This window comes from Peromyscus maniculatus, chromosome 16 (genome assembly GCF_049852395.1).
Source record: "Peromyscus maniculatus bairdii isolate BWxNUB_F1_BW_parent chromosome 16, HU_Pman_BW_mat_3.1, whole genome shotgun sequence".
In the NCBI taxonomy this organism is placed as follows: Eukaryota; Metazoa; Chordata; class Mammalia; order Rodentia; family Cricetidae; genus Peromyscus; species Peromyscus maniculatus.
The window spans coordinates 43,168,768-43,240,856 of NC_134867.1; the positions used below are offsets into that span (position 1 = coordinate 43,168,768).

The 72,089-nt window shown below is 35.0% G+C and overlaps 1 long non-coding RNA gene across 2 annotated transcripts; it reads right to left on the reverse strand.

Annotated features, from left to right (window-relative positions):
- Positions 1–13,052: 13,052 nt before the first annotated feature.
- LOC121823209 (uncharacterized) lies at positions 13,053–52,800 on the reverse strand. 2 transcript variants are annotated; one of them, XR_013045079.1, is made up of 4 exons: positions 52,709–52,800; positions 52,565–52,639; positions 51,768–51,846; positions 13,053–13,651 (listed from the first exon to the last, which is right to left on the reverse strand). It is a non-coding gene; the product is annotated as an uncharacterized LOC121823209 (long non-coding RNA). The 2 variants fall into 2 exon arrangements; XR_013045078.1 differs by having other exon boundaries at positions 52,565–52,788.
- Between the last annotated feature and the right edge of the window lie 19,289 nt (positions 52,801–72,089).

Below are 72,089 nucleotides of genomic sequence, written 5' to 3' on the forward strand. Positions count from 1 at the left end.
GCTTTCGTATCCATTCTGTAAGTCTATGTCTTTTTATAGGTGAATTAAGTCCGTTGATATTAAGGGATATTAATGACCAGTGATTCTTCATCCTTGTTATTTTTGGTGGTAGTGTGTGTGTACTTCCCTTCTTTGGGGTTTACTGTTGTGGCTTTATCTATTGCCTGTGTTTTTGAGTGTGTATCTGACTTCCTTCGCTTGGAATTTTCCTTTTAGTGCTTTCTGTAGGGCTGGGTTTGTGGATAGGTATTGTTTAAATCTGGCTTTGTCTTCGAATGTCTTGTTCCTTCCATCTATGATGATTAAAATTTTTGCTGGGTATATTAGTCTGGGCTGACATCCATGGTCTCTTAGTGTCTGCATTACATCTGTCCAGGTCCTTCTGGCTTTCAAAGTCTCCATTGAGAAATCGGGTGTTATTCTGATGGGTTAACCTTTATAGGTCACTTGGCCTTTTTCCTTGGCTGTTCTTAATATTCTTTCTTTATTCTGTACATTTAGTTGTTTAATTATTATGTGTCGAGGGGATTTTTTGGGGGGTCTAGTCTGTTTGGTGTTCAATAGGCTTCTTGTATCTTCATAGGCATTTCCTTCTTTAAGTTGGGAAAGTTTTCTTCTATAATTTTGTTGAATATATTTTCTGTGCCTTTGAGTTGGTATTCTTCACCTTCTTCTATCCCTATAATTCGTAGGTTTGGTCTTTTCATGGTGTCCCAAATTTCTTGGACATTTTGGTTCATGACTTTGTTGGCTTTAGTGTTTCCTTCGACTGATGAAACTATTTCTTCTACTGTATCTTCAATGCCAGAAATCCTCTCTTCCATCTCTTGTATTCTGTTGGTTATACTTGCATCTGAAGTTCCCGATCTTTTACTCAGGTTTTCTATTTCCAGCATTCCCTCTGTTTGTGTCTTCTTTATTTTTTCAATTTCCCTTTTCAGTTCTTGGACTGTTTCCTTTGTTTGTTTCATTGCTTTTTCATGATTTTCTTTCAGTGCTTTATTGTTTTCTTCCAGGACTTTATTGTTTTCTTGGAGGGCTTTATTGTTTTCTTCTAATTTGTTTGCCCTTTCCTCTAGTTGTTTACAGCGTTCTTCCAATTTTCTTGTCTTTTCCTCTACACAAGCCTCTACCTTCTTCATGAAGTTATGCATAAGGCTACTTTCTTCTGCTTCTTCCAATTTTTGGTGTTCAGGTCTAGATGTTGGAGGCGGGCTAGGTTCTGGTGATGCTGTATTGCTCTTCATTTTGTTGTATGTACTTCTGCCTTGACGTCTGCCCATCTCCTTGTGGTTCCTTCTTGGTCTTATCAGTGTACTTGTTTCACAAAGAGCTGACAGATTCAGGAAGACTCTCTCTCTTGTCCAAAAGGGAGTTCTCTTGTCCAACTCTCTGGTCCAGAAGGGAAGTCGGGGGCAGGATGGGAGCTGGGGGCCGGTCTCTAAGTCTCAGGAAGTGGCTGGGGTCTCAGACAGATGGGTGTGGGGGCAGGGTGCGGAGATTGCAGGGGCTGCCGGGGGGCTTGGAAAAGGGGATCCCTCCCGGTGGGGCTAGAAGGGGAGCTGCCGGGTGGCCAGAACCTGGTGCCAAGTTGGGCAGGTCTTCCCGGAGTGGCTGGTGCCCAGGGATGGGGTCCGGGTTGGACCCGGATACTCACCTCTTATATCATGTTTTTATGTTCCATTCATTTTCACATTTGGAGTTCTCTTTACAGTCTGTTTTGGATAGTATTCTACTTATATAATATTTATTTGTGTGAATTAAAATTATTTGTTTTCATACATGCAAACAGAAATTTAGGTATGTATGGCTTATGGAATGTTAACATAAGATATTTAATTCTTCAAGTGTTTATCAGTAATTTATGGTGAAAATTTTGAAAATCCGAGCCTTCTGATATGTAGGTTCCCCATTTTTCTCTCTTGTTGTCCTACTGGTCAAAAGATTACCCCAACTTCTTGCTTTTATCTTCTGTGAGTATAAATTATGGGTTGCTTCTCACTTTCCCCTACATTTTGCTTAAGAGAAAAGATTCTGACTTTAATGACTATCATAATTAATTATCTTCTTCTATCCTGGTGGATTTAAAATTAGCTGGGAGACTAGAGAAACACCTTCTTGTTGTTGTTGTTGTTGTTGGTGGTGGTGGTGGTGTGTGTGTGTGTGTGTGTGTGTGTGTGTGTCCAGAAATTTCCAAAGAGGCTTAACCATGGAGAGAAGACCCATCCTGCATATAGAACATATTGCATTTATGATCCAGGGACAGAGGTGGAATCAGATGGTTGAAAAGGAGAAATTCAGCTGTAGGTCAACATTTCCCTTTATACAGCTTCTTGTCCACCACAGAAAGGCTCTTCCATATATGTTGCTGTGGTCTACAGATCTTGTTTGTATGCTAGCATGTTCCAGAGTCTGCAAGCATGTCTTGCCTGCTTTCTGTGGAGAGCTAGCTAATTTCTGGATAGTTAACATCTTTGCTAGAGATTTCTTGCACACTCTAGTCAAGTCCTGGGTCTTTCTCAAGTAGTAGTCTGCAGAAAGGAGCAAGTAGGTATTCAAGATCTTTTTGATTTGTTTGAAAATAACAAGTTAATCGATCTTTAGCTCATAACTGTTGAAATTTCATGAGGATTCTCTTTTTCCATTTTTTATGATCTTGAGAACTTTTTTCTGTCTTTAATAGTGAGACAATTTTTACATGATATTCATTTCTTAATCCCTCACTATTTACTATAGCTTAAATAAAATATCACACTATTTACATAAAATATATTACAAAACTATAAAATTCCATTTATATGACATTGGATACTATTTATTTTATAAGAGGATATTAAAACAAGAAAAAGTTCAAAGAAAACAGATAAAAATTACAGAAAAAAGAATTTTTCAAAAGATACACTCACCTTTGACAAAGAGAAAATTTAAGGTATAGGTTTTCTTACTTGTGTATGTATGCTTATATTTCACTATTAGTTACATCATATTCAAATTTCTATGCATACCATAGTGGTGTTTCTAAAATTAATATATGACTGTCATCTACTTGCTTCTGATCTTTGGTAGCTGCCTGTTGCCTTTTTTCTTTGGCCTTAGAGAATCCCCAGTGTTGACTCACTCTTCAATTTTAGCTATGTTGCTCTTACTGCATTTCACACTCTGCCCCCACTGACCACATTTCAGTTGCTCAGAGGCATTTTAATATTCCTTCACATGGACTTTGTTCTGGAATATTATTTTAAGATGTGTTACTTTTACTTATGTTGCATTTGTTTAACTCTGTGAAGCTGTGTTACTGTGCCTGTGTAAAACACTTGGTGATCTAATAAAGAACTGGCCAACAGCAAGGCAGGAGAAAGGATAGGTGGGGCTGGCAGGCAGAGAGAAGATATAGAAGGAGAAAATTGGGAAAAAGAGAGATGGAGAAAGAGCCAGAGAAGAGGAGGACATCAGGGGCCAGCCACCCAGCTATACAACCAGCAAGCCATGGAGTAAGAGTAAGACTTATGGAAGTAAGAGAACAGAAAAAGTCCAGAGGCAAAAGGTAGATGGGATAATTTAAGATAAGAAAAAGTGGCTAGAAACCAAGTCAAGCTAAGCTGGGCATTAATAATTAAGAATAAGCCTTTATGTGTAATTTATTTGGGAGCTGGGTGGAGGATCCCCCCAAAAAGAGTTAAAAAAAAAAAAAAAACAGAATGGCACCCAATGTGGGACCTTATTTCCATGTAGGGCTTGAGAAAACTGAAAGCTGATTTTTTTTTTAAAGAAGGGCGGGCGGGTGGAATAAGGCTCTTTTAAGAGTTTTGGCCAGACAGATTCTGCAGGCCACTGAGCCCTTGAACAGCCAGTACATTAAGTAGGAACCAAAAAAAAAAAAAATAATAAGTAAAAAAAAAAAAAAAACCTGCCACAGTGCAAGCATTGGCATTCTAAGGCTCTAGGAAGGTTGAATGCAGTTCCTGGTCAGACAAACCTCCAATTGACCTGAGTTTCATGCATGGCTTTCACGACCTGAATTTTTTTTACTATTGAGAACCAAAAAATAGCTGCTAGGATGCATGGGTTGTGAACTGGACTGCTAAATTGAATGAGTCTAGATATTTTAGAAATGCTTTAACTTTTCAAAAGTCAAAAAATATATTTGTCAAATGGAAATCAAAATTGCTTTGGAGTTTTGTTCCTGTAGGAGATGAGAGGCTGTGGATTCCTTCAAAGTTAATATGAATCAGGTTTGATCAGATGAGACCTCCAGAAACTTGACAGGTGATATCTATCAACAAAGGTTATTGCTGGTCTTCCCAGGACTTGATCATTATCTCAAAATTTCTCTCTGTAACCCTAAAGATATTTTGTCAACAGACAGTAGGAAGAAGTATGGAGAAAACTACACCCACACTCCCAAGAGTTGGAAGGTGTGGATGGTTTTTGGTTATTTGTGTGTTATGGATATTTATTAACATTTAGAGGAATATATGTTTCTACTCTTGTTTAAAGAATTTTTGTATATTGTTAACAATTTAAGGTTATTTTTGTTACAACATATTTTATATATGTTTCTATTCTTTTTTTTTAAGATATTGTACCTATGCAGGTTATTTTAAAATGTAAGGAAAATTGTAGTTTTTGAAAGCTATTATTATAAACTATATTGGATAATCAGGAAGATAGGTTAGTAGTTAGTCATTTATACCAATCAAATTTGTAGATATGTTAGGTATGCTTTCCAGATCATATAGAAAGATATTTTAGACAGGTAGATGGCCTTCAAAACTTTCAAAGACCTATAGAATATGGCATTTAAAATGTTTTCTTAACTTAAATTTTTTTATGACAATGAGACACATCTGTTCCTGGCAGCACCTATTTGCTTCAGAGAAAATGATGGGCATTGAAGAAACTCCTTATGGAGTTTGCTTTCACTGTGGCAAGATTAGACAGTGGACAAAGAAACTGTTCTTGTCATTGACTGCTGACAATGTGCTATGCAGACTGGACATGCAGGACACATTGGAAAGTGACTGTTGAACTTTGCCAAAACAAGGCAAGACAGTCTTTCAAATTTCCTGCTTCACTGAGAATTCTGCCAGATACTATGGGCCTGTAGACTGGCGATGGATGCCCTAATGTTGCAGAAGGAACTTGGGTGACTGTCCAGGCAGTCAAATGTCTCTGACATTGCTAGAGTTTTGGAAGTTGTTTGCAATGCACTTTTTGTCTACTCAAATAATATCATCCTTCTGGGGTCTTTGATGGAGTTTAAGACTATATAGTTGTAGTTTTCCTTAGTTATGATAGAGATTAAATTAGGTATAAAACTTTAGATTCATTAAGATTGGATTGATAACAGAATATTTTCTTTTAAGTTGCCAAACACAAATGAACTGGAATTCATTACACTGTCAATGTAATCCTTACTTGATAATTGTTCTTATTGTGTACATTCTTATTATATTAAAATTAAAAACTTTCTTTTTTTAGACAAAAAGGGGGGAAATGTTGTGGAGTATTATTTTAAGGTGTGTTACTTTTGTTTATGTTGCATTTATTTAACTCTGTGAAGCTGTGTTATTATGCCTGTGTAAAATACCTAATGAGTTGGTTGGTGGGCCCCCCAAAGTAGAATAAAAATCCCCCAACAACAGACTTTCATGCTTTATTTTTTTATGGTCCTCTACCACAGAATGCTCTTACCTTCTGCAGAATACTAAAAATCACTGTACCATAAGAGTTTCTGCATTTTCTGGCCATAATCTCTCAGTGCTGGAGTTACAGATGTACGTCACCACACTCCTGGATCCGAATTTCCCTATATCTATATAGCCCTCCTTAACCCCTAAGGAATGGATGGCATTCCACAAAAACCTACCTTACACCAATCACAGGACCTATTGATGCTGTTTCTTGCTTATTTTTCCATATTACTCTAAAGAACTATAAAGAATGAAAAATTGGGGATTGTGTTCATCTATTGTACTCTGAAAGACCTAAGAAAAAGTATGCTTTTCCTCCCAGCTAGATACAGATCCAGGAACTTACTAAGAATTTCTTGAATGTGAGTGGCTGAGTTGATGTTTTTACTATTTATTAGTGTAATTAATACCTTTTAAAAATTTATCTATTTAATATTTGTGAAATACTAGGCAATATCATTTGTTACTCTTTTTCTGGGATAAAGTCCTTATTCTAGAGGACATGGTTAGTTTCTCTTTGAAAAAAAAAACCCTCATTATTCTCTTACTCTATACTTGGTGAGTAATGTCAGTGGGCAGATGCTCATAAAAGAAAACTAGGATTTAAATAAAAGATGACATCAACATACTCAAGTCTCTTTTGAATGATCATTATAGCACACTGACTCATTTCTATCCAATTGTACCACAGAAATAATCATGAACAAGTTGGACTTTCAGCTTGAATACAGTTGAATAAAAGGACATTCTATTTCAAATGATTACTCACCATCTCACATTTGCTAGTGTATGTGGTACATGTGCTCACCTCACAACAACTTTAACAAATGGAGTGACTCTGTCCTCGTGTGTCCTTCAATCATAAAGACTTTGGTTGAAAATGAAGACTGGTATGTGGTTTCAGGGAGGCATAATCGACAATGGGGATTTTGTCACCGTAGATAGCATTTAATGATTATGATGTGATAACCACGTGACAACTAGTTCTTTCCAAGAAGTATTCATTGTCTGACTGACACTGGGGTAGGGTGGAGAGGATAAACCTAAAATAATACTGAAAATGAATTTCAAATAAAATATCAAGATATCAATAAATTCAATGTTCTATTTTTCCCAACTCAAAACAAAATTCTTAAAATGCTGTAGGTTAAATGACAAACTTAAAATGCTGTAGGTTAAATTGTTCTGGAAGGTGCGTGCTAAGTCTAGATCTATGTTGTATCTTTATCGAACAATTTAATAAAAAATGGAGAAAATTAGAATATTTATTAGTTAGATCATGACTCTAAATGTTGGAGTCTAAATCAATTACTGTTGATTTGTTTTATGGATTACAATGTTTAAATGTTATTTATACTTTTTTCTGTTTCTTCAGAAAATATAACAATGATATCTGCAAATATCAAGTTCTGATGGCTGGAACTTGCTTCACTATAATCATCCCTGGGGAAGTATCAATATGGGAAGTAAGTAGGGTTTGATCATTGTTAAAATATCTCCTGTCTACTGCATGGCGTTTTATTATACACTTTTTCAACTCTTGTGTGTGTGTGTGTGTGTGTGTGTGTGTGTGTGTGTGTGTGTGTTTTAATAGAATGGTGACAAATATTTAGAAAAATTCTGCCTGTATGTATTAAAAACCCCTCATGTCTTCTTACTTGTTCTTTTTTTTTTTTTTACAAGGAGAGTGAATATCCTGTCTCCGTATATAAAGCTTTACATTTGGAGGAGTGATAGATAGAATATTTCACTAATAATGTTTGTTAAACCCACATAGCAACACAGAGAATTAAATGGTGACAACATTTTGATTTTTTCCTTCCTTTTTGCAAATTGTAAAATCAAATTCAAATTCCATTTCTTAGAGATTTCTAATGAAATAGCAAATCTTTTCACATTCTTTCATTTGAGTATTTTATCATCATCTTTTCCATCCACCATTCCCTGCTCCTCCCAGATTGCACCCTCACTACCAACCCAACTTTATGTTCTTTAAAGGAGGCAACAACACCAAAAAAAAGCAACTAATTTCTGTTGGATGTGCTTGATATTTGTAGTGTCAATCCATGGTTTTCCATTTCCCTGAAGCCATCATTTACAAATACATATTGTTTGGTTATGAGTTGGATTTCAGGCTCACTTTCCATTCTCTCTGCTGGGTTATTGTCTGTCTCCAGGTTGTATGGTTCTTGTGCATGCTGCACAGTCTCTGTGATTTCATCTGTGCTTTAGTTCTGTGGGTCTGAAAAATTGTTTTCCTAAAATTGCTCACAAGTCTTGAGAGCATCTATCAGCTTGCCTTTTCCCCCTTTCATTTCAAATCATTTGATATTTTCCGTATCTGTTATTAATGTCTCGATTTTTCAGGAATCATAAATGGTTGATTTTGCCTATGGAATCCTCATTGACAACTTTCTGATATTGGGAAGTAACTCGTACCCAAGAAAATTTTAAAGCAAGATAAGTAAGAAAAGGAATTGGATGATTTTAAATCATAGGATATAATGATTTAAGGGGAAAGAAAGAAGTATTAATTCGGAGGAATTTGAGAGTAGTGAATGACTATAAGAACTGCAAAGAAGGGTTAGGCGTGTAGGTGCATGTCTTTAATCACAGTGCTCAGCAGTCAGAGGAAGAAGGATTTCTCAGAGTTTGAGCCCAGCCTGGTCTACAGATCAAGCTCCAGGACAGCCAGGGTTAAATAGACAGAATGGAACAAAACAAAACAAGACAAACAAACAAAAGTGACTGCAGGTTAATTTTAGGTGGTGGGAATATGGTAGCCAGGTAGGTTTAGGCACTGAGGCCAGGTATGGAATGAACCACTTCAGCCAACTTCAGTCTCCTAGCTTTTACCATTACCCAGTTTCAGTTTAGCTTCCAGCACAGACGTAGAATGGGAAACTCCTTTTCTCAGTTTATCAAAAGCATTACAGTACTTTATTTCCTCAGGAGGCAGCATGAAGGAATACATATTAAGGACGAATTTGCATGTGATTATGTCTGGCCATCTGGAATATTCCTACAGAGAATTTGGTAACGTTTTTCTTTTCCTTAAATCTTATCTCCTTTCTCATAAAAATTGTTGATATTCAAGCCTAAGAAAGGCAATATAAAGGAGGTTTGTTTTGTACCAACAGTTTTTACAGCCAAAGGCACTGGAAAAGCAAAATGTACCTCTTTTCAAGTAGTGATAATAATAAAAATGTTTAAACATTAAAAGGGAATAATCATCCTTTTGCCTTGGTAGGGAATGCATGTTCATACCATGTTTAAATAATAGATCTCAGTGGAAATTTTCAGATGGATGTTTGTGACATTAAAGATAAAATGAGCAAGATCCTAGGTCTGATATTCTTCATAGGAGGGAGTTATAGACCTCAAAGGAGAGCAATGGCAAGCGTTATAGTGGGCGGAAGATTTACAGAATATTGTCAATTGTGCCCTTCTCTTGAAAGACATTCTGGAAAGGCAAAAAAATTGCACGGCTATAAACAATCCTTTTACAAAAGGGACTAAGATATTGTACATGGAGGAGACATCAGGGATCCTGTATTTTTTGTTACCTAGAAAGTTAAAAATTAAAAAAAATAATGTTTAATGTATATAGCAAGATCCATTAATTATTTTGTAGAAACATGAAAATAGTTGGAGAAAATGTGGGTAAATGATTAAGTGTTCCGGATTTATTTTTAAATATTTGTTGTTATTTTATATTATATGCACATGTGTATGTGTGAGTTTGGATTTATGCACATGAGTGCAGGGCCCTCAAAGGGAAGAAGAGAGGATCAGATCCCATGGAGCTTAAGTTACTGGAACCTGAACCTGCATCTTCTGCAAGAGCAGTATGGGATCTCTTAATCAATGAACCACCTCAATAGCTCCAGTGTTCAGAATTTTGAAGATCATTTGGCTTCACTTTAAACCCGGATTCATATCTGCATGTATCTCTATGATTTGTCCATCTTATTGAAAATGGTTGTGAAAAGTGGAGATAAGACTGAGGTATAATAAAGCACGTGAATTTTTTAGCATTGGCTCCTACCTGACATCACATGTTCAATCAGTGTTATCTACTATCATTGCCTCACAGTTCTTCATGACACTGTTAGTAGCTGGTTTTAATATGATGATGAAATAACCACTTTTCTGATCATAATAGTTAAAAACCTAAAAAACCCCTTCATGCTACTCTCAGAATAGCTTTTGGATTTCAGTTGAGAACTTAGGAGTAGAGTGGAGGTGATTAACAGACTGCCCCCAGACAATAAGTGTAACTATCTTTTACTGTTCAACTTATACCTGTGCCACATGTGTTTCTTACAATCAAGCACTCAATGCCTACCCTCTGCAGGTCAGAGGAAAGGTGCATACGAATTCATACAATGTTTTGAGGGTTTATCATATTATTTTCTAATGCGGGAGTGAGTCTGGGTCAGGGTTCTCTAATTATTAATGACAGGCAAAGAGATATGTAGTCACAATTTCTGATCAGCTCTTCTCTTAAAATCACCCCAAGTCCTAGACTCTGTAGACATTTGGTTTGTGTATGGCTGTGGAAAGACGGGAGCAAATATCCATGACTTTTCTATGCTCTTACCAAATAGAATTGGACATTAGTACTTTTATGTTTCTCCCTACCTCCATCATTCCACAATTAGATCCCTTCCCAAGAGGATAAAACTGCTAGCAAACAGAGTGACCCCTTCCACACTAAGTAACTGGGTCACAGTGTTTAGAAGAGTCCCATGGAAGAGGTGAAGTATAAATTCAGCGCAGTCTAGATAAGTTATTCCATTGCTTCTACCTCTGTTAATTCAACATTTGTGCTAGTTGCAGAAAGTTGCAAGAAGCCTCATAGGTGCCATAAATCCCACACTGATTTCTCTCTATAGTGACCACAACAGGGATTATCAGGCAAAAACAAGCAAGCCATGTAAGATTCATAAATCAGAATGTTGCTCAAGAGACTCACAAGGAATTCACTGATGCTCTTCTGCATATGTAGTGTGTTTGATAATTTATTCAGGATGATTACAAGAAGTTGTCCAGGTCCTCTCAGGGTCCATATTTGCAAAGACCAATACTTTTCAAATAAAAGGGTTGAGTTAGGTCCATGAGATTTTGGCAAAACCCAGAGCTCCACATGCAGATATCATATCATGAGGGGCATTTCCCTCACTGAGAGTCAATGGACTTCCCTTTGTTGTGTATATGGTTCACTTAGGAGAAACACTGACAGAATTGAATTATGATAATGTGTAATTTAAAAGTTCTCCAGTTTCAGCTGATGAAAAGAAAACACTAGCTAAAGTTGGACTCAAAAGAAATGAAATGATAAAGAACTCCTGAAGCACAATTAGCACTAGCATACAAAAAGAATTATCTCACAGATACATAGTACATAGTATTTAGCTTTCAACATACAAATTCTATTGATTTTAACACCATTTTATGAATTTACTTTAACATTTTAATTTGACCTTTTAAGTCATTACTGATAATTACCATTTTTGAAATGAGTTAACTGCATTTAAGCATTCCAGAAATATAAAAATCTTTGATGATAAGACAAGGTAAATATGCTCATAAATATATGTAAGGAAAATATTGAATATAAGAGTCTCCATTCTAAACCTAAAGAGATTTGAATCTGAAGTCAAAGTCAACCTATAAAACTCCTAAGAGCATTAAAATCCATATATATTCTGTACCTTCAATGTTTTCTAATGAGGCATATGAAGAAGCACATTCTCTTTCTTTGGGGTAGAAGTCTTGATATACAGGAATATGTGAGGTACTGGCAATGATTCTTACGAGCACAAATTACAGAACGGCTTTATATCCAGAGGCGTGGAGGATAGTGCTTGATCTTGCATGACAATCCTATTAATGATGTATACAAATGTAATAATACAATTTTCCATTTTGTTCATGATATATCCTATCATATTGCAGTTTTCACTAATGCTTATGCCTTCAGCTAGAATTAAAAGAGGAGTTGTTAAAAACCTATAACAATCATTTTGTAATAGTCACATAGTTCCACTTAGTCTATTTAGATACTAACACTTTTGCCTTAACCATAGAGAGGAAGAAATGACAAAAAACAAACAAACAAACAAAAAACCCTGATGTAACATTTTCAGGCAAAATATGCATAACTCATCCATCTGAACATTCAAGTGAGAAGTGCAATGTCAGAATAGAAAGCCAAAAGAAAGGTTTGTACTCACACTCACAGGCTGAGTGTACCAATGGGACTAACATATTTTATGATTGTTATGCCATAAATGTTTATAATGAGAAATGGAATGTTTACAATTTCTTTCATGTTTCAACCATATTCTGAGCCCATTCTTATTGAGGCCTGGCCCTACCTTCCTTTATTATCATGCAATGTTCCTTTGGTTGTTAGATTTAATTCCATATTGACCTTTGCCTAGTAGCGCTGTACATATGATATTGACTTTTTTGCCCTTTCAGTATCATCCCTAAGACCATCATCTTCTGACATCCACAGCTAAGCACTGGGCTGAGCTCTGGGAATGCAGTTAAAGAGAGGGAGGACAGATTGTGTGAGGATGCGGGGGATCAGGATCATGATGGAGAAACCCACTGAGATAGCTGAGCCAAGCTCATGGGAACTCATGAACACTAGACCAACAGCTATGGAGCCTTCATGGGACTGACCTAGGCCCTCTGCATGTTGATGACAGCTGTGTAGCTTGGTCTGTTTGTGAGGCCCCTAGGAGTGGGAACCAATCTGTTCCTGGTTCATGAGCTGGCTTTTTGGAACCTCCTCCCTATGGTGGGATGCCTTGCTCAGCCTTGATTCAGCAGAGAGGAGCTTGGTCCTTCTTCAACTTCATATGCCATGCTTTATTGACTCCCATGGGAGGCCTTACCCTTTCTCAAGAGTAGATGGGGAAGTGGGTATAAAGGAGGTTGGGGGAGGGAATGGGAGGAGAGAAGGGAGGGGAAACTGGTTGATTTGTAAAATAAAATTTAGAAAAAGACCATCATCTTACCTAATTCCAACCATTTGAGTACTCTGACTGGACCTTGTGTAATATGACACATGCTCTCAGACTATGGTCTATGAGGATGCCCGTGACTATCTATAGAGGTGGTTGATGCATCATGACACCTAGTTCTCCTAACTAAATGAAGCCATGTGCTCTGCAGCTTGCATAAGGATGTTGGGCTGGTACCTCTAATTTTACTATGTTCTAGATAACAATTTTACCATTGTATTTTCACTGTCAAATAAAAAAGTAACCATTATAAGTAAAAGTTATGCTAGTCTACAAGACATTTACAAAAAAAATATGTATCAGTTTTTTCCCATGTTATTATGTGCATTTCCATTTAATTTCTTTTTATTGCAAGTTTTTAAAAGCAAAACAGAATTTTTTTTGTAGAGCTGTTATGAACTTGTACCTAATTACAAGCTGCGGGACAAATGGAAAGGGGATTTATTGCCCAATTAATTTAGTTAGACAATAGATCAGATTATTTTCAATACACCTACATCAATAAGGAAAAATAAAAAATTCCAGTTTTGTTCTTTCTATAAAACACAGTAGGCTAATAAATTATCTTTCCTTTTAGAAGTCAGCATAACAGAGAGATTAGGAAGGCTGTCTCAGGTCAAAGTTTATGTTTCTGCTTCTTAAAATATGTAATCATTGGTAAATATCTCTTTCATGTGCAGAACTAGAGTCCAAACAGTTATATATTGAATATGAATTATTTTAAAATTCAAGTTACGTTTTATTAATTTTTCTATGTAGATGAGTATATGTTGGGGCTCAAATGTGCCACAGCCTGCCTGTGGAGGTCACAAAGCAACTGATAGGAGTCTGTTCTCTCCTTCCACAATCTGGATCACAGGAATCAAACTCAGGTTCTTAGAGCAGACATCATCACTTGCTGGGTCATCTTGCTGGTGCCTATTAAACAGAGAATTTTCGTGAGGATCTTTTCTTTTTTTTTAAGATTTATTATTTATTATGTATACAGTGTTCTGTATGTATGCCTGCAGGCCAGAAGAGGGCACCAGATCTCATTACAGATGGTTGTGAGCCACCATGTGGTTGCTGGGAATTGAACTCAGGATCTCTGGAAGAGCAGTCAGTGCTCTTAACCTCTGAGCCATCTCTGAGGATCTTATTGGTGAATGTGCATAGGAGTCTCATGATAATACCTGGTATATAAATACATCCTAATTTAATAGTTATTAATACACAATTATATAAACACTGTGTATATAATAAAAGTTATATAATATATTACATATATTTTACTGTACATTTTATATATTATCATATCTGATATATGTATTGATGATCATTGCATTGAAAGGACCCATTTTCTTTATATCTTGATTGTTTCACAAAATAACTTAGATTTGACATAGAGATTAAAGGGCTAGAAGTAGAAAAATAAACCCCTAAAAAACTAATTGGTACTGAATGAGGTTTAGAAGATGTCTTAGTGGGCTGATAGGAATGATTCTCTCCATTTTCATTGTGGTCCCTGGAGAGAAATGTAAAATATAGTGCCTTTATTTATCTATTTTTCCCCATGTACAACTAAACACAGGCCCCTCTTTTCTTTGACTAAATGTCACTAGTGAGTTTTATTTTATTTTATTTTATTTTATTTTACTTCACTTTCACCCAAACATGTTTCTGAAACTGCACTTTATATTTATATTACTTTAAAGCATGTTATATTGTATATCCTGCTAGCAATGGGAATTATAAAAGAACAGACAATACAATGTGTCCTCCATTGATTGTGGTTAAATCTGTAAGCCATAGAGTTGGCACATTTTTCCTTCAAACAAAGACAACATAGCAATTATTCATATCATTCATACTTTATTGGATTTTTTAATAACTTCCAATGGTTAAGTTATAACAGTTCTGTTATAATTTATTAAAAGTAGCATAATTTAAGCATGATGTTTTTGTTTTTATGGCTACTTGAAAATTTAGCAATTGCTTTAATATTCTTTTTTTGCTTTAATATTCTTACCTTGATTTTTCATGTATAGATTAATTTAGTTACTGTACATATTATTAAACAGTATCTATAAAATAGAAGAAATTCAGTATATTCACTTCACTGCAGTTATTGAGAGAAGAATCCTGTGGGTGGATGGAAACCTTGCATGTAATTGAGAGTACAGAGAAGCAGGGGTGTGTGAAGTGGGTCTCATTAACTTGTAAATGCTTTCCAAGTACTTGGCTTTTCTTTTGCTGGAAACTAATGCTGGTAAATTTCATGACTTCCTTCGTATCCTAGTAAATAACAGTAATATAATTTCTTAACCAAACAGGCATTCATATATTGCTGGTCATTTATAACTTCTGCATGTTCTAGCAGACATGAAGACATGATATTCCTTTTAGCTTTGTGTGTGTGTGTGTGTGTGTGTGTGTGTGTGTGTGTGTGTGTGTGTGTGTATTTGTGTGTGTATGTGTAGGAGGGAAACACTAGATACAAAATAATTTATTATAACATGTTATTTGCTAATATATTTATAAAAGAGATTATTAGAATGAGTCATGATTCTTTGGAAACCAGATTCTCCCTGGTGCCTTCCTCACTGTTGGGTAAGTTACTTGTTTTGATGTTAACCATTTCAGACCTCTGGTGACTCATGACTATAAATAACACATTGAATCCTAGTCCAAATTTTTCAGTACATGAAAAACATTGTGAATTTTTTAAAAGGGAATTTTTTTAAAAGATACTGCAATCCACAGCTTTTTGACTGCTTTTGTTTGAAAGACTAGTCTCTTATCTTAGCCTCAGGACACAATTTTCATGCCAATGATTTGCAAAGTCTAAGAACCAATCTACATGTCTCTCATCAGAGAAAGGTTTAGTAGTGTGTGTTTGTATGCATGACAGCAAATTTCTTCATTTACCTTGGCTATGAGTGGCTAGTGCTGTGTCTAAATATTTCTTCTCTTGCACATAAACTGCCCTTGGTAGTGACATAATAATTTTGTGAAGTTTAGTATTGGATTTTCTAGATGCTAGGCTATAAACAAGTACTACAAAGGTCTCCTGTTGTCCCCTCTCTTTAGTCATTTTGGGCTTCAGCTCAAATACAGCAGTTTTTCTTGCTTGGCTGTAATCCAGACACTTTCTCCATAAACTCTCAAGTGTGCATAGCTCCTCCTCTTCACTCAACTTCTGCACATTTTTCCATTTCATAACAAAACAAAGAGGATGACTGTGCTAGGAAAATTCTTATCACTCGCAGATAATCTGAGGGTTTTTCTCCTTCATAATACCCAAGTGCATGATATTTCCTTGTTGGTGATGGCTGTACATAAGAATGTATGTAACACTCAAAGTTTAATATTATGATTTCAGATCAGAGATGAAGTTTCTACTGTGTAGGAGTTTTATTTCTGAAGCCAACATCCCCACCCATTGATGAAGAACTTGATACTGATTCTGATTTTCCATCTCATGCCTCTATTTGCTGGGAATGGAAAAGGAGCTATAATTTCCGGTGTCATTTGCTTAAAACAAATAAAATCAGTATCATAAGACATCACCATTTACAATCTGATATGTTATCTATGACGGTATATAGACTGAAGATGATCCATGCCAGAGAGAATGAGTTCATTCAACAAATGTCATAGCATTACCATATGCGATAAGTCTTAACCAAGAAAAGATATGGGGAATATGAAGTTTATAGGAAACGAGTTATACAGTTAGGGGGCAAGACTCAGACTCAGGATGGAGAAATGTGATATCGGATCAACGACTTATGACTTCATTTAAAAACATTATTAAGTGGATTTATGTTCACTATAAAATTGTGAATGTTATATATGTACATCATATAGACAGATATAAATATACAAACACATGTATATGTATATTGTGTGTTTCTAAATATTACCATTTTACAAATGGTAACTTAATTTTAAAACAGGAAGGACAGTAAAGATTAATGGAAATATTTTTATTATTTCTTCATTTTAAGTAGTTCAATTACTGTCTCAATGCCTATGGCTTCTACTATTTCCAAGGACCAGAAAGCTTATGAAAAATGTTATCTATGTGTAAAAATTATAGGAAGAGGTAGAAGAAAGTAGTCCAAAGTTCATCCATTCAAATAGAGATGCTTTATGTCAGTCATATATACCGGCTTTCTGTCATAGTAGACAATGAGCCACAGCCCAATATTCCAGTTTTTGTTTCATTTTATCTTAATTTTCATTTATTTATTTTTGAAAAAAATTGAGATTAGAATTACATTTTTCCCTTCTAAAGTCATCCCTCTAAATGCTCCTATATACTACTAACCACTCTCCTTCAAATTCATAGCCTCTTGTTTTCTACTAATTGCTTTTGCATGTGTATGTATGTGTATATACATACATACATACATACATACATATATATTTCTAAATATAGCTTGTTCAATGTGTATAATGTTACCTATATTATGTTTTCAGGGCTGACCATTTGGTGTTGGATAAGCAATTGGTGTGCTCTTCTCCTGCTCTGAGCATGCCTTCCTTGCCTTTGTGTATGACTGAGACCTCAAGGGCTTTTCCCCATCCACTTTGACATGTCCATTGGTGTCATCCTTGTTCAGCTCATGTTTGGGCAGTCATGTTGGTGAGACCTTATGTGTGTGGCATCAGATATCACTAGAAGACAAAAATCTCATAGTAAATTCCTTGATCTTCTGACTTATAATCACTCCCCCTACCCACAGATATCTTTTCCACAATATTCCCTGAACCTTAGGTACCAGAGTGTTTTTGTATATATAACCATTAAGCCTGGGCTCTACAGATCTACATTTTGATTGTGGGTTTTTGTTTGTTTGTTTGATTGATTGATTTTTTTTTTTGTTTTTGTTGTTGTTGGGGGGGGGGTGCTTCCGCTTCCTGTTTTTTTTTTTTTTTTTTTTTTTTTTTTTTTTTTTTTGTAGTGGCCGAGATGCATTGCAAAGAAAAATGTCCTTTATGAAGGATGAAGACTAAAGTTGTCCGAGTGTATATAGACAAATATTTAGATTGTTGTTGAGGATCATGTTGGTTTAGTAAAGTAGTGGTTTTAGGTCCTCCTCCAATATCCATGACTTCACTAGTACTGAATGGTTAACTAGTAATCCAGTACCAGGCCTGCTTTCCCTTTTGTTGAGCAGGTCTTAAGCTTACATTGGTAAATGCTTATGAACTGAATAGTGGAAAGGAGTTAAGAGAGTGGGATAAAAAGAGAAAGCGGAGAGCAAGAGATTGAGAAGTAGAAATTGAAAATTAGGCATAAACATACTCTAGTGTGCACATGAGAGTAAGAATTTGAGCAAGCTGCATGTTTTAGAATCTGCTGGTCTGAAAGTGGTGGAAATATTTTATCGCAGAAGATTCAAGTTTCCAATATGAGGCACTGAAGACAGTTCTGGGAAGGAAAGTAAAAATCTCTTTCATCACCTGAGTATAAAATATGGAATGATAATTTTAAAAAATGACCTTATATTTATAAAGTTTGAAAATATAAAGAAATACACATATCAAAATAATATATTAGATTATTAACAATATTTTTATGATAGTGGGTCAAATACAACCTTAAAAAGAGACACACATAACAACAAATGTGAGTTAAAATATTTCAAATTCAGAGCAAAAATAAGTTAAAATAAAATTTTGTCTGGAATAAAAAATAAACTAAACACAAAGATTTTATATATATATATATATATATATATATATATATATATATATATATATTACATGGCTTTTGATCCAGCACATCCTATGTGTGAACTTCATAAATACAAAGAACTGTGAATAACCTGAGTACTTGAAAAAGATATTCAATAAAATGAAGACTCCTAGAATATGATCATAAACATAACTATGTTCCACAAAAGACTAGAAATGACTTTGCTATGTGTGGGGACCAGGGCAAGATCTCCAATACAGAAGCAGAAATTATCTCTGAGAAGAATAAGGATGTACATAAGGAAAATCATAAACAAAACTGTGTATTCTCTAATAGTAATCATTGCCTTTATAATAAAATATTAATATGGCAAAATAGATGTTTCATAAGCATGAATGCTCAGAATGTATATACATGTTCATATTTTTTCTTTCATGTTCTAAGTGTCTTACCATGTTCTAGGTAATGGATACAAATGTTCATCGCTTTTCTGTTCCTCACTGTCTCATGAAGATATTATATTTAATTAATGTGAGAGTTACTGATACCATCAGATGTTAGTATAAGACATGCTTTTCAGCTTCACAAGACAGTTCGTCTCATTTTTAAAAAAATAATCCAAAGGTGGATGTTCCTCACTAACAGTGGTCGGTCACAAGGCTGAACAGAAGCAAACGAGTTCCAGCTCAAGGCTGTACCAGCGTAAGGGTCCTATTAATCACACCTATTCAGCACGTGAAGAACAAGAGACAGAGAAGACAGGCAAGATGATTACACTCATAGTACTGAGAGAAATGATTACCTACACTTACCAACCTTTTCTGACTACATCACTGTGAAGAGGGTGTGTGATTAAAAACAGCCCACTTGTGCCCTTGGAGGGATGGTGCTGCCAGTAGTTTGGATGTTGTCCATTCTAACACTAACAGTTTACACTGTATCTTGTGTGCTTTTTGTTTGCAATTGGTTCATGGCATGAATTTGAAAATATTTTAAAGCTTCCTTGCCTCTGTATACCTTCCTTAGAGAGTTTCTACTCTGTTATTTTGCCAATTTTAACAGGCTTTTCATTTTTTTAATTGAGTTTTTAGCTTATCTAGCCATTCTTTATCCAATGTGCCTTTGTAATTAATTAATTAATTAATATCTGTGCTGTACCTTTTCCTTCTTTTGACCTTGTCTTTCACATAGCAGATATGTTCAATTTTCATGAACTTCTGCTTTCTTGGTTACCTTCCTATTAGTTTTCAGAAACACCATATCCAAGGCAACGTATTTCAGAAAGACTTTATTGCAGGTGACAGTTTCAGAGGGTAAGACAAACATGGTGGGAGCACACAGCAGGCAGTCGGACAGGCAGGCAGTCATGGCACTAGAAGAGTAGATGAAATCTTACATCTTGAGACACAACCTTGAGCGAGAGGCAGGGGGAGAGGAGAGAGGAGAGAGGATGGAGAGATAGACACGGGGAATTGTGTCAGCTTTGCAAACCTCCAAATCCACCAGAGTGGAGGAACACCTCCTCCAACAAGTCATACCTCCTAATTGTTCCCAAACTTTCCACCAACTTGGGACCAAGCATTCAGATATATGAGTCCATGGAGACCATTGTCATTCGGTCCACTACACTAGTGTATCAATTATTTCTTTCATAGGCTTGCCTTCCATGTTGTATATAAAAAGCCATTGCTATACAAGGTCATATAGGTTTTCTTTTGTGTTATGTCCTAGGACTCTAAGAGAGTGGTAGTTTATATTTAGGTCTACAATTCATCTTGGCTTAGTTTTGGTGAAGGGTGTCAATTTATTTTGTTACTTCTTTCACAAATGCAGTGGTTCATACACATGAATACATAAGTACCTATGCCTGTGTGTGTATATATATATGGCCAGAGAAGAACATTGGCTATCTTCTTGTTTAGCTTTCCCCCTCATTCATTTGAGACAGGGCATTTTAAAATCACCACTCTGACTAGGCTAGCTATCCAGGAACTCCCTAGGATCCGCCTTTTCTCACCCACTGATTCTGTGATTATAAGCACAGGCAGCCGTCACCAGGGTTCTGGATATTGAAACCCTAAGCCTCATATTTTCTCATAAAGCATGCTTACCCACAAAGCATTTCCCCATCCCCTAGTATTACTTTTTGAAGAAACCCTCATTTGCGCACTGAGCTATTTTTCCTTTTGTCAAAGATTAGTTGGTAATATTTATGTCAGTCAACTTTTCTCAGAAGGAAAGTGAGTTTGATGAAGCAAGCTTATTATGCACATTGAATTCATTAATTAAGGAATGATGACTGTATAGGTAGGTAAAATAATTGTACCAGTTTTAGATATGAAGAAACTGAAGTTCAAGAAGACATTACTCTCCCAAGTGAGTACACTGGGTTTATTTAGAGCTGAGGCTTGAAATGAGATTGAGAAGTAAAGAAGTTACATTTCTTAGGGTGCACGTTTGTTTTTGCCTTGCTTTGTTCTTAAACTTTTTGAGAAAACTAATTTAGATACATTGAATTAGTTTTTTGTTCCCAATGAAGTTGAGATATATCAGTAGTAGAGTGTTTGTCTAGAATGCAAATTGTGCTTGAGGTTGACATTTTGCACTGTATTATACATTCCTACGTCGTATACTCAACACTGGAAAAAATAGCTAAGAAAACCCGCTTTTCAATGTGAAGCATCAACCCTGTGACTATAAATTCCAGAAGATTGAAAAGCATATATATATATATATATATATATATATATATATATATATATTTCTAATTTAAGGATTTTGTTTAAAACAAAACAAGAAAGCAGGGCAAGCTTCAGGGAGACAGTTTGTAGAAGAGATATTCTTCTGATTGAAAGATAATTCTAAATTAGTATTAATAAGAATAAAAAGCTGTCCAAAGTGAGGTATAAACTTGGATGGAGAAGGCTGAATGACTATTATACCATAGCTTAAAAAGGTACCTGAAATACCACTTCACTATCTTTACATGGTAATAAAATAAAGAATGAAAAGAAAAGTAAATAATTGCAGATTTTCTGCTCATATTTCAAATTCCTCACAGTTCACACCAATCTGGATGTCACTAATTTGATTTAAGTCAATGTACTGAAGCCTCATCTGTCTTGAGGTTGTCATTTTGTCCTTTATTATACATTCCTAAATACTTCTCTGATGCATTAACTTGATGAAATACTCTAAAATATTTAAGCAGTTAATAGAACTATCAAGAATATTGTAAAAATGCCTGTTTCATTTACATAGTTGTTTTATGAGTGATTGTAAATTTATGAGCAGGTCTCATCATACAGACCAAGAAGACATATAGTGGAGTGCCCTGTAATACAGATATGTTTATCAAGCTCTTAGACTGACTGCAAATGTATTTTCTTGTTACTTTGATAAGAGAGCAATAGGCACTTTAAATCTCAGATCAATAGACAGAAATACGTATTTACTGGAGAGAAGCGAGATTTGCTATTGTCTTAAAATTCACTTTGCTGTCATGTGAGCTCATTTTAAAGTCTCTTTCTTGTCAGCAATAATATTTTGTTTCAGTCTGAGGCATAATATGTTTCCCTTTTGAGAAAACCACTCATCTTAAATGGAACAAAGTTTCAAAATGGCACATTAGATTGATCTCTTATTCTTCCTGAGTACAAGCTATAACTTTGGAGAAAAACTAAGACAAAAAAAAAGAAGATAGAATTCCAGGATAAGAAACTTGATAGCTAAAGTTCTCTACAAAAATAAGTAGCTGACCAAAGATGAGACTTGTTGTCTCGGGAGTTTCATTAGTAAGAATATAAGCAAGACTGGGGCATTTCGTCTTTGTGTATAATGTCTATTTAGAGGACTTCTTCCCTCACAGCCACGTCCTGTTGTCAGGGAAGAAATGGAAAATCTACTTACAACTGTCTAGTGGGTCTATCATTATTCAGGATGAAAACACTGGTTAGTCACTCACTAACTCTGAATTCTCTCTTTTTAGCAACGTAATGCAGTGTCATGAAGCAACTACCACAGACGGTTTATAACAAGACTCCCTGCCAAAAATACACTCTTGTAAGAAAAACAGGAAATACAGCAAAGAGGTCAACCTTAACCAGTGTTCTGAGTCACTCTTTCCTGTAGATTCATCTTGTTACAAAACACTATGTACACAAACAGCTCAAACTGGGCAGGGTGGAATGCCTGTAATCTCAGCAGTTGGGAGCTGATAGCAGGAGGATCAGAAGTTCAAGGCCAGTCTCAGCTACATGGTGAGTTAGAGCCCATCCTGGGCTACAGATAACCCCTTAAGAAACAAATAACTACAATAAACAAATAAATAAAAAGGAAGACCTGTGAGGGTTCAGAGAAACCAGAAAACAGTTAGAACCTCACAATACTAGTGATGTCCTAAGCCTCTACATGGGTTAGAGACAGGTGAAATTAAGAAAACACAAATTCTGTTTTGACAACATTGTTTTTTCTCTCCTTTAACTAATCTGGCTTCCCAGGATCCAATTATTTCCTTGCTAAAATCAGGAAGTTAGCTGCCACAATGATCTAATCAGTCAACACAGCAAGCATATGCTGTGAGCTGTTACGATGGTGATACAATGAGAAATTGGTTGTGCTCACCCAAACTCTTAGAGTTCCTTCAATGATAATATTCATAAAAGACATCTACTGGACTTTATTTAGCAGTTTTGAAGTTCAGCCATTGAATTAAGCATCAGATCATCAGAACATTTTATGAAAACATTAAAATAATATCACAAATATAACCTAATTATAACAAACTCAATCATATATATGTATATATGTATATATATATATATATGTATATGTATATGTATATGTATATATGCTTTATACATGTAGTTGAGGTTCATGGGTTAAGTAACAGTCAAGAAAGCATAGGCAGTTCACATAGTTGTTAACTAGAGAACACTAGTGGAATACAAGTCAATTACAGGCTTAGTTAGAATCTGCCATTAATAGGATTTAGAGGGTCCCTGGGTTTGGAGCTTTGTGACCATTATGAGCTGGAACCCTGAGTTGGAGCCAGAACAAAAGGAGTTTGCAGTGCTGGGGTATGTCTGACAATCCACTACCTTGCCTTGAGCAAATGGATAGCCTCCGCAATCAGGAAGGCAGGGGAAGCTTGGAACGAAATGCAAACACTCAAACTATACAGAACATGACCAGGGTCAGGCCAGGTTTAGGTGGAGATCATTGCAGAGGCTTCAGTTGCCAAGGAAAATACAAAAATTCTTGGCACAAGCTTTTCTCTTGCACCTTTTGACAGAAAAGTTCCAGCTTCCCCTGTGGTAAGCAGACTTCCGTATAACTTGAGTGGAGACATTTTTGATAAAGTCAGCCTTCTTCTCCCTTGCCATGATTGACAGCTGTGTTGGAGGACCAACTGTAGCAAGGCAAGACACTGCAGGTTCTCTCTGGATAGCACAGAGTTACTCTCCAAGAGCTCTTTTGAATGGGTATTTGAGCACCAGTGAAAAAGCTCCTGTAGAGATTTCTGGCTGCATTTTTCTCTTCAGACTAGATCTTCTGTTCATAAATTGTTGAACAGCCCTTTGCATCCATATTGCTCCTGTACAGGTATCCAAACTTGCAATTTTTTTTTTCTTGGACAGATCCCTTCTTGACTGTTTTCTGCTTTCTTTGTGACCAGGGACTCTCTCCAGCAGAGGAGAAACTTGAGACTCTCTCCAGGTCTATCCAGGTTGGCATTTCCAAGTCCTACAGCTGTAGTTTCAAGATGTTCTATGACTTATGAGCTGAGACTTTGAGAAATCTTTCTTACTTAGAATTTTGGGTATCTCTCTGGGTCTCTCATGTAGAACTGGTTATCATTTTCATACCTTTCTTTAATGTGAGATATTAATTCCCTGCTGTTGAATTACACCTGTCATTGAATGACACCTGTCATTGGTGTCCTTAAGTGTATGATGTGTGTATTAAATATCTTGAAGAAAGTGAAGAGTAGAATATTCACTGAATTCCTGCCATCTGATCTAGTTAAGAAGAAACAGAATTGCTTCAGTTTCAACTGATTTATGCTTTACACTTCCAGCCTCAGAATAAGGAAGGCTCATTACACTTCTTCATACCTTCTGATCAGAGACATACTACTTCATATTGCTTCAGGTAGGTTTCAAGTAAAGACAGAAAATGGAATGCATTAAAAAAAATATTGAATTGCTAACGGAGAGCACACCTCTTCTTATACTTGTTGAGTTTGACCTCAAGTAGGGTTTGTTTGAGTTTTGAGAAATAATAACAACATAAAATATTGTGCCCACTTTGTTTATTTTCATGTTTCAACCATAATTGACTTTTTTTCTGGCTTTGATGATTCAGGTGGAGAAAGAATAAACAGGTAATGCATATATAACATCTGTTGAGGCACTTGCCCTGGTCTGCCCTGGCCAAGGAGAATCATCACTGAAAATCGGTACCAGCTTTACACTATTCAGTACATAGCATATTTTGAACTGAACAAAGGAGAGTCATGGGCTTTTGGGGGCTTCAGAAACAGGCAGTCAGCTTCCAAAGCTGTGGTGGAGGGTCCTAGCCATGCTGCCTAACACTTTAAAGGCTCATGTGGTGAAAAAAGGCTAGAGATACACAGTAAAGGTGTCCAGATAAAAAACAAAAAACAAACCAATAAAAAACTCCTCTAAACAGGTATATTTAACAATGTGCTTCTGCTTAAGAAAAAAGAAAATTGGTATAGACAGTCAAGAGTGATAAAAAAGAAAGAAATAGTTTAAAAATAATAAAGTTTTTAAAGAGAGAGTAAAAATAATATAAAAGAAAAATGCCATGTAATGATGGAAAACACACAGGGATCTTATATAGTATTGTGGTGATTTTGAATTTTTTGATTGCTGATAAGCAAATGACAACTGCTAGGAGACATGGAATTGAAAGAGGGGATGTTGAGATAAACCAGTCTATATACTTTAAGAATGCCTTAACTTTAAAATGTAACTCAGAAAATGCATTGTTTTGGAGAAGACGTTTCGTTTTTCTTTTCCAAGGAAATGAGAGGCTGTAAATTCATTCAGATAATATGGATCAGGTTTGATCAAAGGAGAATTCCTGAATTTGACAGGTGATATATATCAACAAAGGTTACAGCTGGTCTTCCCAGCCATTATCTCCAATTTTTCAGGGATCCCTAAAAATGCCTTCACCCTCAGACAACAGGAAGTTGTCTAGAGAAGATAACAACTACATTCCCAAGAGATGGGGTAAGTGGTTGTTGATTATTTGGTGGGTTATGGATGCTTATCATCATTTAAGGTAAATATAGGAATATAGGATAAAGATACAACTTTTAATGTCAAATTTTGTATTGATATGGATTTTGGTATATTGATACAAATTAAATTTATTTTTGTTATAGTGTATGTATGTTTATACTCTTGTTTGGGGTATTATACTTATAAGATCATATATATATATGTATATATATAAATTTAAGAAATGAGGTTAGTAGTTAATCTAAAGTAATTAAACTTCTAGTCACATTATGTATGTATTCAAGGTTAAACAGGTATATTTTAGAAGATTTTCAAGCAGTTCAATAACCTACAGAATATGACATTTACAATGTTTAATAACCTAAGGTTTTTCATGACAATGAGACACATCTACTCCTGGTAGCACCATTTTACATCATAAAAGGATGATGGGTATGGAAGAAACTCCATATGAAGTTTGATTTCAATGTGACATGGCTAGCCATTTGGGCAAGAAATTAGTCTTCCCTGACTGCTCACAGGATGCTGTAAAGACTGGAAAAATGGGAACAGAGGAGAAAGACTGCTGAACTTTGACAAGACAAGGCAGAACAGTCCAGAGATTCCTGCTTCACAGAATAGTCCACCAGATATTCTGCAGAACAGATAGGAAAGCAATTGATGAACTTTGCAAATACAAGCCAGTATAGTCCTTCAAATTTCCTGCTTCACTGAAAAGTCTGTCAGATATTCTAGGCCTGTAGGCTAAAGATGGATTCCTCAGTGTTGCAGAGGAAATTTGAGTGACTGTTCAGGAAGCCAGATTTTTCTGTTATTAGGTAATATTACATTCTTCTGGGGTCTTTGATGAAGTTCAAGACTAAATAGTTAGAGTTATAGTTTTCCTAAGTTATGATGGAAGTATAAAACTTTAGAATCACTAAGATAAGATAGATAGTGAGTATTTTTCTGAATTTTCTAAATACAAATGGATTGAATATTGTGAATATAAATCTTACTTGATAACTGTTTTGTTGTATATAGTTTTACTATGTTAAAGTTAAAACCTTTCATTTTTATTTAGACAAAAAGGGGTAAATGTTGTGAAATATTAGTTTAAGATGTGTTACATTTATTTATGCTGTGGAATATTTGTTTAATGGTGCAAAGATGTGTTGCACTCTTTTATGTTGCATTTGTTTAACTCTGTAAAGCTGTGTTATTTTGTCTGCCTAAAACATCTGATTGGTCTAATAAAGAGCTGAATGGCCAATAGCTAGTCAGGAGAGAAAAACAGGCAGGGCTGCCAGGCAGAGAGAATAACTAGGAGGGGAAATCTAGGCTAAAGAAGAACAGGAAGAGGGAAGTGAGAAAAGGAAAAGAGGAGGACGCCAGAGACCAGTCACCCAGACACACAGTCAGCCACAGAATAAGAAGGAAAGCCAGATATATAGGCTAAAGAAAAGCAAAAAGCCCAGAGGCAAAATGTAGTTAAAGGGAAATGGAATAATTTAAATTATGTGAGAAAAGCTGGTTAGAAACAAACCAAGCCAAGGCTAGTCATTCATAAGGAAGAATAAGTCTCCAAATACTTATTTGGGATCTGGATGGAGGACTTCCCAAATAATTAAAAAAAAACCTACATTACAGTGCTCATGTACCTTATCATTTACCTGCTCTGCACTTACAAAAGCCTTCACTGATGAGTGCAATGAGTTCAAGTTACTCAGCACTTTAGGAAACAGCAAGTATTTCCCCACACATGAGATCAGCAGAATTTTTGTACAAACTGAAATGGTATTTTAGATTAAAAAAATAGAGTATATCTTAAAATGACCCAGCCTCAGATTCTAGAATAAGCAATGCAGATGATGGCAATGTATCCCTTACTCTATGTATCATTATTGCTCTTTGCTGGTACTAAACACTTTCATAAGATGATCCAGAAAGAAGATGAAATTCTTAAATTCTTTAAACATTTTCTAATATCTTTGGGAAGTATTTCACTAGAATATTGTTAGAGTTTAGAGAATTGACAAAAGTCATGTTTGGTTTAGGTGGATGTTGTTAGAAATCTCTTAATGATGATCATGATGACTCCATACTTAAAGCAAAATAGTCAGGAAAGATAGTCACTGAATACATTATTCTGAGTCTGGAAGTTATTTAAATATTATCTAGAAAACTTTACTGTATGTTTATTTTACTTGTGACTACTTCTCTGTAAATGTGGTATAAAATGATATGAGTCAGAGTTTTTAAATATGTATTAAAGTATTTCAGTAAGATGTTGAGTAGATAACCACCAAGACTGAGGAACTAATTTCCATCCCCTGAACAATATGAGGTGAAATCTGACTCCTTCACAAAAGCATCATGGCACAGGTAAATATGTTCATGTACACACACAAATAAATTCAACAAAAATTCAATATATTTTATTTTCATTATTCAGCACTTAAAATATTTCAAAATAACTATTTTATGTATATTTGTATAAATAAATCCTTCAATTTCTAACACTTAAATACTGAGTATATATTCATGGGCATACATATTAATTACTATATGTAGTAAGTGAAAATCAACACATGTACTCTTGAAAGGCAGACATAGAGAACAGAGAAGAAATGTGAATGAGGATTTGAGTTACTTTGAAGACAGTCAATTTCATTGCAGTATGAATTCTTTCTTACAAGAAGCTGTGCTTAATTACTAACAATGGTTCAATGACTTTCTTTCAGTTTCCTTCTATGGTATTATTTGTAGCTGACTTTTATCAACTACTCACAACTGCACTTAATAACTTCAGATATAATAGTCTTAGCTAACTAAATATGTATAATAGGAATTAACTCAAAATATAAATATATTCCTTTTTATTTTTAGAAATAATGCCTTCCTGGTGTCATAAATAGTTTTCCCTAATAAAAGATTAAATTATAATGTAATTATGTAAACAACATATTGGAATTTTTTTCTCCTTAATTTATGTTGAAATGTGGGTTACTTATTGAAACTCTCTACAAATGTCTTTTTGGATTTTAAGGTAGTCTATAATGTTGATTTTATTTGTTTACCTCTTCATTTTATTCCATCAATTGGTGAGCTGTCATCTATACTGTGAGCCCAGATTTGCTTACACTGGGATCTTGAACAGCTATTATAGTACCAAAGACACAGAAAAAAACATTCTAATTATACTTCTGCTTCTATATAGTCCATGCCTGGTCTTTTTTTATTAAAAATTTAAATGAAAGGTAGATGTAGTGACATACATCTCAGTCCTAGCATTTGAAGAGCAATGCAGGAGATCAAGAGTTCAAGGTCATCCTTAGCAGAAAGTGATTTTGAGGCCAGAGGGGATAAAAATAATTATTTAAATAATTAAAATTAAATGGAAATGACATTTGAATTATATATAATAAATTATGGAGACTTTAAGTGAGAATAAATGCACATTAATATAGCTACTAAAACCAATGAAAATATTACTAGACTCTATCATGTAGATTTCAGTATATAAATATGAAGACTAATTCAGGCAGAATGCATATTAAAACACCATCATTAAAAAACACTGCAAATCTTATTTTTGCTGTTATATAGTATCTATTCAACCTTAAGAAGATTCATCTTAAATCAATTTTCTATCTCAAAATGTTCTATGTCCTCCAGTTTATAATTTCCCTGCCTTAAACACAATTTCTTTCCATACCGAATATAATCAATATTGTAGAAAAAAGAGACTTTTGTCCAAAATACAACTTTTTTTAGAGAAAGACATTGGGATCCAGAGAAACCCAATGGGAATAACTAGAGTCTTTTACTGCTCAGGAAAGTGTTCCTTCTCTGATTAGCTGTGATGTGGAACTGGCAGGCTACACTAAAAACATCTCAATCTGTTTATCTGTTCAATCAATAGACTTTAAAATAGGCTGTCTGGAGAACTGTTTTTGTTTGGGGACTGATCACAATATGTATGCCATGTTCATTCTGCAACATAATTATTCATTCCTGAAGAGCTCACAAATAACTTACACACCAGGGAGAATGCCTTCCGAAAAATTGCATTTATATTACCAGATGGCATACTTGTCATTTCCTGAGGGGGAAAAAAATGAAGCCATCCAGCATGACCAGCCTCAATATCCCTCCCACAAGAAAAAAAAAAATAAAAAAAAAAAAAAAAGACAAGCGCTAATTCTTATCCCTCGGTCAGCAAGTACTAAGGTGTGTGGGAGTGGGAAAGGATCATATCCATATGTTAGTACAGGACTTGGTTCTCTATTACTACCACATGTATACTGTGCATCAAACTACAGTCCTCAAGCTTGGCAGCAAGTGTGTTTCCCCTCTGAACTACAACACTATTATTTAGTTTCTTATCCCTCGGTCAGCAAGTACTAAGGTGTGTGGGAGCGGGAAAGGATCATATCCATATGTTAGTACAGGACTTGGTTCTCTATTACTACCACATGTATACTGGGCATCAAACTACAGTCCTCAAGCTTGGCAGCAAGTGTGTTTCCCCTCTGAACTACAACACTATTATTTAGTTTTTTCAAAAATACTTTGTCATATGATCAAGAGTGTGCTAAGCAAGCTCCAAGGACCTAACTTAGTTATCAGGATATGAACAGCAGCCATCTAGTTTGCAGGAGGCCCTCAGGCAGAGAGAGGAGCGGGACAACCGAGAAGTGGGTTCTACAGCATCAGGATTTGTACACAGGATTGGCAGTCTCTTCCAAAGAGTGTTGGAGAGTTTCCCCTATTCTCGAACAAAACCAGATTCCCGGTTCTCACCCTGTACAAAAATCAACTCCATATGAATCAAAAGCTGAAACTTTGAAATTGTTAGAATAAAAGTGAGCTAACACTTTATGCTACAGAATAAGACTCTAGTTGCTCAAGGAAGAAGGCCAATGATGGACAACTTCATGAAAATTAAAAACTGCTGAACAACAGAGTAAACAATTAGACTGAAAAGACATACAGAAGAGGAGAAAAATCCTTGCAAGTTTGAAGAGGAATAATATTGAAAGAACAATAAAAAATTAACAAATGAAATCAAATCAAACCAATTTTTAGATGGGTTATTAAAATGAACAGTTCTAAAGCATGAAATTCAACTGGAAAATAAATGTATGACAAAATAGTCAACATAAATATCGATTAGAGAATTCAAAGCACATTTGCATTGAAGATCTAGGCATGGTAGCACACACCTGTCATCTCAGCAGTTGGCAGATCAAGGCAATAGCATCAGGAGTGCTTTGACACAAAGCAGAGAAAAACATGTATATTTTATATTGATACATAAAAGAATACATTTATATATGACATGAATGTAAAAGTAAAACTGTCTGGGAACAAAGTATAATAAGAGGATAAAGAATAAATGAGATTGTAAGGATGAGAGGAATATGTTTAAAGTGCTTTATATACTTGAATGAAAATGTCCTTATGTTATTCAGTAAGATATACAATGAATATTCAGAAATGGTGAAAGAAGAATGTGAATGTATTTAAAAGATAGACTTAGAAAAGTTTGGATGTATGTATACATGCATGAATCTATCGCCACCAATAAGTAAGAGTGCAGTCAGCATTCTGCATCCTTGGGTCCAATAGCCAGATATTCAACCAACTGCAGATCAAAAATACCGGAAAAAGAAATTGTTCCTGTACTTTGTAGATACATACTTTTAATTGCCATCATGTCCTTAAGCTACACAGAATAATTCTTATTTATGTATCATGTAAATATAATATTAAATACTGTAAACAATTTTCAGATGATTCAAGTGTATAGGAGGGTGTTTGTGGGTCACATGCAAGCATTTTGCCGTTTTATTTTATGCAAAGGATTTGACCGACCATAGCTTGGGGCCTTGCATATAGGGGGTCATTGAGACAGCGTTATCTGCAAACATATTTTCCCCTTATCATAACCATCTTATTGTTTGTCACTTAACAAGGGTTACTAGTGTTATTGTTATTATCAACTCGTTTGTATTTTCCATCTCTATTTTCTACAGTTTTTATAGAGAAGCAATGATGTATGTGCTATAGTCTTGCCAATTTCCTCTAGTTTTAATAAGAGATTGTCTGGTGTCATAATATGCTGGAAAATATAAATTCATATTAGCTCTAAAACCTAGATGAATTTTATTTCTTCTCTGCATTACTAAACTGACTACAGCCTTCGGTGTAATGATGAAGAAGATCAAGAAAGTTCTGATGTAAGCCTCATTTTGTTTCTGATCTACAGAGAAAGCATTTAGAGTCATTCATGTTTGTTTGTTTATTTGGTTGGTTGGTTGATTTTTCTTTCTTTTTATTTTTTTAAATGATTGCCATAATGCCAGAATGAGAGATCTAATCTTTATTGTGTTCCTCATTTCCTGAGAGTTTGAAAAGGAATGAATGCTGGATTTTGCACACATTTTCTTTATATTATTTATATGATCCATTACACTTATGTTCATCTTTTCTTTTTAATACGTTGTTACCATGAAGAACACCGATTGCTCTTGAATATTAAACAAAACAATACTGTTTCTTGTTTGTATTTGTTTATAAGTATTTGGGTTTGAATTTTTGGATCTGTGTTCATGAGGGATATTGGCTTATGGTTTTTCTCTTAATATGGTTGCTTGTTTTTAATACAGAATAATTCTTGACTGTAGAGAATGAGCCATGGTGAATTTCCTCTTCAGATTTCTGTACGAATTTGTTTAGAGTTGCTATTGTTCTTTCAACGTTTAAATGAATTCATCAGTAAAATGGTGAATTTCTGGCATCTTCTTTTTAGGGTAGTTTTAACTAAGCTTATATTACTAAAATAAAAACTTTTAAGAACAGTGATTTCTTTTTCATTGTTGTTTTCTTTTTTAAAATTTAATTAGTTTATTTTACATTTTGACTGTAATCCCCATCCCCCATCCCCTCCAGTGGATCCACTCCTTCTCTGTTTCTGTTCAGAAAGGGACTAGCCTCCCATGGCATATCAAGTTGCAGTAAGGCTAAGCACATCCCCTTGTATTAAGGCTGGGCAAAGCAATCCAGTGTGAGGAATAGATTTCTAAGAGCCAGCCTAAGAATTGGGGGTAGCTCCTGCTTTCATTGTTAGAAGTCCCATAAGTAGACCAAGGCACACAACTGTCGTATATATGTAGAGGACCTAGGTTGGCATCATACAGGCTCCCTACTTGTTGGTTCAGACTCTGTGAGTTCCTATGAGCCCAGGTTAGTTGTTTCTCTGGGTTTTCTTGTGATGTCTGTTGCTAGAGTTTTCCGCCTTGCCCACAGGGACAAATCTTTGTCACCCGCCAGTCCCACAGCCGCTCAGACCCAACCAAGTAAACACAGAGACTTATATTGCTTACAAACTGTATGGCCGTGGCAGGCTTCTTGCTAACTGTGCTTATAGCTTAAATTAGTCCATTTCCATAAATCTATACCTTGCCACGTGGCTGGTGGCCCACCGACTTGTTTCACCGGCATCTTCACATGCTGCTGGTCATGGCGGCGGCTGCAGTGTCTCTCTCTGCCTTCCTGTTCTTTTATTTCTCCTCTGTTAGTCCCGCCTATACTTCCTGCCTAGCCACGACCAATCAGGTTTTATTTATTGACCAATCAGAGCAACTTGACATACAGACCATCCCCCAGTACAGCCAAGTGCAGACCATCTCAGACATCTGCACTCAGGCCCATGGTCCTAATCATCCTCTATGCAAACCTGCTGGGCAACGCCACAAGGAACCCAAGAAGGGCTCCCACAGGACATACATTAACATCCCACAGCAGATGTCCTTGACCCCTCTAGCTCTTACAGAGAGCTCTCTTCAGCGGGATTCCCAGAGCTCACCCTCGCATTTGGTTGTGGGTCTCTGCATCAGAACAGTGGTTTCTTATTGAGAGTCCTTTGGTTGTTTGATTTCTATTAAGAATTTTCCCACTTAATCCTCATTGTCATGTATATTGCCATAACAATGTTCATAATTACTATCGTTTAATGTTTGAGCATTCGCAGATCCTGTGAAGACACTATTCACACTCTGCCACCTATAATTTGTATTTCTTCTCCTACTGTTTGCTCATAAACTATGTTGATTTTTCAAAGAACTGTTTTCGTCGTAATTTGTTTCCTCACAGTTTGTCTTGTCTTCATGTTACCAATTGCTCTTCTGTTCTATTCATTTGTTGGAACTTTCTGCTTTTGCTTAAAACTTTTATGATTTTTGTGCTTTATGATTAATGCTAATGCATTGGATTAAATTGGATGTGTGTGTACGTGTGTGTATGTGTTTGTGTGTGCGCATGCGTGTATGTGTGTGTGTGTGTGTGTGTGTGTGTGTGTGTGTGTGTGTGCGCATGTGTGTGCATGTGTAAGTCAGATGACTGCAGTTAGGACTTAGTTCTCTCCTTCTACCATGTTGCGGGCCCTGGGACTTGAACCTAAATTTTCAGACTTGGATATAAGTGCCATTATCCACCGAGCCATCTGGAAGGTCTTAACTGGTGTTTTAATAGGTTATGTTTCCACATATATTCAGTTTGGCATGGCCTCTAAATTTTGTTTTGATTGTCACTTGGATTCATATACTACTTATACTTGTGTTACTTCCCCTTCAAATATATTAAAAATTTTCATAAATATTTCTAGCATTGATTTTTAGTTATATTTTGATCAGACAACATACTTTGTCTTTAGAATCTTTTGGAGTTACTGAACTTCATTTTATGGTCCAAATTGGTCTAGTTTCCTCTTTTACTTGAGTTAGTATATTCATTACAGAAGTTGGGCCATGTGAGGAAGTAAATAATGGGTGTATGTATATTGGATATGACAAATAGCAAATATATCCTAGTCTACACATGGTTGGTCCTATAGACTCTGCAATATATTTAGAGATGTTAAAATGAAGAACAAATGCCAATAATCAGACACATTAATGACAGATGATTGCAAGTGTATAGGAACATTATTGGAATGCCATAGTTTAATAAGAGGAAGTAGTAAGCTATGGTTTGCTCAGGGTGGTCAGGAAGAGTACCTACAGAAAGACAAATGTGTGCAGAAGATGAAACTCTATCAGAGATTAAAATAATTAAATAAAAATAATGTTCTGAGAGAGGATACTGAAAGGAGCTAAGTAAGGAGACAGAGAGTATCGACAGATCCAACTAACAAAAATTGAAGTGAGCATGGCTTGATTCCTATTCGAATAGGTTGTCTGAAATCATATAATCAATTATTTCAATAGTATCCCAACTAAACTAGAAACTGGCAGAACATTTTTATCCTACCAGAATGACAGAAATTTCACTATATAAATAAATAGATAAAAAGGAAGATCCAAATTGCTGAGTATTGGACATAGAGTAATTTTGCTACTGGTACTGTGAACATTAAGCTACAATAAAAGCAGATAGTGACCTTTATACTTAAAATTTTATGTCACCCAAACAGCCCTGTAAACATACAAATCAATGGCACTATATGTACTTTCAGGTTATATTTAGAAACATATATGTCTATGCATATACATATATGATCTCAACAACATTAGTGAAATAAGAGGTCATGAATTTGAATGAAAGTGAAGAGGGATTTACCATATGGATTGGATTAAGGAAAGAGAAAAAGAGAAACATTATAGTTATATTATGATTTTAATATATATAGTCAAAATAGTTTTTATTTTACTAAAAGTAATATTATGTTTAAGGAAATTATATTCATCACACAAATGCAACCTAAATATATAAATACACACACATGATCTCTCTTTCTCATCCAAAATAATAACAATATCAAAAGAAAAAAAAGCAAATCATAGATGGATTTCCAATACATTTCACCAAATATTTATTGAGGAAATAATAGTATTGTTATATAATTTATTTCAAAAACAATGTAGATATGAAGGCATTTCAATTCACTGAAGAGGTCAACAATTTACAAATCCGTATGTACCCTTACTGAAAGACCTCTGTGGACCCATTTCTTTCAATACTACTAAAACAAAAATTTGTTAACCCATATAAGCAAATTCAATTAAAATTCAATTCAGCAATACACACACACACACACACTCCACACATATAGATCAAGTTAGACTCACTCTAGGATGTAATTCTGTCTAAAAATTATAAATTGTTTGTAATAGTTCTTCATATTAATAAAATTAATAATATTGTATCATTAGATACAGAAAAAGTCTTTTTATAAATTCAACAAAAATATCATAGCAAAAACAAAAGACAAATATAGATAGACAATTTTGATTCTTTTCTTTTATTGAAAATAGAATTTTTTATAAAATATACTCTGATTACATTTCCAATCCTTTTACTCCTTCCAGTCCCTCCCTACCTCTGTTTCCATCTAGATACACAGCCTTTCCATTTCTAACCAAAAAACAAGTATCTTAGGAATAATTAATAATAATAATAATAATAATAATAATAATAATAATAATAATAATATATTATAATACAAAAGCAAACAAACCAGAATAGGAAAAAAACAACCAAACAAGAAAATGAAATAGCATAAAAGCACAAGAATGCATGTACATGTGAAGATACCACCACCTGTTGCAATCCAGGAATCCCATAAAAACAAAAAACTGGAAGGTAAATTATAGACACAAAGGATCTGCCTTGGGGGAGGAGCATCAACTTAACATTATGAGACAAGGAATATCCATAGACGCCATTGAATTATTATATGTTGGACAGCTACTGCTTGGCATGAGGACTACCCTGAGTAGTTTGTTTTCTCACTGGATCTCAACTGGATGTTGGTTCTGGGTTAGTGGGGCATGTGTCTGCTTCTCCTTTCAATTCTAGGACTCCATCTGGTATAGATGCACAAAGGCTCCATGAATGCTGCCATAAACTCTGTGAATTCATGTGTGTTCTAGCCCTGTTTGGCTTGTGTTATCCATGCTCTCTAGCTCTTACACTTTTTTCTCTTCCTCTTCTTTGGAGCTCTCGATCACCAAGGGAAGGGATTTAATGAAGACATACCCTTTATGGCTGAGTGTTCCAAGGTTTTTTACTTTCTGCATATTGTCTGGCTGTGGACATCTTGGCTTATTCTCATATTATATATGAGAGGCTCCTAATCATTGCTGAGAAAGGTACTTATCTATGACTATGGCAGAATGTTATTAGGAATCATTTTATGCTAAGTTCCTTTAGCATAACAGTCATGTTTTGATTTCTCCCACATCCCAAGCTAATCAAATCTCAGGTTCTTGGCCACACAAACAGTGTTGGGTGTGGGTTCCATCTTATGGAGTGGGCCTGACTCCAAAAAATATCGACTGGTTAATTTCATAGGTCTTGTGCCACTACCACACCAGTGTACCTTGCAGGCAGATCATCATTTTAGATGGAGAGTTTATAGATGGATTGGTATTTACCTTTCCCCTTTGGTAGCATGCAAGTATCTTCAATGACCATAAACCCTAGTCTCTATGAATAAAAACTCTAGGTAGGAACCAGCTCTACTTCTCCCTGTTAAATGAGCTGCATAGGCATTGTCTTCTGAAACAGGGCTTTGCTGTTTGTTTGTGGAGAGTCACCAATAGCCCCGACAGTAGCTATTCCCAGTAACAAAAGCTTCATTTGGTTATGAGTGTGTCCAGTTGGGTCTCTGTTATTTGGTTATTCCATTTAGATCATCTTCATATATATATATATTTTAGGAGTCTTCTGTGGTATTAGGTTTCCACACTACCATTCAAATAGCCCTCATTTTTATCTGTCTCTCCCTGTGTTACCATCTTTACCACCTTTTCCTTCCAATTTCCTGACAATGGCTTCAAATATATTAAATAATTTGAGATAAATCTAACCAAACATGTAAAATAACATGTATGATCGACTCTTTCAGACACTGAAGAAGATATCAAAAAATGGAAAGTTCTCCCATGCTCATGGATCAGTAGGATTAATATAGTAATACTGGCCATCCTATCAAAAGTAATCTACAGGTTCAGTGCAATCCTCATCAAAATGCAAACCCAATTTTTCACAGAATTTCAAAGGATAATTATTTTCTGTTTCATATGGAAACACAAAATCCAGGATAGCTAAAACACTCTGAGTGATTGAAAGAAGTGCTGAAGGTATCATTGCCCCTGATCTCAAATTGTACTATAGAGCTATAGTAATAAAAACTGCTTTGAATTGGCACAAAACAGACATGTTCATCAATGAAATTGAATAAATCCCAGACATAAATACACACACCTGTGAACACTCGAGTTTTGATAAAGAAACAAGAAAAACACACTGGGAAAAAGACAGCATTTTTCAACAAAGGGTGTTGGTCAAACTAAACAGCTGTATGCAGAAGAGTCCAAATAGATCCATACTTAGTACCCTACATGAAACTCAACTCTAAATGAACTAAAGAACACAAAAGAAAGCCAAATACACTGAATTTTATTGAAGAGAAAGTGAGTAATGCTTGTGCAATCATTGGAACAAGAAAAGATTTTTGTAACAGAATGTAAGTTGCACAGACATAAAGAAAAACAATTAATAAATGAGACCTCATGAAATTAAAAAAAACTTTTGTGTAGCAAAGAGCATCATTTGGGCAAAGCTGTAGCCTATAGAATGTAAGACTTTTATCAACTCCACATTTGATAGAGGGCTAATGGCCAAAATATAGGGAAAGCTCAAAAAACTGAACATCAAGAACACAAATAACCTAATTTAAATAGGGTGCAGTTCTAAACAAAGAATTCCAAAAAAAAAATAAACTCAAATGGCTGAGAAATATTTAAAGAAATATTTAGTCATCAGGGGAATGTAAATCAAAGTTACTATGAGATTTCACCTTATACCAATCAGAAAGGCCATAAAACAAATGATAGCTCATGTTGGAAGGATGTGGAGCAAGGGCAACCCTCATCCATTGCTGGTGGGAATACAAACTTGTACAGCCACTGTAGAAACCACTGTGGTGGTTCCTCAGGAACAGGAGAATCTACTTACTTCAAGATCCAGCTCCAGCATTCTTGGGCATACACCTTAAGAATGCTTCATCCTACTACAGAAACAGTTGCTCAACCATGATCATCACTGCTCCATTCATAATAGCCAGAATTAGAAGCAACCTCCCTATCTATCAACAGATGAATGAATAGAAATTAATGTTGTACATTTACACAATGGAGTAGTATTCAGCCATTGAAAATGGAATTATAAAATATGCAGGCAAATAGATGGGACTAGAAAGAAAATAACTTTGAGTGAGGTAACTCTAATCCATAACGATAAATCTGGTATGTATTTACTTATATGTGGATGTTAGCTGTTAAATCATTGATAAGTATTGAGGGATATTTGATGATACCTTGTGAAAATGTGTCTCTGCTAAGGTTTATGATTGGTTTAATAAAGAGCTGAATGGCCAATAGCTAGGCAGTTGAGGATAGGTGGGTCTTCTGAGCAGAGATAGTATCTCTGGGATGGAATCAGAGAAGCAGAGATTCACTTGCAAGGTGCATAGGAAATCAGATGTACTATATGGAGGAGAGGTAATGACCCATGTGGAAGAATGTAGATTAATATAAATGAGTTAAATTAAATTATAAGAACAAGTTGGGAACAAGCCTAAGCTAATGCCAAGCATTCACAATTAGTAAGTCTTCATGTCATTATTTGGGAGCTGAGGGTCCAAGGAATATGCAACTACAAATAAGCAAGCCACAATATGTATGACATTAGATAGAGAGTAAGGGAGTAGCTGAGAGGGATGAATCTTCTTAGGAAGGGGTAATAGAATAGATAGTTATAGATAGATGAAGGGAACTGGAATGGGAGGATCTGATATATTACATTCAACCTTTAAGGTGATATCACATGTAATGAAAGATGCAATGCTTTTTCTCTAAAATCAGGAACAAAGTGAGCATTGCCTCGCTTGTTGCTCTTCTTTAATACCATGCTACATCTTATAGCTACTGCAACAAGAAAAGAAAAAAAATAAATCTAACTAGGACAGAAATTAGTGCCATGTTTATGGGAATTGTTGTGACATACCCGACCAAGTTATATAGGAGAGGATTTTGGAAGAATTCATTACCTTGAGCTGAGAAAAAAACGCTATTAAATGCTCACAGCTTACTGAGCTGTTGTGAGAACATCAAAGATAGGAATGCTGAGGGACATGCTCTCTAAATATGACTAAAATACCATAAATTCTAACTTTTCTGATTACATTTAAAGAGATGTGATAAAATGTTAAATATGCTACATTTAAAATTTTCCATACTACATAGAAATGTGAATGTGTATAACCATATAAATGTATTTATGTGTGTGTTGGTTTGAAAGAAAATGGCTCCCAAAGGGAGTGGCACTATTAGAAGATGTGGCCTTGTTGGAAGAAGTGTGTCACTGTGGGGTTAGGCTTTGAGGCCTCTTTTTCTCAAGCTTCCCTCAGTGTGACAGTCTACTTCCTGTTGCCTGCAAAATGTAGCACTCTCAGTTCCAGCATCATGTCTGCCTGCACACTACCTTGCTCCCTGAATCTGTAAGTGAGCTACCCTCAATTAAATGTTATCTTTTTAAGATTTGCCATGGTCATAGTGTCTCTTCACAGCAATGAAAACCAAAACTAAGACAATGTGTATTTATATATACATAAACATGCACACCTAAATATACACACATAAATCATATATATGTGTGTTTGTGTGTAATATATATATGTGTGTGTGTGTGTGTGTGTGTGTATGCATATGTGTGTGTGCGTGTGTGTGCATGTTTATGTTCAAACATGCACTGCTAATGCAGGGTTTGTGGACATCAAAGTAGGGAATTAATATTAAGCATCCTAACTCTGCCACATTTTACTCTAAATGAGTCATTGGTCTCAGGTCTTCTCTGCTGAGACTGATACTCGTGTCTCTGTTTAATAGCAACAGCAATAAACTTTATACTGCCTTAAACTAAGCTCATGCTGACAGAGTTCACAGTGAAGTTATTTCCACACGGTGGTAATTAGGTTGACTGACAGCCAATACAACAAAATAGATTTTTTTAACTAAATAATGTGATGCACAGTATGTTAATACTAAATGATGTTCTTTCCAATGATGATGTGCTTCTAATTACATTATTGCTACAGATTTCGGGTATTGAGCTTTTTTTCTTTTTAATTTTCCTTTCCTTTTTTTTTTTGATGACTATAAAGAAACTAATCTTAGCTTTAGAATGCATACTTACTAGATTTATTTTTCCTGCTTTCAAAATGAATAAAAAAGGTCCTCGTAGCACTTTCTGTTTCTTCTGGGTGTAAGAAGTTATGATACTTGAGGTGTGATGTGCCAGAAGCCTGGGGATATTTTTAAATGGAAAAAAATCAGGCTTCATTTCTTAGGCTTTGGTCTAGACCTTTGTAAATTTCAGCTTTGGGACTTAGTCTATTTATAAATACCTGTGCTATTGATGTTAATATTTATATTTTAGCATTATTCTTGTATTTTATATCAGCCTTAAACAATATCCCACTAGGTAATGTAATAATATGAGAAAAAATGTGGATTAACTGAAAGTTTAGGTCCTATATCTTCTAAGATTAAGCTCTGATTTATGCTAGAATTTATTCCATCTCAGTGAGATACCAGGACAATAGATTTTATGAACAGATTTTATGAAACAAGCTGAAATTATACACAAATTGGTCTTGAACTTTATTGATCTTTAAGAAGAAAGCAGAGATATCAGCAAAGCTGTTTTCTTGCTCGTTTTCATTAACCAAATCCCTGCTACACATATACTTAAATCATATCTCATTCTATTAGTAAATTTAATTTATTACTGTTATTCATCATAAATTATAAGCCTCTTCGTGTGCAATATGTTAGACATGGTTAACTACTTTATTTGTACATCAACAAATATTTACATAAAACTATATCTCCTAAGATACTGGAACAACTTCTGTATACTTGTATTTATTAAATCAATAATGAATAAAGACAAGACATTTTACCTTCACTTAATATAGCTGCTGCATATGTTGCTGTGATTTGCCATGGTCAGCGATTTCAGGGAACTGAGGTAATCCAGTGTCCACAACAATCTGGAAAACAAGTACTGAAAATGGGGATTGAATGAAATGAAGATGCTGTAACTCTAGAACAATCTGGATCATGGGTAACGTGGTCTTCATACACCTCTTTAAATCTATTAAACAGAACTAAAAGTTTTGAGTGAAACTTGATATGTATAATGTGATAATTACATTTGTATTATTTTAAAGGTGGACATAGCTACATGAGTGGAATTTTCAGTTGAGTCAGTAGGTACAGCAGTTTTATTTAGTAATCTACGTATTAATGTTTTATTCACCATAATTTCTGCTAAGTAATGTAGAAATTTCTCAATATAGAAAATTAAAAAAAACACTTGGATTTACTTCTCCTAAATGTATATATGTGAAATAGGAACTTATTTACCATGCATCTATGTAGGGACAACTTTTGTAGTATTCTTTGATGTGGTCACTTAACTTACACCAATGTTAATAGTGCTACACAATGCCTGAATTTGTGAATATATACAATTTTAAATATTTTAAGCATCCATTATTAATATAAGATCAAAAGGAGATCTGATCTTGTCTAGTAGCATTTTAAGTTGGAAAATTGGTAGCAGATTGGATAGAGGGAATGTTGATATTTGTAAGATGACATTGAACCCAAAATGATGTGTTGCTGTCCTGTCCAGTAGCTAAAGACAATATTTCTGCACTGAGAAAAGATAATTAATGATAAGAAAATAAGTCTTAAAAGTAATTTCAAAATATTTGTAAATTATGCTTACTATGTTAGTTTACTTGCTAATTAAATAAGTTAATATGTTTCCTATTGAAATGGAATTGCATCACTTTCCCACTCCCTTTTCTCACTCTCAGCTAGCCTCATTGGGACCCCTGCCATGGTTTCCCAACTCTCAAGTTCATAGCCTCTTTTTCTTTATCATTGTTACACGTGTGTGCGTGTGTGTGTGTGTGTGTGTGTGTGTGTGTGTGTGTGTGCCCATTATATATAAACACAACTTGCTGAGTCTGCTTTTGTTGATTGTGTTTAAATGGTTTCATGGTTTCCTAGCTTGCATTGGATAATAAATCAAAATGATGGGTTTTATTAGGAAATATACAAATATGTATATTTACTTTGTTTACTTTCCTAATTATTTGCTCTCACCTTTCTCCCATTGGTTCTTTTCTTCCTCTTAAATAAGTCCCTTCTGTATTTATGCTTAGTGTGTGTGTGTGTGTGTGTGTGTGTGTGTGTGTGTGTGTGTGTGTGTGTGTGTGTGTGTGTGTGTTTGTGATTTTTCCTTATCTATTAACTGGATGATAGGTAGTCAAGCTGATCGATAATTTATCTTTCTTTTCTATTTTTTTTGATGATAGGCATGGACCCCAGGGCTACATATATGCCCGTCAGCTACCAACTGAGCTGCTCCTCCAACCCGTCTTTAAAAAGTATATCACCTTTGCTACTCTTGGGGCCAAGGATTAGTGAGAGAAGAATAGAGCCAGGTAGATCCATTATTAGATCTTTATGTTCAAATCATATAAAATAGGACGGTAAGAAGGGAGTATTTTAATATAAATGTACTCATGTGGGGATGGATTAAAGGCAGAAGAACCAAGAGGTTGTTTCAAACATGTTTTCCAGATTTCTGGCATGAACAAAGTATGTGAAGCAAAGCCTGCTACTCAAATGAAGAAGATCAGAACAGAAATATATTTGGGGTGAAGATTTGATCTCACGCATGCTGTGTTTCTGATAATTATGAGAGATCAGAGTGGGAAGATAAGCTACAAGTTAAATGGATGTCACAGACCTCAGAAGAGGTCTTGCAAGAGAAGCTGTGAGCCACTTGCATATGGACAGTTCTTGAAGCTATCTCACTGAGTCACACGAGCTAAGCAGGGAATGGAGAGAGAGGATAAAGATCTTTGCATAGAATTCCAGCTAGTGGAAACAGAATTTTCAAAACTGCAAAGGAGAATTCACAGAGATACAGAACTCTAGATGCAAAACCTATTTTATTTCACTGAAATCAATTAAGCAGAACATTTTAAAGAATTGTGAAATGCACAAGAAGACTCAGAACATTGCAGATATCCCAATGTCCAGAACCTTAATTCACTGTTATATTTTGTCTATTCCCTCATTAACTACAAACATAGTCCATTTTACCCAAAACACCACTTTATCGTTTCCATTTTCTGTTGGTTTTAGAAAGTATTATTTTAATAACACATTCATATCTGCAATTTTTGTTCATTAATCTAAAAAGTATTGCCATTCTCCTTGAGGAAACAAACAAGTTTGTGATTTTTTTAAAAACTGAGACAATGTTATATATTTTAATACTACTGCTAATTAATTTTTCTTTTCTTGGAAGTCTAATTTTTAGGCTCACATTAGTAGAAGTAAATTACAATCTATTTGTTGTTGTTGATTTTGGATATTTTCCCATCTGGTCCTTACTTTTGACTGATAACTTGTGTCAATCAACTTTCATATCTTTGAATAATCATATTTGCTTCACTAGAACGTGTATATGTTCTGGTTTTCATATTCTTCACTACCACTTCTCTTTCTTTATATATATAGATATTATTTTAGCAGGTCTTTGCCTTTTAGAAATACACACACAAAAATACACTCTGCTTATATCAGCATATACCCTCTGCAGAAATGCATAAAAGAACACCAGTGTTGTCTTTTTGTAGTTATTCTAGACATTTCCAGAGACAACAGTGGTGTTTTTTAAGTAAAAACTTAGCTCTTTGCAGATGAGCCTGAAATACTGGTGCTGAAGGGAACGATGGACCACTGAGAGCATGAGACATGGGAGACACAGGAGGTGAACAAACACCAATGTGAAGGTGGTTAAGGAAGAAAATGGTGGGCTGGGAGCCTGAGTAGAGGTGACTGGGTCTTCAACTGACATTATCTTCAGTGCAGACTTCTCAGCCTCTTGAAAGTAAAGTTGTCTGAAATTTCCCTTACCACTGGCAAGTATCTGGGTGTTGCATTTAAACACAATAATTTGGTGATTCGGGGGTTACATTTTATAATTACTTCAAAGTACAAAATTTATATGAAAACTAATAATTCCTAGACAATATTTTTTACATAAAAGTTAGATTTTCCTTTTTACCAAACAAAATCCTCTAAATTAAAATAAAATTGCTACTGATAAGCTAAATTACAAGATATCCCCGAGATGCCTTAGTGTTAGGAAATCTTTCATCACTCAAGAAGGTCTCCCACAAATGTGGGAATTCCCTAATGTACTTGCCTCTACATCATTTATGAAAACAAAAAATAAGAAATGTCCAGGCTTGACTCCTGAAGGAACATTTGTGTTTGCCCTTCTTTACTTAAAAAAGTGCCTGCATTTTCCTAGCCTTGCCTCGTGTCACTAAGCGCATGCATACATGACAAAATGGTTCCCCAGATCTCATGGAATATTAAAATTTTGAGTGTATTTGATACATAATTTTATCAGTTATTTTATCTATGACTCAGTAAGTGGTTATTGTTGCTGATTTCCCCATCTTTCTCTCTCTCTGTGTACATGTGTGTATACATGAATGTGTATGTGTGTATAAGTGCATGTTTGTGTGTGCATGTGTATGTGAATGGGTGTGATTGAATTTGTGTATGTGTGTGAATGTGTATGTGTGTGTGTGTAATGTACTTTGATGTGTTTCCTTCTCTTTTAAAGCTTCTAATGTTTATCTTTTATAGTCCATTTAAATATTCTTTTGACAAGTCTCATTAACCATTAAACTAATTATGTTTGTTAATATCCATTGAAATCTCCCTTTACTGAAATAGACCTACTAATTTTCATAGAATGACAGTGGACTCTATTGTTTTATTTGTTCCAAAATGTCTTATTCTAAAACTGTCTTTGATTAAGAGAGCAATCACTTTGGTCATTAACAATATCTTGAATATTTTCAGTAAAGATTGTATTTTTGTATCCCAATCAAATGTCTGTTTTGAAAACTTAGGTTGTTATATGTGTCAAATATTTTCCTACAGCTGAAGTATGAATATATTAAAAATTTTTAAAGTATTATTTCACCGAATATTCAGTATTTTTAATAGGTTCCAACACGGCAAAGTTTTAACGTTTTAACATTCAGTGAGAAAAGCATGTTCAAATGTGATTTTAGGGGAAAAAAGAGATATTGATAGACACTGTACAACTTAGGTAATGTTATCAGATATTTCAACGGAAATGTAAGAAACTTCACAATGTTAGCTATAAGCATCAATTTTATCTTATAAGCCATATGCAGAGTATTCAAAAAATACTTGCGTAATTTTCAATACAATGTCTTTGATTTTAAAAAGCAAAGTCAAACAATTATTATGATATGATTAAAACAAACAGAACTGCAGAACTGCAGACACCTGCTCAAGGCTATTTGAAATACTTTTTATTTAAAATTCTACGGCCAAGCGGTGGGTTGATATGCACAACACCATTTTAATAGACTCTTATTAGTGTCTGTATGTCTGTCTGTTAAGCACAGGGCTTAGTGCTTAACTGAAGTGTGTGTGTGTGTGTGTGTGTGTGTGTGTGTGTGTGTGTGTGTGTGATTAAATATTCAGAACTTAATAAAATTTGGTTGAAAAAGTGATAGAGAAACACAGAGTTAAGTACATGGATCTTTGCAGCATGGTTTGAAGTAGACTATTGCTTTTTTATCAAACTTCTGAGGTCTGCTGGCCTTCAAGGGAGGGAAAGTCTTTGCAACCAACATGGAAGGCACTTCAGGTTTGTGCATTTGTAATAAACAGAAGCCCATTTTTATTAGTATAATTTCAGTTTGACTTTATATATTTAAAGGCAATGTTAAGATGCATAGGCATAAAGCCTTCCTAGGTGTGTTAGAGCAAATTTGGAGTGCTGAGATGCGATATTCAAATTGAAAACTTGAGCTCTGATTTGGACATAGAAGTTTAAGTAAAATATAAAGTAACCAGAAGTGGAAGAATGGTGAAAAAATCCAGGCAAATAAAGAAATTGTGACCAGAAAAAGAAACTTAAGGAGTGTTAGAAAGAAAATAGACTGGTGTTGTCTTAATGGAATGTGGACTTAATGGAAATAAAGGAAAAAAATAGAAAACCAGTACGTATTTGAAAAACACATTCAGGATCAGAGATGAACTTTAAAAAAGCTTATTTTTTTTTCTGTTGAATTTATGACAATGGTTTGGGCCAAGGGAGAGGCTCAATGTTGCTAGGCTTGTGGTCCAACTAAAATGTCATGACTTATGAAAACCATAATATTTTGGAAAATTAACAATAATTAATCAATATTTCCCTTATATCAGGCTAACCTTAATTTAATTTTGTTTATTTTCTAATTTCATACATGTCTACAATGCAATATAATGTGTTCTATATAGAATATATCAATATACTATAGACAATATATTCATAATGTAAACTCCACATATTCCCCACTTTAGCTTTCCTCATGTTTTCCCAACACATCTTACCGCCTACCTTCATATCTGTCCATCTGTCTCTCTATACATATATATTCAAATATATTCATATATAAATTATACATATGTATACATACTTTGAATATATATTTGAATAGGTATGGACCATACACAGAACCATGGGAATCCTATCCTTGGTCATATCCTCAATAAACAATTGATTCTTCCATCCTTAGAAAACATCAACTAACAATTGTTGTAAGTAAGGGATGGGACTCAGAAATCACCTGCTCCACATATGCTTGAATTCAGCTAGACTTATTTTTTTTACAGTATTCTTCCATATCTTTGAACTACTAGCTTGTTTCTGCCTCCCTTCTACAATATGCCCATAGCATTGGCAGTAATGCTGGGTGGTGATATAGATATCCTATTTCGGGCTCAGCACTGAATCTTCTATTCTCATCATTTTGAAGAGCTTTGAATATCTGTGGACTGCTGCCCATCCTGAAAAAAGTCTTCTTCTATGATTAAGGTTGAGAGCTTCCTAAGTGTATAGCTAGGTACATAAATATTAAGGGAGCTCTTCATAAAAAGACAATTTGGCAAAATAGCAATAACGTGTTCTACTTTACGACCCATGACCCTCCCAGCCATGGGCTTTTGATTATGATTGTAGTCCCACTCATGAAACTGCTTCCTGGGCAGGCCTCAAAGTAAGATTAGAGTATGTGGTTAGTTACCCTATAACATTATGTCATGATAGTATTAGTAGACGTATATCTCATCATAGGTCAATATTTCAGCATACAGCATCCGTCACTGGAGAAGACCACAGATGTCTTTTCTCCCCAAGCAGTCTACATAATATCTTGTGGCACTATGAGAGCTAACCAGTAGGGAGGGAGTTCTTGTTCTTTTGAAAATGATTTCTCTTTATACTGCAGCCAAAGTATATACTGTCTTCTGCATAGGGTCTTGTCACACAGTTATGATAGTTAATTAAGAACATTTACAAAAACCTGTGTTGTTCTGGACACCTCTGAGGCCCCTATGACCAATAATTAGAAGGGTGATAACCCATGCCTTGCTCTGTGATTTTCATTTAATATCCTATGTTATCTGGCAGCAGCATTATCTAACTATCCAGGATAATTATGTTCCAACACTTTTAAAGCTATATTTTAAAATTAGCTTATTAAGTGATTGGCTTCCATGAAACATTTTCATATATCCTCTGTTTTGTTTTATGTACCCACTACCGCTTCCTCTCCCATATTCCATGGTCTCACCACCAACTAATCTTTTAACCTACAGCATTCTTCCTTTTATTTCACATGTATGCAAACAGAAGTTTCTGTCTTGCCAGCAGCTCCTACGTAAACACACTGAGGCTTATATTAACTATAAATACTTGGCCAATAACTCAGGCTTCTTACTAGCTAAATCTTGGATTTAAATTAACCCATACTTCTTATTCTTGGCCACATGTCTTAGTATATTTTCTCAGTACAGCATGCCCATCTTGCTTCTCTCTGTCTTTACTGATGACTCTACACACTGCCCTTCTTCTTCCCAGTCCTTACTTTGGTTGTCCCACCTCTATTTTCTTGGGGTTAATAAAAAATCAGCTTTTTTTTATTAAGAATGAGAGCAACATGTTTTCATAGTGTACAGAATGATTCCACAGAACATGTATTTTATTATCCTTCCTTTTAAAAATATTGGTTTGTGATATAATAAGTTTCAATAGGTTTTCATAAACCTTTCCTTTGGTTTAGCATTCCTATCTACCTCCTCATTTCTCCCATAATCTTTATATCCCTTCATGCCTCTGATTTTCTACTCCATTATAAATTGACAAAAAATCAGGGTTACAACCAATACTAGTAAAAAGACAAGGCTGTTTAATATACATTCCTGTTTAACATAGTGCTTCAAGTCTGAGCTGGAGCAATAATAGTAAAGAAATAAATAAAAAGAGGTACAAATAGGAAGAGAAGAAATCAAATATCTCTATTTTCAGATGATGTAACTCTATATTTGAGACCCTAAAGGTTTCCTCCCAAATCACTTAGTGTGAATGAGTACTTTGAACAGGATACAAGATCAACACACAAAGTCAGTAACTTTTCAATATACCAATGACAAACATACTAAAAATAAAGTTAGGGAAACAATCTCATTTATCACACACACACACACACACACACACACACACACACACACACACACAGAGAGAGAGAGAGACAGAGAGAGAGACAGAGAGACAGACAGACAGACAGACAGACAGACAGAAATAAACTTAACCGAGAAACAGAAACTCTTATAGAAGAAATCTTAAGACACTGAAGAAAGAAACTGAGAAGACACAAGAAGTCTGAAAGATCTCCAGTGATAATGGGTTAGAATTAATATTGTGAAAATGACAATAGAATGAAAAGCAGTAAACATATTCAGAGTGATTGCAATGAAACTTCCAGGGCCTTTCTTCACAGACATAGAAAAACTGTCTCAAGATTTATACAGAGATACAAAAGACCAAAGACAGTTAAAGCAATCTTGAACAAAAAGAATACTGTGAGAGATACCACCATATCAGGTTTCAAATCATACTACAAAGTCATATCAAAAAATTACAAAATGATATTGGCACAAAAACAGGCACATAAATCAATGAGATAGAATAGAATATAATACCCAAATATACCTGCGTAGATATGACATAGGATTTTTAAAGTAATATGGCAATAATTATGGTAGAAAAAAATCTTCAATAAATGATGATGGTCAAACTGGAAAGCTACATGCAAGAAAGTGAAGATAATCCTTACCTCTTATCCTGTGTACACGTCAAGTGTCAGTGTACCATGAACTCCACGTAAGACCAGGAATTTTGAAACTGCTGGAAGAAAACTTGGGGAGCACATTTCAACTTATAGACTTTCTGAATAAGACTCTAATAGCTTTGGAAATCACACCAACAGCACACAGAGAGAATTTATGGAATTAAAACTTGTCGGCATAGGAAAGGAAACTGAAGTGAGTGGAAGGAGCTGACAAGTGAGAGAAGATCTTTGCCGACTATATATCCAACAGCAGATTCATGCATTGAATATATTAGAGACTCAAAAATGAAATATTAAAAATAAACCACTTAATTAAAATATGGGAAATGGAACTGCATAAAAAAAACTTCTCAGAAAAAGATAAACGAATAGGAAACACTTAAAATGATGTTCTCAACATCCTGAGCACCCCTCTCTCTCTCTCTCTCTCTCTCTCTCTCTCTCTCTCTCTCTCTCTCTCTCTCTCTCTGTCTTTCTCTCTCTCTCCCCTCCTCCGTCTTTGTGTTTGTGTTTATGCCACACGTGTGGTATATGGATGTCCATGGATGCCTGAAGATGGCACTTATCCCCAAAAGCTGGAGTTATAGGTGATTTTGAGATACCTGAAGAGGCTACTGTGAATTGAGTACCTAGTTAAGTGCACCACATGCTTTAAATCATTTAGCCATTTCTCTCCAATCTCTCCAAGCCCTTACCCTAGATTTCTACCCAACTACATAAAAGCCTTGAATTGCATCAGAGGGCAGATATGGTATTAATAATTAATAAAACTATTCGTTTTAGTACTAAATAGCAACAAAATAATTTAATAAAAATAGTAACAATTGGTTAAAGGAAAAGGAAGGTATTGCTCGCATTTGTACCAAAATGTGAATTATAATTATGCACAGCTTCCAGCTTCTTTCACTTATTCTCCTCTGAGTCCACTGTGGGGTTAACAGACCAACACACCTGCTCTCTAGGTTTGGGTCTCTGGAACTTTAGGAAATATAATCCTGTGTATCTTTTGAAGAAATCTGGGATATTTCTGTTATTTCTCTAATCTATATCTGACATTTTCTTTCAAAGGAAGTTTGAATCAGTTCCCTCTCACCTTGTTATTCTGAAACAGAGCTTCGGAGAGCTCTCCTCCCCAGAGAGCAATAGATCAATGTGCGAGGTCACCTTTGTTTGACTGTGTGTCAGGTAATCACAGTGCAGCCCATCACTGTTGACTGAGTAAAGAGAGCTAGAAAAACCCTGATATTTTCCATTGTGATCATAAATTCTAAGGATATTTATACAATCAAATGTGAAAGGATTTTGTCCATTACAATAAAAATACCCATTAACCCACAGCCTGTGGAAACACACTGTATAACTTTACTTTCTTTCATATTGTAATTTTCCCATGGGAGGGCTAAAATTACTCCCAGAATTTTCTCATTTCTATTCTGCCAAGCTCTCTAAATGCTTATTGCTTAAATATTTTGATATATAGGAATCCTGCTGCTTTAATGTTTACATATATCCTAACTTGGAAACCTTGAAGATGACTAAGATTAGACCCTAAGAAACAGCAAAGTTAATAAAACATGAGATTCTGTAGTCTCCCTGATTCCCAAGGCCAAGTTTAGAGACTCACTTATCAGCCTGTCAGGTTCCCTTTGATAGGAGAGAATTCTAAGTGGTAATTAACTAATACTTGAGTAATGCTTGGTAACTTACACTGTTTGCAGAGGGTTGTCATAACCTTATGATGTCCTTCTACATTAGGTTTCATTCATTATCTCCAACATTCATGGAGCTGCAGAGAAATTAATTCACATTTCCCTGATTACAACATGCTTTCTATCCTCTGGACTCTTTTTTAAAACCTCAAGCTGTTTTCTAGAATCATACACATATGCAGACACGCACAAACATACACACCGACAACGACATACACACAGATACATCACACACACACATCACACTCTAACCCCTGAGATACATACACACTACCCCATATGCACACACACACACACACACACACACACACACACACACAGACTCTCTCTCTCTCTCTCTCTCTCTCTCTCTCTCTCTCTCTCTCTCTCTCACAGATACACCACACACATCACACTCTAACCCCTGAGACATACAGACAAAGACACAGACGTACCACCCAAATACATACAAACAGACATAGACACACAGACACACACACACACACACACACACACAGAGAGAGAGAGAGAGAGAGAGAGAGAGAGAGAGAGAGAGAGAGAGAGAGAGAGAGACCACACACATACCACACTCTAAACCCTGAGACATATAGACACAGACTCAATACTCCCCATGCCCCCCCACCCCCCACGCACACTTTAGGGCAACTTTTTGCTCTCAGGTCCTGCCCCATCCTTACAGCTACAATTCCTGTTCACACTAAAACTGGTCAGGTGCATATCACACACCATTAAATGCCATGTAACAGCAAACTTAATTTTTACATTTTGGTTCAGTTGTCCTGGCTGGCACTCTACCTGATTATTGGTTCCATGACTGACAGCCTCTCCTCCGGCTTTTATGCAGAATGAAAGGATCATTATGGACATCAACTGAAATCAGAGAAGGCACACTAAATCTGTAAAAGACAACAAAACAAAACAAAACAAAATATTAATCACCTATGGCAACTGCCATCTGATGTTATCCTTCCTTCATTCTACTCCAGCACAGCCACACAAACACAAAGAGAGTTCACAGTGTTTACTCGTATCAAACTGCAGAATTTGGCTCGCCCTAGGCATGGCTCTAGCCTGGAATCCAAGCTGCCACAAATATCAATTTGGAATGCAGCTTCAGCCCTCCTGGAAAAGCTGTCACCCGAAAGTCTGAAAGACTGAGAGTGCTGAGCCAGTGACATTGCTAAAGATGATCATGAAGACGTTTATCTAGCCTCTCCTGCCTCCCCTTCACCCAGCCCTTCAGAAGCTTATGTCAAATGTGACAAGCTCGGTGATGAATGGGTAGAAAGTTGACAGGTAGTGACAGGTGGCTGAGTAAATGAAATCTGCCACCATGTAATTCTCTGATTTTTTTTTTTACCTTTCTGACACAATAAACTTATATTAGAATGTGTGACTAAATAAGCCCCAGTAAGAAGAGCCATTCACCAGGAATTAGAGTTGAGATCAGAAAGCCCTGCACTCAACTCTCTCACGATTTCTGATTGCTGGTCTCTGGAATCAGATCGTAATCAAGCACACATTATTTAAAGTGTTGTTTTCCTCTGCAAACATATCTAAAGTATTTAGCTCAAACTCATGAGTCAGAAAAATCTCACTTCTCATAAATCTCTTCTAGACTAGACTTAAAAAAAAAAAAGAAATCAGCTCATTGGAATCTTGATTAATGGGAAATGGAGAAAGGCTTTAGGGTCAGAGCATTGTTCCATTGATGTCCCTGAAACATGGGGAACTGCTCACCACATCCACATCCAAAGCAATTGGAAATCATTTCAACTTTACTTTGTTTTGAGAGGCTTAGGGGTTATTGAATTGAGAGAAATTGGACTGAAACAAGTAATTTTTTTTGACACAGGCCACTAAACAGCTCGGAGCCCAGGAGCCCTTATGGCCCTGAGCAGGTCATTTAGTAAACAGTGGTTTCTTTCTCAGGGGATGTTTTCTTCTTAGAGAAATGTACTAAGAAACAAGTCTTAGTGATATTATGAATTTTCTTTTTTGTGTCTTATTACTTACAGTTAACATTAAAGGCAATGAGGGATCTGTAGACATGACTACCTCACAGTGGACAATAACTGCCTGGGGTCCGTGTGGACAGTGAGGATCAAATTATAACCACCCTTTAAATGAGAGGTGACTCCATGAATTAACTGCAAGTTAAGAATCCTATTATGGAAAAGATTTCACAGTCTCTTTCAAAATATTCAAGAAGTGTTAATGCAATTAGACTTTGGAGTATTGTAATGCCAGGTAGAGGTGGAAAAAATAATTATTTTTATTCTATTTTTCAAGCAAAAATGTATGGTGACATGTTTTCATTTCAAGTTCATAGTTTCTTTCAAATCTATATTTATTTATATGACTTAAATTGCACTAACTTTTAAGTTTCTTTATCTTTTTCCTGATGTCATGATATTATAACTAAATTCTTTGCAGATTCTTTTAATTTAGAAGGTTTAGTTTTTATTGAATAATACTTATCAATTGTTATTTTTTCAAATGTATGACAGAATATTATTTAGTCATTATGAATTTGCATCATCTCACAATCAAAACTATGAATACTGATAATTTATTTTTGATAATTTTTCTGTACACTTTTGTTAGGCAAATTATACATGTAACATGTTTTTCAAAATCAATGTAGTATAGAATATGCTATAATTCAGAGATGCTATATGTTGAACCCATATAAGAGTTCATTGATATTCATTAAGGTTTATTTTATGCTTTTTAGTTACCTAAATTTGTATCCTAATTTGCATTTGAACTATATTAATCCATAATTCTTATTGTTCTACTATTGAGGAAAATTGTCATCCCATAGCTTGTAAAGGAAGAGAATAAGATTTTAAAATATTTCTTTCAATTATGCCTATAAATCTTTTTTTTTTTTTTTTGAGAGAGAGAGGGTTTCTCTGTGTAGCTTTGGAGCCTTTCCTGGAACTTACTCTGTTGCCCAGACTGGCCACAAACTCACAGAGATCTGCCTGCCTCTGCCTCCTGAGTGCAATGATTAAAGGCATGCACTACCACTGCCTGGCATACCTAAGAATCTTAATGTGGTATTATAATTATGCTCCAAGAAAATGGCTGCATGGGTATTAATATATGATTTATATTCCCAACACCCACATAAAAATTTTTCACTATATCATACATGTGTAATCACATGCAATGGAGGCAGAGACAGTCTGACTCTGGAGCTCACTGGAAATCAGTCTAGTTGAATAAGTATGTTTCAGATTCAGTGAGAGATCCTGTCTCAAAAAAGTAAGGTGGGGCGAGATTGAGGAAAGCACCTGTTGTCAGCCTCTAGCTTCCACATGAATGTTCCCACAGCATGTGCAATTACATGCATGTGTGCACACACACATACACAGAAACAGGAATGCATACACAAAATTGTAATTATATTTAAGTTCAAATCCTAATCCATTACATCATAAACAAGTTCTGTATCACATACCTTCATCAAGGAAATCAATATCTCTAAATTTCAAATACCTAATATGGGAAGATTTGTTAATTTCTTAAAGTCTTAAATAGAAAATATGTGCCAAGTATTAAGGATACAACATTATATACTCTTGATGACAAAAAAAATCATTGCTCTCCCAGACTCTAGAGATAACATACACACTGACCACCAAACACAACGTTTGTTTTCTGACTTCAGTGGAATAAACTCATTTTTGTTTCTTGTGTTCAGCATGATACTGATTAGATTAAATAAAATGCGGCACTGTTCACGCTCTCAAGGTGGTGGGAGAGTGAAAATACTAGGCTAAATAAAAACAAAAGGTAGCTGAAGGAAGCAGTGCAAAGGAGACACGGAAGGACACACAGCCATCAGGAGACAGACAGGTGGAACAAGTAGATGAAGGCTTACAGACACCGAGGACCACAGAGGCAAGCCAGGATCAGGCAAAGTAATACCCTGAATATGTAGGAAGAAATAATGTTACTACTATACAATTTGTTTCAGAGAAAAATATAAAGAGGCATGCACCTGAATTCACAGAAAAGACCAAGTTAGCCAAATCCATAGGAGACACCACAAAAGGCAAATTATAGACTCATTTCTTTTGTGGTAATGAGCACTGAAATTCCTAATCACAAGTTACACCAGGGAAGTTGAGGCTGGAGGAGTTCAAGGCTAGCCTCTCTACTTAGGAAGAGCAGCAATAAAAAAAGACATAATATAGTATATTGTGAGTCACTTATATATAACAAGGAGCATTACAATATTATAATCACCATGTAAATCATATAGGAGGAGTGGGAAATATCATAATAAATATTTTCCATTTTAAGAAAACTTTCTACTCTGCATATTAACTCTGAAATATATATTCTTTTGTATTAGTTGACTTCCACCTGTCAAAATGAGATATAATTGATTACAAAAAGGGTTAAAATATTTTCAATAGATATGGGCCATTTCTAGTCCATTAAATATATATTATTTAGAAGAGTTCACACATATGTGTGTATATCTATACATTATTTATATATAAATTGTTTATTCCTAGGAAATTAATGATGTTTATCAAAACAAGTGAAAATGCTACTGAGTGCTTATATTTTGCTAGGATTATTACAAAATATGGGGTGCTCAAAATATGGGTTGTGTGGTAATATTTTATTTGTGCGCCCCAATTAAGCATATATGGGGATCAGAGTAAAAAGACAACCACTATATTAAACATAGAAGTCAGGCAGTGCTAGCACACGCCTTTAATCCTAGTATTCAGGAGGCAGAGATCCATCCTGATCTCTGTCAGTTTAAGGCCACACTGGGAACAGAGCCAGGCATGGTGTACATACCTTTAATCCCAGTGCTAGTTAACCATAGAGGTCTGGAGGTCTATACAGACAAACAGGAAGTGATAGAGCTGGGCAGAAAGAGGAAGTAATGTATTGGGCAGAGAGAGGAAGTAAGATGGCAGAGCACAGAAAGGTATATAGGCGTGAATATACAGGAAGTAGCTCTCTCTGGAGGCTGAGGAGTTGGTAAGGTAAAGTTGGCTGTGGCTTGTCCTGTTCCTCTGATCTCTCAGTTTTCACCTCAATATCTAGCTCCCCCCCTTTTTTTTAATAATAAGACCATTTAGAGATTTGTCTTACAGGGTTGTGTCACATTCGTATCTCTATTAATCAGGGGAGGAATCAGATGTTGGCTGGAATGCCCCCCGCCCCTGTTTTCCACAAGCATTGAAGTATAATCACCTGCCATGGAGGCAGAGACACTCTGACCCTGGAGCTCACTGGAAATCAGTCTGGTTAAATAAGTGTGTTTCAGAATAACTGTATTCTGGACCTGAAGTAACTCTCCCAGGTACACTTGTTTATTGCATACTCATTTGAATATTCTTCCTTTCAGGACTTAGTTTTGTTCTTTAAAAACATTAATTATTCAAAAATTTTGTACAATATATTTTAATTATATTAACCCTCTCTCCAAATCCTCCCCAATCTACCACAACCCACCTACACTTAACTTCAGGTTCTCTCTTTCAAAACAAGAACAACAATGAAACGTGCAGTCCGTGGGCTGAACAAGGGAGACATCAGCATACATGATAAAGAGAACTGGAAAAAAAAAACTATGAAGCCTCACCCCTGCACAAGAACTACAGGCAACTGAGGAAAGTTGGGAGTGATAAAGGCTGTCTTCCTAAGGGGGGGGGGTATACCAATTATTTTTCGGTGCCAAATGGTCAGCCCTGAAAACATACTTTCAAGTTATATCTTATGGACTTAGCAGTTTATATTTATAAATACGCATGTACACACATCATCTATATTACATATACATATAAACACATATTCATGCAAAACCAATTAATGAAAAGAGAAGTCATGAATTTGAAGCAGAGCAGGAAGGAGCATATCAAAAGGTTTTGAGAGAGTAAATTGAAGGGAGAAATGATGTAATTATATTATAATCTAAAAAAAAAAAAGTCCTGTTTGTGTTGGCCACAGTCTTTGTATATGGGTCAACTAGAGTATAGTCACCCTACCATGGGTCAGGTATTAAAGAAAACTGATCCTCTCTTTCCTGGCAGCTATTAAATTCCAGTACATCCTCAGTTAGGAATGGGACTTCACGTCCATCTCCTTAGTTTATGCTGGAATTTTGTCTGGCTTAAACTTGCACAGGTAATGTTCATGCTGTCACAACCATGGTGAGTTATCTGTGCAACTGTCTAGTTATATAGAAAAAAACATTGTTTCCTTAAAGTCATCCAGCTTGCATATTTTTGGTGAATTCATACATTTTTAATCATATGTGCATAAAATGCTGTGTTGATTATTTAAAATATGCATCCCTCTAACAAATCTGGGTGGCACGTTCATCATTCATTAAAGACATGAATGACCTCAGAACCTGAGGTCCCATGTCTACAAGACATTCAGGATAGTTCTATATTAGTCATCTTCTGTAGATGTAACCAACCGTCTTATTAAATAAGAAACACAGAACCAATGTAAAAGAGCAAGCCAAGAGATCAGAGCTCAGAGCTAAAATCTTACCCTTCCTCCTGCAGTGGTCCTAGCTTCCCGAAAAAAGACCTATTTCCTGTGTGTAAGTCTTTTCATAGTATTTTTGTTCTGCCTTCTCATTGGTTGTAAACCCAAACAAGTGACTGCCTCGTCACTGTCTGTATGTACAGCCCTCTAGGTCTTAAAGGCGTATGTCTCCAATGCTGGCTGTATCCCTGAACACACAGAGATCTATGGGATTAAAGGCGTGCGCCACCACTGCCTTGCTCTTTTTATGGCTCTAATAGCTCTGACCCCCGGGGAACTTTATTAACATACAATCAAAATCACATTTCAGTACAATTAGAATACCACCACAATCTTCCCTTCATGCGTTTAACCCAAGTCTTATCTTCAAATGGCATCCACTGCTCATTAGTTAATTTATCTTGTTTCTTGACTAGTCTGTTGTGATATATTATGTACCCTAGTAAAATATGCCTGAAGATCAGAGAACAGAACAAACCACTAGATTAAACATAGATGCCAGACCATGGTGGCACACACTTTAATCCTAGCACTCTGAAGGCAGAGATCCGTCTGGATCTCTGTGAGTTCAAAGCCACCCTGGATTACATGAGATTGATTCAGTCTAGGAAAGAAACAGAGCCAGGCAGTGGTGGCACACACCTTTAATCCCAGTACTGGGAAGCACATGCCATTAATCCCAGCACTATGAAAGAAGTGATAAGGCTGGGCAGAGAAATGTATATAAGACTCAAGAAGACAGGAACTAAAGTCTTTTCAGCTGGAGACTTTTTGACTGAGGAGACTTTTGGTTAAGGACTCAGAGACATTCAGTCAGTGGATTTGTGGAGTTGGTGAGGTGAGAAGTAGCTGTGGCTTGTTCCTTTGTCTCGCTGGTCTTTCAGCATTTACCCCAATATCTGGCTCTGGTTTTTTTATTAAGACTATTTAGAATTTGTACAACACCACTCTTTATTCAATATTGTAATAAATCATTACTAATTTATCATTTTATTAAAAACTAGATTCCCATCAAATTTGACAAGCTCCTTTAAAAAATATCTCAGATGATTGTGTGAATACTACTTATCTGTATTATATATATATATATATATATATATATTATATAATGCAATTTGATAAAATATTTTGTGACTTATTTTGTGATTGGACTTTACTTCCTTAATCTCAATTTAAGCACTTTCCATTTTGGTATCTTTACCTGTTTATTTCTTAAATAAATCTTTAATCATATATAAAGGAAATTACATATTCTTATTTACATTTTAATGGCAAAACATTATTATTATTGATTTTAAAAATGATTTAAAGTTCCCAGACATCTACACAGTCTGCACTTTATATAAAAAAAGGTTGTGCATGTTTTGGCATATTTAAAGATCCATTTTTCATGTTTTATCTTTTTTAAGTATAGGTCGTGTTCTCTTTATTATTTTTGAATATTCTGCTAATAACAGGGGAATGAAATTATATGAGATATGCAGCATCTGTATTATATTGAGGGGAGTTCTTGACTCCCATGGTTATATATGTTTGCAAGACTGGATTTACTTTCTTTATTTCTATACTATAATATCTGATTTCTTCTCTGATGGTGTTTGGTTTGTTTTTCTAATTTGCTCTTGTATTCTCATAACTTGCCCTCATTTTCCTGGTGAAGACCACTAAAGATGTCACACCAAGAGCTCTGCGGACATCAGGTTCTATTTCAATTACTTAGCTGATTTCTTTCCTTTACATTAATTTAGAATGGATATCTTTGTCACATTTTTACGTTGTACTTTCCAATACTTCATAAAATATGTATGGTTCTGTTCAGTGGAAAGGCATTTGGCACTAATAATAAAGTACTTTTTCTGAACTTTAGGTGAGAAATTATTAATAAATTGCTTCATTTTTTTCCTTTAGAGTCATAATATAATTTTACAATAAGGCCCATTTAATCATCTTGTTCTTTCTTGAAAATGACCTTGTAAAATTAAAGATCCAATCTTGGGTTTCAATTGAGTCTGTGATCTTAAGCTATTCTCCTGTGCTCACGGAGTAGTAAAAACTAAGTGAACTGGAAAAGAATTGGGGTGCTATATATTTTTACAGAAAGATAATCTTTTCTAGAAGAAGAAAAGAATAAAAAGTGATTTGACATATGGCCCGAGACAGCATTACAGGGCCTGTTCACAGGAGGACTGTTTCCTTTGGAGGTAAGAATACCTGGGTAACAGATCCTCATACAGTTGCCTTGCTTTATGACAAAATAAAAACATTAGATGGAAAACCTTCCTATCAAGATTTTGCTACAAATAGTTGAACTATCAGCAGGCTCTAAACTGACATTGGAGAGTCTGTGGATTGTATGTAGTTTATTTCCACTGAAAAACAGACTGTGTGATGGTCTCCAATTCAACAGTATTGAAAGGCAGAGTCTCGAGGAAGATATTTTAACTTCTGTGGCAAAATCTTTATGGAGAATTAATGCATTTATTGTAGAGATGTACTGCCCACCTCCCTCAGAAATCAGACTCTCTTTCTCACATGTACCTTGCTGCTTTTATATGAGTTGGATCAGCTCAGCAGAAGCTGTCTGAATGTGGCTGCTCAAATCCTGGACATCAGAATCTTCAGTGCTGCAGACCGAAGTATACTTATTATGAAAATATTAACTACCAAGCTCCTAGTATTCATTCATAAAAACATAAGAGGGACAAAGGAAGGGCATATTGGGAAATGAAGATATATAAGGGATACATAAAAGAGAAAATGATGACATAATTACTCGGGTTAGTAACACAATGAAATAAGCCAGAGTAAGTGATCAAGCAAATGATCATTTGTTAAATGATACATATTTACAATACATACATAGAGAACAAAGGGGGTTTAGTATATTACTGTGGAATAGTTAATCTTGGTTGTCAACTGACTGTATCTGTAATCAACAGACACAGTTTTGGGCATGTTTGAGTATATCTCTTGATTGACCGAGAAGGGAAGATCCTACACTAGACTGGGAAGCAACTTCAAGCAGTTGCCCAGGTTTTAAAGATATTCAAGGAAAGAACACTTTTTGGTGGTAAGTGTGTTTATGTCATGGTTGTTGTTGTCGCTGCTGCTGCTGTTGCTTCCAGTCTTTGCTGACCTCAGACTCAGGGTCAGTTGCTCTCCAGGCATTCTCCAGACCTTTATCACCAGATTGGGGTTGCTGAGTCATTGAGCCTCATAGACTGGATCCCAGGCTCTCCAGTAGGCAAATAGTCATTGTTGGACACATAGGCTCAGAAGTAAGCCAAACTATTCAGTTCCTTTGTGATATATATTCATTCCATCTGTTCCATTCCTGTAGAAGAACTTGACTAATTACCATCCTTTTATGCATTTGAAACCAATATACTGTTAACACAATACGGCCCATCAAACCGTACAATTAGCTCTGTTTTATACTTCTACAGGACTTTGCCTATCTTATCCATTTTAGCATATGATGCATATTTCATAATTACTTTTTTTAAAATATTGATTTCTTTCACAGAGTCGTGAACTATTCGAGGATAGATCTTTGTCACACTATACTTAAGGGAGAATTGGAAACTGACACCAATTTAAACCTCCCAGTTCATCTGTGAATGGACACCTGAATAAAAGAAAAGATCATTTATTTTTAGCTTTTTCTATGAATTTATACTTTAGTCTGCAGCACTGAAGTTTCTGATGTCCAGGATTTGAGCATCCACATTCAAACAACTTCCGCTGAACTGATCCAACACATACAAAAGAGCAAGGCACGGAGGTGCATGTGAGAAGACCAAAAATTGGTGCAGTGAAACATAGTTATTCAGACTTTAGAAATCTGAATTTCTTATCAGAGTTCATTTCATTTTACTTGTTTGACTTTATTTGTAGAGGTCTCATTGATACCACAAGCTAATTTATTCTGAATTTTCACCTAATTGTGGTGCTTACTATTAGAGGTGGTCCTTCTTCTAAGTATGTTGTTGGAATAAAAGCTCAAATGCATCCATTCTGTCAGCTGCAGATACACATATGAGAAAGAAGCTATGATATCCCTCTGATAAGAATTGCCTTTTTTGTTGCATGTAGTATTTATTTATACACTATTTAGATACCAGAGATTTGAAATTTAATTATGACTTCTCTTCTTACAGAAACTATTCTCTACACTATGAATATTTTACTGTCTATACTTCTTTGAACTCCATTGTAGAAATGAGCATTGAACAATTTTAGAGTTCCTCTCCAATCCCAAGTGAAATTAAACAAATATCTGAAAAGTCTAGCTAACAACTTTGGAATAACATAATTTTATGTAAATTCTAAAAAGAGTTTGGTAATTAAGGATGAGCTTGATTTCCACTTCATTGTTCATTTCCTCTTAACTGTTGCAACAATTTAATTCCAGGAAAAAAAGTAAAATGCTTCTTCTGCTATATCTGAAAGCTTTAAAAAGTTTGCATAGGTAGCTTGATAAGTGAAAGTTTAGGAGCTATATAAAGCAAAATCTGCCTTTATTAGAAAAGTGTAGTTTTCTCTTTGTAATTTCACATCTACTCATTCATTAAAGATGTTCTAGCCACATGTCAATGATTATTCAACCACTTTATCACATTTTAAACAGAAAAGTGATCCTTGGAAGCAGCCACAGAACACTGAGAGGATGTGCTGATTCTTTTTAACTGAAACTGAATGCACAAGTGTTTTCATAAGTTGATGCTATGGTTCTTAAATCACACATAATCCAAAGAATATTTTGTATCCCTAGGATAGAACTGAGATAAACAAAATACCCAATGCAAGATCAATTAAAGAAGAAGAGCCATCACATAGAGTCCCTTCCTCTACTGTGTGCTCACTGTACTCTAACATTATCTATAGAGTATTAACAATAAATTAATATATATTACACAATAAATTAATATATATTACTCACCAGGTATAACAGATAGAAAGTTTCTTAATGAGTAATACCATCATTTTATAAAAATAATTTAAAATTATTTGTTATTGCAAACTTCCAATATATCACAAAGCTATGAATCACAAAGGATTTAAAACACCATAAACAGTAATAACTGCTGTTAATTTGTAATCATCAAGGCTATTAGATTATTTTAGTATATCTTCAAAACTAATACAAACTCCAGCTTGTTAAAAGTAGTGGCAACACCTAGGATTAAAAGTCCATTTTTATTTAGATTAGATATATAGTTTTACCTAAGGAAAGTAGAAACCATACACACATATTATATATTTCTCAGTAATTGTATTTCAGAAAATTACATAATTCATAGAAAGTAAAGGCTCCAATGTGTTGTCTGAATAAAAATTAGTACATGGCATAGTAATATTTGTTTTAATTGTTAGAAATTAGTTGCTTCTCTTATATTTTGATTAATTTTTCATACATTATATTTTGATCATACTTTTTCTCCTTCCAGTTCCTCCTAGACATGCCCCTTCTCTCTCCTCCCCACAAGACAGACTTCATTGTTATTTTTCTCTCTCATTCTCTCTCTCTCTCTCTCTTCATTTCTCTCTCGCACTCACACGAAACATGAAAATGCAAATGGGGTTTCGACTTGGCTTACACTGATAAATTTTCTGCTTCAGAAGCATACGGCTGGTAGCTCTGCTTCTAATTGCTAGAGTTCGTGGTCCTGGAAGGTGCGTTATTGTCTTAATTTTTCCAAGTTTCATGTTTGACATGCGTATAACTTCCTTAATTTAGTTCGCATTTGGGTACTGCTAGTTCTGTCTCAAGAGAACTTGATGACAGCCAGTATGGAATTTTAGAACTGTCACTTTGAAAATACTCAAGTCATGGTTTTAAGCTGATTGTAGTTTCCTGCTGTACCACAGGTAACGTCATTGATATTTTCCCAGGGAATCAAAATTACTTTCATAAGAATTTGCAGTGTGTTTGTTCCAGTATAAAATCTGACATAATTTATGAACTGGAGAGGATTTTATTGATTTGGTAGAACCCACTTCATGACCGAATTGGAGAAAGACACAAAATTGCCAGCTAGCAACATCCTACAATTTTTGAAAAACAAAGAGGATAATTATGTGCTGTGATTTATTTGAAATATAATGAAAATGAGATCATGTTGACATGAAACTCTGGAGGGAAAAGCAACAATTAAAGTAAATGAGTAAATAGCTGTAGTTAAGAAATCACACCTTTAAAAAAACTGACTCAATGATCTTTTAAATGAGTTCAAAAGTCCACATATGGATTTTTGTAATAATGCCAACAATAATATTATTCTACTTAATAAGATGTATCATTTAATTTTACTTAGCGACAAGCAAAACATAATATGAAACAAATCTGAAGAGGATTAGAAATCAATACCACTGTTTCTGCCTCAAGACATAACATTTCAGACTTTTTAAGTATTAAGAAAAAAGACTAATTGAACTTTTTCAGTGTTTTTACTTTCATAAAATTCATTAAACATTTTTGTAAGAAATAAAGTAACAACTGGTGTTATCTGCCTTCTCTCCCAGAGTTGTTATTTGCATTCTCTTGCTTACACATACAGCGCTTTGTTATAGTATAGAATGTTGGAGCTTGGGTCTACAGGCACAATTTCTCAGTGATTTATTATTGTCCTATTCAACATTTTCTTAGCTCATTTTACAGTTGCAGTTTTCCTTATTTTGAGACCATACGTGGTCCATATTCAGTCTTAAGAACTATCTTGAAGAAATTCTGTGCACATTTTTATGTCCTGCTCGCAGAATAACATCTAGAAGAGGTTACAATTAAACAACACTGATGAAGTCAAGGACAAGAATTATTCCATTACACTATTTCCCATCACCTCCACATTACTTCTTAACAGCCTTACCATTTCCCTTGGCTGGACCCCAGGCCTCAGTTTACTAATCTCCTTTATTTTATTATCTATTTATTTGATTTTAATAATGCTGCATAAAATGAAATCTATACTATGTATTTTAGATTATCACTCATAAGATTTATCTGGTGATTAATTAAGTTGTATATATTTATATTATTTATCATTTTATTGATGGATATGATGACATTAATGTATGGCTTATATCTAAGCACTCATTGAAGAAGTATGGGTTATTTTTAGTTTGGGGCTGCTACAAAAAAAAAAAAAACAGGGTATGAACATATGTGTACTAAGGCTCTGACATGAATTTTTTCATTTCCCCAGGGAAAAATGCCAAGAGTTCCAGTGAATATGCTGTTTATTAAGACATTGCCAAACTTTCAGAGTGCTAGATCACTTTGTGCTATCCTCCACACCCTATGAGTGATAAAATTCCTTGGAATTTAATTTGATTCATTATATTTCACTTAAAACTGAGGTAAATATAGAGTTAAACAAAGTTACATTTTTAACTGTGTACTTACCTGATGGATAATATTATTGAATATCACTTTGTACATTGTGTTCCTTCTGCATCCCTTTTTCATTTCTCTACTCATTCATTTTAAGAAATTTATAATTCACTTCTTCAATTCTCATGCTTGAACATTTGAGGTCTTTTTATGTTTATATTAGTGGTTCTTTTATGGACATGTATATTGAAATAGTTACTTCAGTCTATAGCATAACTTTTTTACCCTTTAATGTTTAATTTTAATGAAATCTGGTCATTAATTTTTGTTTTATGGGTTATTTTTGATGCCAATATATTTTCAGATATGTCTTCCAGATTTTTTCTATTATTCTTTTCCCTAAATATATTCTGCTTTTATGTTTGACATTTCCATGTGTTATTATTCTTTAAACTTTTTACTCTATCTTTAATTATGTATGTGTGTATAAAAGTATATGGATGTCAATGCAGTTTCCATAGGATCCATAAGAATGAGTTGAATCTCCAGTAGTTGGAGTTAAAGGTGATTGTGAGCTGCCCAACACTGATGAGTAGATAGGTCATGTGCCCTAGGGGAAAACCTACTACTATTAATTTGCAAAATGAATATTGCAATAATATGACTCCTAATGACATTATTTTATATCCATAGATGAATGTTTCTATCCACCTTCATGAGAGAAGCTCCTTCTTGAAGGATTTGGTAGTTGGCAATTAACACAGACATCTGTAGCCAGATGTTGGGCCAAGAGAGAGTAAGAGATTTGGAATACTTGGTATTAAATAATATGCCCTAACCTACAGGCTCAGGTAATCTGTGCAGAAGAGCAGGCAGGAAGGTTATAAGAGACAAAGGACAAAGGCAATGGACCAAACCAAAGAAACAGTATCTTGTAGACATAAAATTATGTTTGACATACTAATTGAAGCATTATTATATTCTATTATTAACAAATGAAAAGACATTTATACCAGATTTCCTAAATTGTTATCCCCATTCTTTTACAAAATCTTACTCAGTAATAGTATTACTTCTGCTTCTCCTCATGTCTACTTAGGTTGTATTTTTTTTAAGCTATGACATTTCTTTGACTTTACCTATATTTATAAAACCAGGGATGAGGGGGGCAATAGCGGGGAGAACATGGAGGAAGAAAACATGAGGAAACAGGATGGTCAAGTTGGGGGAAGTGTGGAGTGAGAGATCAATGAAAGAGATATTGATAGAGGGAGATAATATGGGGTTAAGGAGAAACCTCGTGCTAGGGAAATTTCCAGGAATCCACAAAGATGAACCTAGCTTAGGCTAATAACAATAGTGGAGAGGATGCCTGAACTGACCTACCCTGGTAATCAGATTGGTGAATACCCTAACTGTCATCATAGAGCCTTCATTCAGTAACTGATGGAAGCAGATGCAGAGATCCATAGCAAAGCACCAGGGTGATCTGATCTCTGGGAGTTCAGTTGAGGAGATGGAGGAGAGATTGTATGAGAAAGGGGGTCAAGATTATGATGAAAAATCTACAGTGACAACTGTACCATGCTCATGGAAACTCACTGATTCTGAGAATTTTGAGATACGCTGGTAAAATATTTTATAAGTTGTGATTTTTCTTTTTTCTATTCTCAGGGGGAGACCAAGGTTATTAGTTTCTGTTACAATGAATAGAGTATAAGGGGCATTCTCCACAAATCAAACCAAACTACATATGGGATAACATTTCTGATGTTAACCTGGATCACTTGGATGAGAGAGTTTGCTGTGTTTTCCACACTGTCCAGGTTTTCAAAGTTCTCTTTTTCTACACTACTTGGATACAATATTCTCTTTCTCTACTCCTATACCCCCATAATAATGCTTGTTAACTTAGTTTTCAACATTTTCAAGAGCAAAATATTTATGTAAATTTTGTTTTGTCTTCTCTTATATGATAGATTTATCTGCTTGCTTCTATATTTTTATGTTCAATTAACTATTTGTGTCAGTGTGAATTTATGGATATTTATTTTGTGAGCTGTGGGGAATCTGTGTGTGTGTGTGTGTGTGTGTGAGAGAGAGAGAGAGAGAGAGAGAGAGAGAGAGAGAGAGAGAGAGAGAGAGAGAGAGAAAGGGAGGGAGGGAGGGAGGGAGGGAGGGAGGAAGGGAGAGAGAGAGGGGTGTTCCTACAATATAACTTTGCTGGCTTAAACTCACTAGGTAGATCAGGTTGACCTCAGAATTGTGGCCATCATCATACCTCTGCTTCCCAGGTGCTAGAAGTCATTGCATTCAATAACTCCTGTCTAGAATTGAGTAATTTTTCTTTTGGCATAGCTTTATTAGTATGTCTGTGTAAGTTTTCAGGACTTTGTTTCTTTTAAATACAAAAAAAAATTCCATGGTCAAACTGTATAGTTTTCCTTTTTCCTCCATTCCTTCATTCAACTACTTGCCCAAGCATCTCTCTTTTATTTTTTTCTTAAATTTGGGGAATGTTATTAGTAACAACATTTGGTCATTAGAGATGGTCACATATGCTGAGTCTCATCACTTCTTTGCTCCATTAGTTAACAGAAGAGAGAAATATTTGTGTATATTCGCTGATGTGTGTACTCATAATTTAAATATGTCATACTTGTATATCTGATTAATTCAAAACTACCTCTACAGGGAACATTGTAACCTTTAACCCTGCTTATCTGTAACCTTCAAGTTAAAATATTCATTATCTATTTATTTATTTAATTCAGCCAACATACACAATGCTTTCAAATATTTAGTATACACACTTAGGAGCAACAAGCTTATCCACAGTCAATAGCTGATATTAGAATAAATACTTTCCAAAGTTATGTAGAACCATTTAATTTTCTTTATTACCTTTGATAACGTTACTTTATGTATTTACAGCAATTTTTGAATCCCAGTTACATTTTCATCTAGGATCTTCTGAGCTTCCATTTTGAATTTGACAGCAGAGACTTTGTGTGAGGACCATAAATAGAAAGGAGCTCTCCTGGTACTGAAACTGAAAGGCTGTGGCTAATTCACTATAGCAACAAAAGATACCTAAATGGAAGAAAGTATAATTACCTTTGGAGCCCATCACTTAAATGAATTGTAAGTATTTGGTAAATGTTTATCCTTAATGTGTGAATAATATGAATATTAACAAAACTATGGTTCTTTTTACTGAAATCTGAAATCTCTGGCATGTTTATGTCGACAAAATTTTCCTTACACAAGCATAACTTGGGACAACTGAACATTATGTTTGAATCAGCAGTTGTCCTTCTGAGGATTTTGAAAGAGTTAAGGTCATCCTAAACTTTGGAGGACTTCAAAGTCAACTGACTTTATCTTTTTTTATTTTATGAAGTATTTAATTTTAGAGGAAAAAATGTCATAATTTATTACTATGTAGTTTTTAATTGGATCTGGACCTTGTTACATAAAATTAAAATAATTATTAAGGGATTTATTGCTTAAAATGCTCACCAGAAAATGACAGCTTTTTTACATGTTCATTTAAAGTGCTAATATACTTTATCAGAGATCTCATCAGAGTGAGAAAGCTTTCTTGACTTTTAAACAAATTGTTGCTACAATTTGTAAGATCCAATTACCAGATAAAGTCATCACAAATCAAGGAAACTCATGGTGGGATATGGAGTCTCATTTCATATATTATCAAGACTATTTCTCATTAGATCATTAAGCTTTCTAATACTGTCTCTTCTCTAATGGAAGTACGATAAATTCTAGATTTGGTGCACTAACTTCCTTGCAATAAATGTTTCGTAACTTTCTGCAACTTTCACATAATTTTCTTGTAAATTAGACAATAACTGGAGCATTTCCCAACAACTTTAACATATTTCATAACCTTGTTTTAGACTCAGGTATTATAAATCATAAAATTTCATTTGCTTGATCCCTGTACTTACTAAAAACATTTGAGTTTTATCTTTCAATACACTTAATTACATTGTTGGCAAGTTGTGATGTAAGGTTAAGTTTTCCTTTGTTTTTCCTTGAAAAATATTCAGTTACCTTACTTGAGCAATCAGATTTGTTTCTGCCAGTGTTGCTCTTAATATCACCTCAATCACTATCAATTGTAAATTTTAACAAAGTAGCTTTCAACTTCCATCCACAGAGAAAACCTAAGAATACAATGCAATTTTGTCATGCTCTAAATAAGTAATTTATCACAACAGGAATGCATAAGAATTGATACAAAATACATTTCTATAACCATATCCATATCTTTAACTTTTTAAATAGTTAAAACATATAAAAATTACTAATATTCCCCAAACTTTGTTCTATACATACATATAGAATAAAATACAGGTATTTGTAAACCATTGTTTGTCACCTGTAAATGTTTTATTAAGTTAAACTCTGGCCCATTCATTTTCACATTATTTTCAATGCCTTTTGCCTTATTTCTGATTATTTAAACATAATAAAAAGTCGGGCAGTGGTGGCGCACGCCTTTAATCCTAGCACTTGGGAGGCAGAGCCAGGCGGATCTCTGTGAGGTCAAGGCTAGCCTGGTCTACAGAATGAGATCCAGGAAAAGCATCAAAGCTACACAGAGAAACCCTTCCTCGAAAAACAAAAAACAAAAAACAAAAACAAAAACAAAAAAGAAAGATGTAAACAGATTAAAATTTTACCACATGCAAAGCTGCATATACACAATGCCAGCTAGCAATTTAATGAAAATGATTGCCTATCTTCAACTTTACTCCCAAGCATTTCATATTAGTTAATTTAATTAGCATAGGGTTCTATATTATTACTCATGAAAATTGGATTTTTTCCTATTAAGATACATATTCAGATCAACTGTAAACATGGACTAATTTCACATCACTTAATATATTCAGAATGATTTGAGCATTTTACAAATTTGCTTTTCAGTGCATGTGATTTCTTGTACACACACACACACACACACACACACACACACACATACACACACACACACACACACACACACACACACACACACACACATACAAACAGAAGTAGAGAGGCGCACATACCTACACAGGGGGTGTTTTATATACACACACATGCTCATACATGAGACACACACACACACACCTTTCTTATTCACCTGCTGCCTCTGTTTAGTGCTGTAAAATACTCCTCTCTACCAGCAGTTGCTACTTTCCATCAGATTTCAAATAACCATTTATTTGACCAATAGTATCAAACATGATATCAAGAAGTTGAAATCCTTCCCATAGCTGTACTCCAAGTAAACTTTTGAACTCTTAACAAAAAAGAAGAAAATAAATTTATATGAATCTCTAGTAGATACTAGATATAAATGGGTTTTACAACTTATTAGACTCTCTTTGTATGTGTGTATTTAAATTATTTTTAATATTAAACTCCTAAATTTATTTTCTCTTTTCTTTCTCTTAACTATTATTGTATATCACATATATCTTCCGATATACTGATCTCTTCTTTTGTGCAATATCTATCTCTCATATTTATCAGTGCATCTTGTATCTACATCTAATTTGTTTATCATCTATCAATTGGTCATCTATATAATATATCTATCATTTGTCTATTCTGTCTATATTTATTAATCTATTCTCTGATGATGAATTCTAAATTGAGAGAATGGTATACATAGTAATTTGTCCTAAATATATGCAATAATTTTCAACATTATTAGTCATCAGAAAAAAGGAAGTGAAAACCACAGGGCAACATTATCATAGAGGTGAAAATTAAACAGTAGCAACGGCAAATAGGGTGAGATGTGCAGCCATTAGGATGTATACATGTTGAGAGAGGGAGTGTAAAACGATTAAACAAGTATGGAAAATAGTTTGCACCAATAATATCTGTGGTTCTAAAATCATCAAAGTGTATTCTCAAGAGAAATGATCTCTAATGTTCAGAAATAAACTTACATAGAAATGTTAATAAAAAATTCATTATTCATGTCCTTAAATGGAAAACACAAATGTATTAGAACTGAAGAATATATTAAAAACTGTTAAGCTACTAGAGGTGAACACTAGCAAATTAAGCAACTTAGAGCAATCTGAGAATACACACACACGTGTGTGTGTGTGTGTGTGTGTGTGTGTGTGTGTGTGTGTGTGTGTATATATATATATATATATATATGTATAATGTCATGAATTGGGATAAAATGAAAGGTATATGGGAAGGTTTGGATAGAGGAAAAAATGAGATAAATTATATAATTATAACATAAAAATCTTCAAATTTTCTTAGTTAATCATCTTTACGTTGACAAACTAGAAATTTTCAGAGTTATGTTAGAAAATTCCTAGCCATTGGCTACACAAATGTTCCAAATGATTTATAAGCACAGTACCATAGTCAGTACTGCACCTCAGCATCTTCTGATTTCAACTTGTC